Raw genomic sequence first — 65,193 nt, 5'->3', positions numbered from 1 at the left:
TAAAAATTTAATGTTTCTAGCTATCATTAGCGTATCGCACAGTATTGTGGACGAAATTTGAGAAATATGTTTGCCTCAGATGAATTTTGCCATCATTTCTTCCACCTCCACATCCTAACCTAATTCCCTTTGCGAGGTGAGAAGACATCCCTGTGACATCAAGTATCATTTAAAAACACTTTACAGTCTCCGACCGACGGCTGCAGGGCTCCAACGTGCTGCAACATTAATATCACATCATACGGTCAAAAGCGTTGGCCAGGATCTGGCGACTAGCGCGAAACAAAAATCAATAATGGCACACCATTGCAAATAAGGAAACTTTAACTGTACGAAAATGGACTTAAAACATAAACACAAACCAAACACAAAAATAAAAACAACAAAAACATACCGACCCTCATATGCTTCAACAATATATATATATATATAAAGATATTGCAGTGCCCACGGCAGATAACGTAACGGCCGAAGCAAAATTGGCGGATGGCAGGCAAAAACGCAGCACATGGCTTCGAACAAACCTGCCTGCCAGTCGATCCCATGGCGAAAGGACCACCACACCAAGGGGAAAGGTTCGAAAAATGAGGGACCCGCTTTTATGGGCTGGTCTGCCCGTACTGAAAAGCGCGAGCCGAATAATAACGGACAAAAACCGACTCAAGGCATAGCCGCACGACATGAAACGAGAGCACAAAACGAAAACAACAAAACTACCAGCTCGGTCCGCAACTGACCACGGATCCACACGATCGGAAGGCCATCCCCACTTGAAAACGGTGACAGATGTTCGGCGGAAGACACTGCTTCAGTCGTTGCTTTTTGTTCTTTTCCCTCAGCGCTGCTAAATTCTTTTACGATTTGTTCGTTGTTTTTTATTTCTTAATTTTAATGGTTATGATGGTTCGATCGAATATCGGCAACATGTGGCAGTGGATGCCTCCGTTGGCAGGAGCATAAAGGAAGCATGCGCTGGTGGGGGTTGGGTGGCTAGTGGGTTATGGTTAGCGAAGCGCAAACGAACCTCGCAAGATGCTGCTGTTGCAGGCGCCGACGCGTAAAAATACTGACAAGTAGCGAAAATGTGTACCTTATGACCCATCTTCTTCAAAAGGACTCGGAGTAGGATGAATGGAGCCTTTTAAGTTTAAACAGGGAAGTTCAGTATTTGTAATTAAATATTTTGTTACGAAAAGCAGTATGAATATTTGTAAAATTTCTTGTTACCAAGTGTTAGGTCCTTAAAATAAAAAGCCTTGTTTAATCGTGCAAATTGCATACTTCTCGGCGTGTTCTAGGTAAAAAATATTATCGCACATAGCTTCAAAAGTATGCAACACACTTTACACAACATGCTTATTATGGATTTCGTTTCATATTTCAATTATCTTACAACGCCCTTCACATCCAAGTGTAGTGTTACGTTGTCTGGAAAGTGCAAGAGAAGCAGTAGAAGTATTCGTCAAGCAGCAGGTAATTCCAAACCCTTTTTAACCATCCGTCGGCACCCTCAAAGAACAGGTCGCGTGGCTGACCGTTCGTAGGGATCTTCCCACTTTGCAGCAGGGATCCGATTACTTCGTCACCTCACCTAACCGATGCGTTTCTTCTGCGTTTGCCATACCCCATACCTTACTTTTCTCGTGGAGTTTGAGCAGCATGATTAAAATTATTCGCCAAATTACACCGGACTTCACCACGGGTTCAAAAGGGTGGAGGTTGGTCGTTCTTCTGGGTTTGTATCCGTTGTAAGGCTCTTGCCAAACGGACCGTACATTGAATCGCATTGTCCTGACTGGTCAAAAGCAGGAAACTCTTTTCTTGGTTCGTTTAAAGCTTAGAATTCGCTTGGTACAACTGGAACCGACTGGTACCGCCATTTACGTGCAGAAACATTCAAACTGGACCATATGTTCTGCGTGAGGTAGCACAAACAAACAAAATGCAACAAACATACCCCTCCGCAAAGGTTCACCGGTGAAACGACTGTGACGCATCCGGTTGGCGAATTAAGTGCTTCTTTAGAAACAGAATTCCGAAAAAAAACTCCAAAGACGGTTAAAAACTCGCTACACATCGATCGCACTTTTTGCCGAGTAGGACAAACTGGAAAATGAAAGAAAAGCCAGCCAGCTTTTTTTTATCAGCAAACCAACGCATTTGATGCACTCTAGCCTTTTGGAGAGTGCATTCCTTCACCCAAGGATACGTTTTGTTCAGCTCATTAAAATAACACCCTCAGCATGGTATCCTCGAATGTGTCAAGTACTCTAACTATAAGCAGCCCACCACATCATAATAATGGGGGGAAAACTTTTTTTTACCTTATTGCACCTTTCACAAATTAACACCAAGTAAAAGAGTACACAAAAACATCACAAGAAAGGCAAACAGTGCGGATCCTTACTGGCAGACATGTTTTGTTGTTGCCGGCTTTGCCGAGTGTCCTTGAACATACTAATTCATTTCGTGCTGCTGATACGTCTGGAGCCATTCATTTCCGTCTTATTTGCGTGTTTGTGTCTGGTTGTACACGGGGTAGCACGCGTGGCAGACGGCCCACGGGATGCCGGTTATCACATGTAGCCTTTCTGCCCCATCACAAGCATCCCCAAGAGAAGCCGCAAGGACAACACTGGCATCACCGTCCGGCAGGATTTGAAACAACAAGTACCAACGTTCTACTGTCTCGTTTTCTCTTCTTTGTTTTTTTTTTGCTGTCAGCCTCTCGCATATCCTTCGTGTATTGCCGTCCCCATTCGGTTTTTGTTAAAATTTTTCGCTTGATAAGGGTTTCCGACAGTCTATGCTCTAGACAGCGCTCCGCCATGGCCCCCGGGAGAGGGCATAGGGTTGATTTTTTTACGTACTACACCTGCCCTTTTAATCCGGCATGGTTTGCTGTGAGTATGCGTAATAAAAGACTTTATGCAGCACGTTCCTTTAAGGCACGTTCGTTCGAAGCGATGCAACGGATCCTGACGGGAAGCGTCACGCTGAAGTGAACTTCACCGGAGAACGTGCTGTAAATTAATCGAGGAAGGAAACCCCCCGTCGTATGGAAAGTAAAACGCTCGTTCTCTACTACTCTCCCATAGGCAGTCGACAAAAGGGGACGGAAGAATGGCGGTTTGTGCTGCTGTGCCGTGTTCTAATTGTACGCATGAAAACACATCAGGTTATCCCCGGTGTGTGCCTGCATTCTCCAACACACCAGCATTTCAAAGGCTTACCCTTCGACACCGACGTTTGGACCAACCGAGAAGTCAAAATGGAGGTATCACACACGTTTCCTGGAAAACAGTGCCCTGCAGCACACCCGGTGTGTCAGCTAAGGAATATTTCCACCAGAACATCCATCATAAAAACAAACCCATTCGGATGCTGGCCAGGATGAATAGGCTCCCCCACAAGTCCGTCGCGGGAGTATCCTGTCTGCACAGTTGATGTTTCAATCCACCTTCTTCGTACGGAGACATTTTTCACCAGCTTAACTTTGTTTTCATTCGCTAAAAATCGTACATGCGTAATTTCCGTCTTCCGGAGAAAAGTGCGCCGAGGTGTTAACATTACGGAAGAGTTCAACGTGGTAAAAGTCCCGGTGGTGCACATCAAGGGAATTATGGCGTTGCAATGTGCAGTCCGTTGCAAATCCGGTGCATTGCAGATGGGAACTGCACTCGGTATGAATTCGGCAGGAGGATTTTTAATGGTGATGTCTTGTTTTGTGGCAGTAAGCAAAGTGTCATAAATTATTAGTATTTATATGGTAGAAAATAAAGTTAAAAATAATCAAAATAATGTTAAATATCTTAAAACATGTATTAAATTTAGTTTGTTGCCGTTCACAACTAGAAGATAAAAATATCATCACGCTGTTTGAATGCGAACAGACCAAAAAGGCACATAAAAAGAGCATCATGGTTTTCGCGTTCCTCTCCAGCGCATAAACCGTTTGCTGCCACGTGCTTTTGCAAAAACATCGCAAACATCGCAAAAGAAGGGATGGAAAGTTCATTCGCTGCACACGCTGCTCTCTCTTTCTCATTCATTCATTTTGCTCTCTTGTTTACTTCGCATTGAGAGCATCCTTTGCAGGGTTGAACGTGGGGGTTGATTCGTTTGCACAAGATGTGATATACGTTGATGACAATGTTTAAATTATAAAGGTAAATAAATAAATAAAAAAACATTACAAATTTAAAATAGATTAACGAGCGCACGTGCAGAACTAAGGAATCAGCACATCATATTTAATCCAAATCGCAGATTAACCATTACATCACCACCTTATCTAAACAATATTTTAAAAATTTATTCTTTGGTAAGGTTACATACATTCAATTGCACACAAATCATAAAAAAGTTGGATGTTATACTGAGGCATATTTCAAGCATATATAGAAAAAGTTGTGTATTTTATAATTTAATAAATTTTAATTTATTTCCATTGCTAAAAATAATAATTTTTCCATTGCTAAAATGTTACCATTTCCACAAGACTTCATCAATAGCGGAGAAAATTTACACTACTTCAAAGATAGGTTAAAATTGAAATTTTGAAACTTGTACCTTGCTGTAAGTAATGTAAAATAAAATTCTATTTTTTATTAATATTTTAGTTTATTTTTTCGCTAGCCCTGTAAAGGAACATCAATGAACATTCATTCCAAATGAAGTGCGTACGATTATGCTCTCTCTCGCTGTTTCTCTCTCTCTCAGGCGCCAACACACCTGTGAAAGCTCTCCCGGACTGTCCGTTGAACGTTAGGTCAGGTTTGTTTTAAGAAACAACTGATCGCCTGTCAAGTGAACCAAACAGAAAGCAACTCTCGAACCGAGCGGACGTCACAGGCGAAAGGATAAAATCGTCCTTGCAGCGGGAATCAGGATCATACGCCAAGCGTAAACGTAGTCGTACCGATCGTGAACCAAACAAGGGAAAACAAAAGTTTACAAAATACAGGTTTAGAAAAAAAAAACAATTCTACAACATTGGGTGATTGAAGAAGGTACGAACATGCTTGTAAAGTGTTTCCCATTCTTAAAGGGTTTAATTGCTAATCTTCTTTTGGTTGCGTTTGCTTGCCGTCTTTAGTGTAGTGTAGAAGTTTCTCGATGCTGTGATAACGACCTACGTAGTTTTTATTGCAATGTCCCGCCCTTATCAAGCCATCAAGTTTTCCTTTATCAATGTGTCTCGTTACTCGTGAAAACATGACAATAAACATTGAAAAAATTTCACAACAACAGCAACAAAAAAAACGATGCACTATTAACAACAAGCTGTACGAAACTGTGGACACTAGCATGAAAATGAAGTTTAATGAAAAGGATATTCCGTGTCTAGTGCGGTGTGCTTAAAGCAACTTCAACCACCGAACGAGAAAAGGAAAACCGTGTTCCTAGTGTGTGTGCGTGGCTGGAGTGGAATTAAATATTTATCAATCAAGTTTCGGTGTCCTAAGTGAAGATGGTACGGCAACAACTGCCGCCAAAACGGACAGAACGCTCCCAAAGCCTAAAGGATAAAGTTAAATCGGATCGAACTGGTGGAATGGTTCGCGGTGGTGTCGTGTCTGAGCGTAACATTTTCGTGTGCCGCTTACGAACTGGATGAACGAACTTTCCGGCAAAAGAAAAGCACCGTGGCAGTGTGTATGTGTGTGTGTGTGTGTGTGTGTGTGTGTGTGTGTGTGTGTGTGTGTGTGTGTGTGTGTGTGTAGTAGTAGTAGTGTTGGGCACGAAAAGTGGACAAGAAAACTGGATGTAGATAAACAAAAAGTTTCCCAGGAATGAAAAGAAACGTGCAACGCCAGGACGAAATTCATGCGGGACATGAAATAATCTCTTTTTCTTTTCACAAATGCCTGATATTCGTGCTTGTTTCATATAAAAACTTCCGCATTGAAGCTCGTCCAGGAGGTGTTGTTGTGGGGTCCATAGTTTGTTAGTGAATTATTTATTAACTCCTCTTTCATTGGCGTTGAGTTTTCATCCTCCATTTCCACAAAAATAAAATAAAACAAACTGCTCATCAGAACAATAATAGGTCAAACATATTTACTGGCGCAATCATTTTAAAACAAAAACAACCTTCTTCACACCCTTTCAGCCGACACAACGCGATGCACTTTTCGTATGATTTCACACCACAACCAAATCAAAGTACAACTCAATGTTGTTCTTTCCTGTACCGCCGCTTCCCGTTTTCCCTCAGCGTTATCAATGCGGAAAACCACACCGATCATCATTTGGAATAACAGTTTGCGCTACGTTTACCTCACTCACACGCTGCGGCTGACCGGTTTCGAAAAAACCAAAATTAAAAAAAAAATCCAACCGATCGTTTTGGACAATACGGAAAAAGGAAAAATGTGTCGACATCGGCACAAGAAGACAAAAACAAAATATTTAAAAATACAGCAACAAATGCGTGGAAATGCACAAACGAAGCGCGCGCGGGAAAATAAACTAACAACTTTTGTCTGGCGCTAATTGAAAATTTATCATCCAACCGGCGTGTTGTGGAACCGAACGTCAATTTTTCCAAAACGACGGTGTTGTGGAGCATTTTTTTTAATTGTCAGCGCACGTGTACGTTTTTTTTTTGTTGTTGTTATTGTCAAATTCAAATGCGTGCGAGCGTGAGTTTTGTGTGGCACAATTATTTCATCGTTTGCTTCTGTGACTGTGGATGGTGAAAGCCAGCGTGTGCACAAAAAAACTCCAACAATTCCCCTGAACACTCGAATCCTTTTGTGGGTAGCAAACAAGTATTTTCAGCGAAAAGGTTCTTCGCTTGAAGTATTGAAACTGAAGGAGGAAAGGGTGGAAAAGATAGGATGGGAAAAGCGGGGGACATGTGGTTGGGAAATGTTAAAAAACCCTCCTCATTGCACGCTTTCGACTTTGTACGTGAGTCTGTGCGTTAAGCATTGTCTGGTGTGGTTTTTCCGTTGAAAACCAAACAAAAACTCATCTCGCGCTCTTCTTTTCCTTCCAACCGGCTTTTTCCAGACTGTCTGTGTTATTATTTTAATTTCATTGCAATTTCTCCATCTCGTCAGAACACGTTTCTTTACTGGAACAACGGGGTTTTCCTCCATATTTTCCTGTTGCAAAAGGATAGTTCCTCGAATGGAGCTTTTCCTTTTCCTCTCAGAAGCAGACTAATTTTCCATCGCTCAATACACGGTGGCACGTAACTATAAGGGGGTAAACATGGTGTGGACCAGGTAAAACCCCTCATCTTATGTGAGTGACGACTGCCAGACGAAATAAAAACAAGAAAACATATCAAACTCACCCTCACGTACCGAATGGTACTCGGTACGGATCGAGTTGATTTTACGTGTGCACTCGCTGTCGTTTTCGCTACATAAATAGGCGCACTAGTTTTATGTTTTCTGGATGTATTCAGTGCAGAAACGGGACAGGCATCATCATCGCCAGCACACACGATTGTTTAGTTTGGTCCTGATTTATTCCTAGAATGGGATCGAAATGAAATGCGCTCCAGGATATTATATTCTGTTCGTCCGTGTGCAAGTAACTAACGCACAATTTCCTCACTTTCACCAATCAACTAATTGTTTCCTCTATTTCCTTTTCCATCAGATGTAACCGACTTTGTGCAGAATCTAAATCGTAGTAACCTGTACCAAGCGTGAATTCCGCAAACTGTCAAAACGTTAAAGCGCAGTGAATTTTACAGTAGTGAGAGAGTGTGTGCGTGTGTATGGGAAAAAATTTAGCAATAAAGGGAAAAAACCAATAAAACACAACCAGTAAACTACCCGAGCTATAATTTAACCCCTTACGACTAGACACACAGGGATGTAAAGGCGTTCGATCGAAGGATAAAAGCTTTATCGGCGTGGTACGGTCCGCGAGTGTTTGCTTGTGCTCCCCATCCCCTTGTGTGCGGTGCAGTGCAATCGCTCGGTTTGTGTGTGTGTGTGATTTTGTGTGCTTGGTATTTGTGTGTAAGTTTGTGAGTGTTTACATATTGCTCCGTTATCACCTGTGTGTATGTGGCACATCGTTTGCTATGTACGTGTGCCGTTCGGTGCCAGTTTTTCGTTGCAATTTTCGTATCCTTGCTGGTAGCACACCTGCATCACCGTGTGAGTGTGAACCGCTACGGAAGGAGGAAAAGCGACCGGTTTAGTGTGTGCGAAGCTTAACAGGTTGCACTCGCTGCCACTTGCAGTGTTATTGCTGCTCTGTTGTGCAAGGTAATCAAATAAAAAAAGAGGACGAAAGGCGAAGTAATATCGCTGCAGCATATCACGAGCGCACATCATCTCGTGCTCCCTGATCAAAGCAAACATACAAAAGTGGGTTGGAGCAGTGTTGGGATGAGTGTTTATGTGCTATGTGCGTCGATGTCTAAAGCGTGTGTTTCGGTGTGAGTGCGTGTGATAGTGTTTTCCGCGCGTTCGTATGGCGTAACACCTTATCCGGTGTAGTAAATAAAACAGGTGCGGAAAAGAAATATCCTTTAACCTCGCACAACTTACGCAGTTTGAAAAAAATGTTCCACAAAGCGCCCAAGATGGTGTGTGCATTCGTGCCGGTAGTGATTATCCTTGGATTAGTATCGTTTTCCCATTCAACCGCCCTCAATGGGACGCCGGGCACTGCGAGCACCAGCAATAAAGCGCTCGGTGTGAACTCACCTCCCAACCGACTAGCCGAGCCGCGGATGCCCGCGCTAGAAGGTGTCCTGACGGCGGTCCTGCCGGATGAACCGAACGCCGATAGCGAACGGTTCGATGCACTCACGCTCGAGGATCAGGTGCGGCTTCTGTCGAAGCAGCTGAATGCGCTTACGTACCAGCGGCGCGAGGACTACAAGATGCTCGAGAACAGCCTGAAAAAGTACGTGCGCAAGAACGCGGCCGAAATCACGGACGCCCAGATACGGGAGGAGCTGGATCAGCTGAGGTAAGCTTGCGGCAACGGATACCAAAAGGAGTCTTGTGGGTGGGTCGGATTTGCGGTCGGAACACATGCCAAACACATCCACTGCGAGTGCATTTCCTGCACTCGCTATTTCAAGCATTTCCGACAGGATGCACTGTTCCGATTGGGCCAGGATGGATGGAAACACACAGGAAAACTTTAATTAGTAATCGCTTCCGTGCCGAAGAAGGCGGTTTTGCAAGTACGGCGTGAAAGTTTCTTCCTGCTTTTGCCAAATAAAAACCACTGCCAAAGTTTTGCCAGTGGTTTTCCCTAGCGGTTGCGTGAAGCGGGAAAAGATGGGAAGATAATCCACCCAACTAAACTGAATCAGGAAACCGGAAACAGTAGCAAGGAACCTCGAACGAGTTGCAGCGAGAAGCAGTGAGTGTAGAGAGGGACTTTGTTTTGATGGCCCATAAAAGGGGATTGGAATGTTCAAACGTGCTGAGGCGAAAACGCTGCCTTGAGCATGAGTTGGGCAATAGTTGTTAATAACTGTAAGGTTTTATGTGAGTTTTTGAATTGCTGACTTTACTGTCTTAAAAGCTCTTGCGCTAATTTTGCTGATAAATCAATCTCACTAGGGAATTTGTTGGACCGACTGTACAGCAGAAATGGGGTGACAAGTTTTAACCACACGATTAAATCCTGCCACAGTATGCAAATGGAACGAAATCGTTCCTCATCGCATCGTCAGTGTCGTAAGCGAAGGACACGAAAGACTGTTTAGTCAACTGTGAAGATGTACAAGAATGACAACAAGTTTTCATGAGAAAACTTTCAAAATACTTTCTGGAACGGTGTAGAACAAGCGGTTAGATTAAACCAATTTTAAGACCATATTATACAGTCCATAAAGCAATAAAATTTATCATACTGATTGCAAATGAAACCATGCTAAATAAACTTATCATGATCTAATTTAGTATGCTAAACAATATGGGGCTTCTAAATTTTGCATGCATTTCATCATCACATTCTAAAAGAGAGTTATTAAAACATTCTCAAACACCCTCAAATATTCCTCGACTAGCTTTAAACATTCCAACATTTAAACATTGCCTATTATTGGGCATATTGCATATGTAATAAAGATCTATTGCATGGCACCGTGCTAGTGATTCGTACTAACACACCGAACCTGTCGGATCGAAACTAATCTTTGCTCTTCGATTTTTATTCGACGGCATTCACTTGAGATAGCCAGCAATTCGACCACTCTTTCTCACTGGACGCGACGTTCTCCCGGTCGGTCTTTTCATGGTGAGACACAAAAGTTGTCAAACATTTCCCTTCTTGGTTAAACTTCTATTAACACCTTCAAGTCTGTACTGTTTTATACAGCCGATCTAGCTAGGAAAAGTTCTAAATTCAAATTGTTCATCTATATTCGATTTAATATTTATTATGATAACGATCTGAAAAGAAACCTAACTCTTCGCTTTATTGAGTGTAAAATTGAACGCTTATCTTAACCAGCCAATAAACTCATCTTCTTCGTTACGAAACAAGCAAACAAAAGTATCCAACACCCAAAACCAAACCCAAACACACAGCCCTGTAAAATTACATTTCCTGTTCATTGAAATGTATTCAAAGCGTGGTTTTCCGCTTGGCAAAGTAACCCAGCTCAACCTTTTCGTCCATTTTTCATTCCCCCAATGGTGAGCAAAGTTTGAATAAAAAGAGAGGGAGAGAACAAAAAAACAAGAACAAGCTGTACAACAAACCCACAAAGAGCTGTATGGTCAAATAACGAATCAATCAATTTATGCGGCCTTCCCTACGGAACCGTTACGCACCCCTGCACGTGCATCGGACGGGGAGGCCTAGAAGCTCCCACTTCCCAATACCGAAGGTGAATACCGAAAAATTTGCAATTTCCCAAACCTTCAACTCGAATGAACTTCCTGAAGTTTTGATAAATGATGTAGGCCCATAAACTCACCCGAGCGGTAACCGAAACGAAACCGAAAACATTCGCGGTTACCCCAAACCGGATCGGTTTTGGGTTGTCAGGGTAGAATGGGTAAGATTTTATTAAAAGCCGATAATAATTGGCTTCTCGGGATGGATGAAATGTTTAGTACCGGATTGAGACTAAAGTCACAGACGGCATCCGTCTGCTTGCCAGCACAATCAAAACAGTGACAGGAGCTTTTTTATGCTATGCGCGTACGTGCTGCCAAACCTAGACCAAACACCAGTCTTGTACACTGTAACAGTTCCTGCTCCAGCCGAAAGGAGCCAGAGCTGCCCCGGACTCGGGTCTTCTAATTAATGGTTTCGCAACTCATTTCATGCACTAATCTCTTTTGGGCGAAGGAACACGCCAACGACGCTTCCTTGCCCGGGCAGCACCGCACAGTACCGCAAGCGGGGCAAAAGTCAGTAGTCAACCGGTAGTGAGTAGTCCGTGATGAAGGTTACGATCCCTTCCGTTTGATTAATGAGAAAGTATTTTCCGAACAGCCACCGTTGTCGACCGCAGGCCCGGAACCAAAAGCCATCTCTTTTCACCATCCTGTTCCTTTATTTTTGTTTTTCCTCCACTGCCAGGAGTTGATTTCTTGTGGGGATGTTTGTGCTGGTTTGCTGTTCCGTGCACAAACGATAGTGTGCGAGTGTGTCTCGGTAATCCTTTTTGGCTTCAGCAGTATCAGGACCGTTCGTGCTTTGCTGTGCCGAACGTTCAATTGTCACAGTGTTACCACCACTTGCAGATTCGCAATTCATTCTCCGGGTCCAGTTGGATCGTGCCTGGGCCAGCAAAAAAAGATTTGCCCCTGGACGACATGGTTTCGGACCGCGACAAAAAGGTTCAAGCTAATCGATGGTACATTTATATCCATTAGAAACAAATTGCTCCATACCAAACGGATCAATTCATTTTATCGGGCAGGATTCGTTTCGGTCGAACGGGAAACAGATAGGAGACGGTGTTTGCTCAGAACTCGGAATAAACTTCTTCGACTTGCTCTTGCGTCCGACCGGATCCGGCCATTTGCCGGTGATAGAATAAAGATATACGAGGGACGATTCGCTCGCCGCCGTAGCTTATCGGGGATGCATCGCAACACCGGCTGTCCGATGTGTGAGCCATTTTGAATGGGCGGCATAAAGGTGAACTTACGGCAAAGCGTTCGAAGATAAGCAAAAACACAGTGCTGGGGTATTTAAATTGCATTCAGAACGTCCGGTCCCAATAGTGACGCTGTCCTTCTATCCTTCCACATTTCTGCTGCTGTCAAAGCATTCAGTTGGCAGGCTTGGGAAATTGACAACGGCATGATACGGGAGCATCGTTTATCGATGGAACATATGGAGCATTACACGATTTAGCACTACAGCTGGTCGGAGTATTCTTTGGCCTCTAGCCATTTAAACTATTCGGTTCGTTTTTCCCGTTTATTTGCATTCCGATCCTATTGCTATTGATGTCTGATGTTTGAAATGATCCTATTCAAAGGAAAATTTAACAAACTATGCTGGCGCTTGTCTTATGTTTATCATAGCTATATTTCAGGGAATTTCAATAGTAACGTGAACAGTGGATTGTTAATGATATTAGTTTTTGGTTACAAAAACTTATAGGAAGAAGTAAAACAGTTTGACAAATTTCAATGTTTGCAATACACTTTTATTAAAAATGCAACATTTTTTTCAAAAAATGTAATTTATAAGCAACCAATAAATCAAACCTCAAATTATAAAACACCTCTGCCATAGCGTTAAAGCTCCTTTTTTTGCATAAATAAAGCCTTTAAAAAAACGCAAACGAACAAATTGCATTTGCATACGCTTCTAACGCAGTACGAACGAACGGTCATAGCCGTCCATCACCTGCAAACAAGTCGTCCATTGTCCACCGTCAATCGCCATCGTGGCTCGGCCTTATGCCTCGACAGCAACACCTAAATCCTACCCAATGCTGGCTTTTGTCGCGTTCGCAACCGACCCAAAGAGCGAGCACCATGCCAGGGTTAAAGCTTGTCGCACCTAGCTTTACTTTAACCCGAATCCTTGCTGACATGCGAATACATTTATCATTTACCTGGAGGGCCATCTCGAGGATGTGCGGACGGAGTTTCGATACGTACGAACCGTAGAGCGTGTATGTGTGTGGCCAGAACGCGACTAGTCCCCGGGTTTCGAACCAAATGGTCGCCCATGCGAAGGGAGAAAGGTAAAAAAAAGCAACAGCAGCAAAGCATAAAAAAAACCTTACCACCATAGCCCAAAAGCCGAAGGCTTCACCAAACGAGCAGGTTGTCGAGATGTGCTTACCATTTGCGAAAGAGATTCCGCATTCCGTGTGTGTGTGTGTGTTTTTTTTTCTTCAGTTCAAACTCTTCCCCACCGGCAATGGCAACACCAGGCAATAGCAGCGCCAAGCACCAACAGCGGGATCCTTTTGCCAATCAGCTCTAACGACCAATCTTGCAGAATGGTGCGTTTTGGAAGGAACTAAGCGACAGCAACGAACGAGAAAAAAAAAATCTCACATATACCTACATACACAACTGCAGCTTGTTCTCGGCTCTAACACTCAGGGACACACGGCATAGCGTTTTGTCCGCTGTCGAACCGGAAGCTTGGATCCTTTGCTGCGGTAATGCCACTTGCAACCTTCCCTCCGGGTGCTGTGGGTAACGAGGTTTTAAGCCACCTTGACGGGGTATCCTCAAAGCGAGACACGGGAAAATGTGGGCTTGGGGTGTGTGAGTGTGTATGTGTTTTTTTTTGTTCGGTTTCTCGGCACCAAGAAATGTCCCAGGAAAAAGTGGTTACCCGCCGGAGCAAATGATCGATTGCTGGTAGCGTTTACGATGTGACTTCAGTTCGGCCGATGGGACCCCAGTTGCGGGAAGATGCGAACAAATCGCACGTACACGCACGTACACCAAGTTAAATGGTCGTCCTGTTCTCGTGCGCTTTTGGATGGGCTCGTTACGCCACTGGGCGGATTTGTGTGAGGCTTGACTTTTCAGAACTGCGTGCTCAGGAACCTGAAAGCCGGTAAAATGGGATTATGCTTGCTACGAGAAAAAGCCCCGTTAGCGGGACGTTCCGGAAATGAGGTATGAGATTTTGATCCGCTCGGACACTTCCAGTGCAGGTTTATCGACACATCGACATTGGATGCGTTCCTGCGAGACGAGATTTATTGTGTGGCCGTCTGATAAGAGAAGACATTGCGATACGATCAATACCGTTGCAACATTTTGACGCACAGCTAAGACATTTCTTCCGAAGCAGATCTGTGTTGCAAAAAGTAGCTTACCAATTTACCACACAATAATTGCATCATTTCGCACTAATTAACGTCGTGCTTAAAAGCTTCCAAAGTCCGTCCAAAGCGTCCGAGTAACGCTGCAATTTCGTTTGGACCATTCGTTTGAGGTCGAAATTTCTTATTTCCCTCGTGCCCACAAATGACCTTAATGCGGAGTAGCAAGAAGCATTCATTTGCTGCCTAAAGTCGATGCTTTGCATTTTAATTAACTCATCAAACATGAACACGGATGGCAGGAAGTCCGGAACGTACCAACACAGGCCACTCACTTCTGATCAGACTTTTGTTGCTGCCGTTGGACCCCGCAATACGTACGGCAATGTTGGCACTTTTGTTAACTAAGGATCACAAATGTCATCTCGTTGTGATCTTTTTTTTTGTCATACAGGTTGCATGTCAGAAGCAAGCTAGGAACAAAATGGAATGAGATCCTCTCAATCTCTTGCCAGTGTACTCCAGCAAGATAGCCAAGAGCACATAAAAGTAATAGCATTGCTGCTCAGTACCCGTTGGGGGACTTTAATAAAAATATATGAGAACATTGGACAAAAAGGGTACACCGGATTGGTGCTGCACAGGTTTTGCCTCTTTCAACCGTTGTTCTTTGGCGAAGGGAGGTCGAATTCGTATGCTGACAGGGGAGGAGAAAGTTGACCCCATGGTAGTACGGTATGTGACCCCGGCGGTACATAATTTTACGTATAATGCGTGAAAGCAGAAGCTCATCTCGGGCACTACGGTACGCGCCGTCGGGCACTTAGCCTGGGCATACTATAACCTGGTGCCAATCGGGCCAATTTAGTCCCCGAGAATATGTCAATCGTTTGTCAGATGCGCACCAACCCCACGTATACCGGCCCGCCCCATAACAGACGTGCTCTCGCTCTGTGTTGCACTGGGGTAGGGGTTTTTGTGTCTTCTGCTGCTTTTATATCGTTTCTTGCGCTGCCTATCTTGGACAGGAATACACACCTTGTCGGATGGGCGGGGAGAGGGATGAGGGAGGGGGGGGACAGGTGAAGCAAGTGCGGTATCGTACAAATTTCATCCCCAACGAAGGTTCCCCGGAGGCCAGTAAGCCAGGTCGACTCGGGCTCGGGTTGGCGGCTACGGTACGAATCGGTTAAGCCAAAGCCATCAGCTTCATCCGTGTCATCCGTTGGGAGGTACCTCGTAAACACGTTTGCACGTGAACCATTTCCAAAGAAGCTGCTGCTGCTGCTGCTGCTGTTGAAGGTTGTGACGGAAGACGCAAAAAAGTGCAGTAAAACAACGTAAGAAAAACGCCCTATCATGTCTTGGTTGGTGGTGGGACCATCATCCTACTACGGGAAGGATAGATGTTTTTCTTCCCTTTTTCGAGAAGATGCCCTCTATCACGTGGACGATGAGCGTGTGTGTGTGGGGTTTTTGGGGATTGATCCTCCCTGTGGCTGCCGGGACCCTGGGGTCGAAGGAAGGTGAAGACGGGAGTGGGTGAAGGTTTTTGGGATGTTTTATGATCGAATTAGGTAGGTCCAACATACCCGATGGTTGGCACGTACGTGCCACGAACCAGGCAGTAACGGAGAGTAGCACACTCCATTTAACCTCGGGGAAGCATGACCTTAGCTAACACATCCAATCATCCTTCAACCACCGATTCACTCGCTTTCCTGGTGGTGTGCGAGCGGGAAGGTGAAGTGTAATTGTTTGGGTTGAGGTTGAGTAACTCTGAAAATGCTGTTTCGCCCGATGGCCCCCCATCCACGATGTTGCTTGTTCGCAGAAGGTTTGCTTGTTTGTCTTTTTTTGTTTTATTTTCGTTAGCCTGCTGTGTGAATTTGGTACCAAAGCTTGTCCCGATGAGTACGGACAGTGTAATCTTGGCCATTTTCAATATGAAGCGTTAACGTCTATGAAGGTACGTCAGCCGGGTAAGCAATGTTCGGCAAACACTCAATAATTTGCCAACACACAGACAGAGTGGACGGATCGATGTCGCTTCTTACGATGTGCCGCGTGTACGTTACAGTCTTCTTGGGAGGTCTGCCTCACGCACGCACCTACACAGCACAAGTCACCAGACATGAATGGCGAAAAAGTAGCAAGTAATAAGCCTTTCATTTATTACTCAATATCTCCCATACCACCATTGCCATCGAAGTTCGTGGGGTTTGGGGTGCGCTTCTCGATAAGGCTTCCTGGAACGAACGAATGGAGGCGCCCAAGACTTCAGCCATGTCTTGATAAACACATTAAGGGCTGGTAACACCAACAGTGTCCCCCTCCCCTCCCATCTCAATGTGTGTATATGTGTGCGGGTTGTTTTTTTTCCTCCACCGTTCAGCATGTCATTGAAGGGTATCGGATTTCACCCAGCACAAGGTAGAAAGATTGAAAGGGCGACGCCACGTGTCTGATTTCGAAGGAGGAACGAGGCTTTTCCAAATATTCCTCCAGCACAGTTAGTGGCATTTGCAGGGCGGAACTTAGGGCAGGGGAAGTAAAGAAGCTTATGGAAAGCGAACACGTTGGGAAAACTGGAAGTGCAGCTCAAAGTCAAACGATTCGTTGCGATTTTTTGGGGTTTCTTTCGTCTGTGTTTGCCTTTTCCCGGGTACCTGCCACTGAGCGAAATTCGTTTCGTTCAGCTACTGCATTCTACTTGCCTGCACCCTTAATGTACACATGGTGGAAAAGTTAAACACATTAAGCATTCCACCTCCAACCGTGTGAACGCACCTTCGAATGTTCAAAGTCTGCCCCATGTCTGGTGAAAGAACAGAAGCTATTTGGTTTCGCAAAACAAAACAAACACGAAAAAAACCCCAACTCCCGCAGTAAAGGCAACCAACCTTGCGCTTCACGAGTTCGTGCGGCGACCATTCAACACGGCACCCACACATCACGAACGGTGATTGAATTTGGTTGTTTGCATGATCAGAAGAAAATGGAAAATACAGCATACCTCAACACGCAACGCGCGCACAAAAGAGCTCGTAAGGCCGTCCGGAGAGATTTGCGAAGCAGCGAGGTAGCTTTAACGTTTTGACGGACCCGTTTTTTAGACTAGAGCGTGTCTTTGCTTATTTTTGCTACCCGTAGGACGAATGCCCCTTAAAGATTTACGCACGGTAGCTTAGAAATAACGATTCTAAGGACTCTCCAGCAAAAGCCGGAGAACAAGTGCTCGTTTTGACCACGAAAAAAGCACGAAAAACACCACATTCTATTTGCATTTTTTATGCCGGCAATGAAAGAAAGAATTTCTTCTAATCACACTATACGGGGTCGTGCAACAACTTGTACCCAAAAAATGGCCACAACATCTTCTTGGTTCTGCCAACGCGACCATCCCAAACACGCCCCTCTAGATGAAGGTGAATGTGGCAGTAATTTGCGAACCTTCTGCATCGATTTTTGCGTGACCTTCCCGTAGTTAAGCCTTACGTTTAATGTCCTAGTAGAAGCAGAATAACAAAAACCCAAATGAAAGAACCACAACTTACCCAAATCACTCACGAAATGTTCTTTTCGCGTGGTTTAAGCTCGTCCTGGTGCTACGGTCCTCGACCAACCTTGGTGGTGTAATCTTCCTGCCACGGATGCTTCTTTTTCACGATAAGAAGAAGCCAAAAGAAATGCGCCCACGTCGTAGGTGTGTGTAGAGTGAAAAGTTCTTTTTTACTGAAGTGCTAAAGCCCAGTGCTAAGCAAGGTAGAAAAAAAAAAACGCTGAAAGAGCGCTAATGTGCTCGCTATTGCTTTGATAATGAATAAGTCGGATTTTTTTCTTCGTTGTTTGAAACGTCTGTTTGTTTTTCTTTCAAAGTGGAAAGTCTTGTGCTACTTTGATCGTCGAGTGGGATTTATTGCTAATTTAGTATTGCAAACGGGTTTCATAATTTTTGAATATTCAATTCCGAAAACTTGATGTTTGATGCATGTTTTGTTTGAATTTGGTAAGTTCTTCAAGTAAAACACAAATAGTAGAAGGTTCCAATGTTTTATAAAGTTAATTAAATTGCAATGTTATAGCAGCTATAAGTGGACGCTTTTGACAGACTTGTTTGTGATCTACTAATATTTTGTATTAAGTTTCGAACTCTAATTCAAAACTGGATTAATTAATTTCCAGTTTGACGGCGTTTTGCCGTATTATCATCAAAACTGGATTATTGTAAAAATAAATGCCAAAATTCCTTATGTATACAACATGAAATTTATATCTTAGTCTAGAATTCGTTTAACAAAATCCTGTCCATATTAAAGGAAAACTTAGATTCAATTAAAACGTTCATAATCACCAACAAATTTGAGCTTCTTTACAAATTTCCGGCACAATTGTCGGTGAATTTCTCAACATTTACGCGCCACCAACAGCGGGTGATATAAGATACTTACCGAGTAAATCCTTCCTAATTGACTTGAAACTTATTGCACAGACTTATATTAACCATTTTGTTGGGGCTCATTTTGATAATTAATAACACCGCTCCTTCGCAATCGTTTCACCCAATCCTAATCCTTCGCCCAACATCAATTGCCCCATTGTGTGTTGAATTTTAATTGTATCCGCGACGGTCGAATTCCGCGAAACGATTCCTTCTCCACTGTGAACCAAGAAATAATTGTGCCTTTCGTTATTTTCTGCCATTCCCGTGCCAGGGAGGATGTTAATCAGCTGCGCGAGACCAACTCGCCGAGCAAAGAGCGACTCACCGTTCAGTGGCTGTCGCAATCGATATCCGAGATCCGGTCGGAGCTGGCGGAGCTGCAGAGTTCGTTCGGGGGTGGCTCCAAGGATGCCCAGTTCCGCAACCAGCTACTGGAGGATCTCAGCACACTCCGAGGTGAATTTAGTACGGCAAAGCTGGAGCTGGAATCGCTCCGCTCGCGGCAGGAAAAAACGGAAGTACTGGTTCGGGAACTACAGGAAGAAGCGGTCCAGAGTGCGGATGATATTCGACGCAGTCTCAACATGCGACTTGAAAAGGTAAGTGGAGTCGTGCGTTTATTTTAAAAACTAGTTCCGTTTTTTCTACAAGTAATTGGTATTGGATTCCATACCTATTCAAATGAACGCGAAGCACTCGGCCCTTTTGGGTTTTTTTTTAAAGGTTATCTTTTCCATCTCGTACAGACATCTTTCTGTTATGCCTACACAATTTATAACCCTTAATGTTCAACACCTTAATATTACTTCCAGGAAATGGTCTTGGCACACTGCTTTTCATTCTACTTAATTGAGCTGTTGCACTTCACAGTTCGCAGGAAATGAGACAAGAGCAAAAAGGGAATGAACATTATTGAAGTGACTGATGATCATTTCCGACGAACCCCCTCAACCGCTCCTGGCGGCATATCGTTCCCGTGTAACGGGCAAGAAGTTTATCATTTCGCACGGAATAATATCCCGCTGCTACGCTGGTGAATTTATTCATCTCGAGGAATTTCCCCGATGATAAAACGTAACAATCCTCCGGAAGAAGGATATCTTTTCCCGAGTTTCTTTCATTTGCCATAATCCTTCGCAAGCAAGCAACGCAGGAAGGAAACGTGCGTTATAATGATGCTTTATCGCACTGACTTTTTCACCTCGCACACTTTCATCTGGTGCGCCGCCATTCCGACGACTCCATGCCGCGCCACATAATGCCAAGGTACAACGAGTGAGAAATTATTCATGTAGATGTGTGAGTGAAACATGAACCATACAAATCGGGATCCAAGCCTTTAGGGTAGGGAAAGCAAAATGAGACAACCACGGGTCGGTAAACTCACCTCCTTCTGCGGCTCGTAAAGGATCTGCACAAACCCTGGATCTGTACCGTATGCCGACAGATACCATCAGTTTGGTTTGCACCTGACAAAGACTCTGGCGGGTGCGTACCACTTTACACCTTACCATACATTGGCCGGCACACCGTTTACATGGTTCCATATCAAGAGATTCCTTTGTTTGCACGATGGGTATGATTATAACAACAAACTATGTTGTCGGGCTGGTTTAGAATTACCTTATTTGCGCAGGTCGCCATTAAAGAAAAGGGAGCACAGGCACAACGCCAGTCCTCGCAAGGTAAGGTTGCTTTGTATGCCTCGGTACACCGTTATGGTGAACATCACCGACAGTGCTCGTGGTACCGTGCGGAAACGGGATCGCTGAAACATTGCGTGTTCCGGATCTGCCAGTGCTAGTGCTAAAAGTAACACTTTGCTAGTAAAGTTCTCCGAGCCGAGTAACTCCACGTGTTCGCTAGGACTAAGCATCAGATATCGAGTTCCCAGGTGTGGTTTCATCTGGTCGAGGTGATGGTGGAATTTGGGTGCTGTACACCATATTGTTGATACTTTGTAACGTTTGATGCATGCAACACTCAGTGTGAAATTTGAGTAGTTTTGGGATGAGTGTAGCTAAAAAAAGGAACCATCCCTTTCAATGTTGTAGCTTTAAAAAGGATTACTTTACTGCATTAGTTGAAAAAATCTTTGCATTTGTAATACATTTATTTTGCGATGTAAATAGAATGATAGTTGATATACTGTGAAGAAAAATGTCTTATTTTATTACCTTAAAAATGTGAAAATGTATAGAACAGCTTACCATGCCAGTATTGAACAACACGGAAAAAATGCAATTATGCTATATTAATGGCAAAAATGCAGGCACTTAACGCCTAAAAGCATGCAACTTGTTTGTAATCGTGCGTAATGGCTCTTTGTAGACCTTTTTAGACATTTTACACACAGCCACCATCCACTTCACGGGGTTACTTTACTGCCAATTATCTATCTCTTCAAGCAGCTTACCATCATTGCCCAGCACTTTGTGGGCAAACAGGGACAAGTTTTGGCACTCCAATAAAGCACCATAAACGTTCCGGCGTTCCGGCGGGTGCGAGAACAAGAAGATCCTGGAGGATTTAACCTAAAGCCCCGACTTGAACGACAAAAGCGTTACAACACAAGAGCAGGAAAAACTGGCGTTCACCTAGGGCTCCTAGACAGATGATGTAAAATGTATCAACTGTGTGGCGTAGGCGACCCCGACACACACACACATACACACACACGCAACGCCCGAAATAGTCTCAACTAAATCCCACGTTTATGAGAATCTATCTGCGGGGATAGGTACCCATGAACGAGCGATTGTTTGGCGAGCATTAGCAAAGGGACCAATTTTCCTTCACTGCTGGAATGCACCCATACTACAGTCATGCTTCAAAAAGCTCCAAACAAATGAGAGTTAATTTCGTGCTCTAAAAGGTATTATCGAGGGTGCTAACGCTTGGTTCCAAAAAACCGATGACGAACGTGCCCGTAGCGCATCGTTGCCAAGCATGGATTAATAAAATTAGCGTTGGATTTATTCTCGTGACTAGTGAGTGGGTGGTGTGCTTTTAAATGTCCCATTCTATACTACTTACTTACTTAATTCCTTCTATATATCTCTCTCTCTCTTTCGGGATAAAATGGTAAAATATGTTCTGTTTGAATTTCTGCAAGGAAATACCCCAATGAACAGACCGACATCTGTAAAGCTGGTTTAAATTATGTTTTCATTCTCAGAACAGCAAATCAGTTGTATTAATTTCCATTATTAATCAGTATCCAAATTAAATATACTTCATGGAAAACTTTCCGTTGCCATACCCTGCAGACACAGCGTTCATTCCAATTATGTGTCGTTACATTTTAATTAAAACCTTACCATTTCGACCAGTTATTTAATGAAACTTAAAATACAATTTGATGTATAATTAAATATCAATCAAGGCACGGGATCAAACACTGGTTCGCTAGAATGTACGGAAAACTAAAATTAATCTAGGAAGAATGTGCAACACCTTCACAAGGCACAATAACGAACTCTGTTCGACACAATTGACCCATCACGAACGCCATCGTGGGGAGAATGCTGGTCACCGCTAACGCTGTTAGAACCCGACGAAACAACTCGTAAGCGTAGCCATTAAGTGCTTCGCCATATCCACCCAGCACCCACCGTTAAGGTCCTTCCGATTAGGATGTGGCGCGGTATACCACACCTTAGGAAACTTCCTGCCGTTGGTGTGTTTGTGTGTGTATTTGATGGTCATCCATCACTCATAAAACATAACATCGATGACTCACCCAGCGAATGGTGTGTTTATCCATTAGGATGCCGGTTTTTCTACCCTACCTGGCTCGATAACGGGGTAAAAATACAGGGTGTTTCCGATGTTTCCGCTCGTTACCAGTACTACCGGTGGTAAGGGGGAGTCAGTTTTATTAAATTCTGTCTGCATTTTTTTTTGCCTCCCCAACACGGACACGCAGTACGTAAAGCGGCTTCATGCTGGAACGGCCCGAAAAGCATTGGGTCGAGCTTGTGTTCCCTTCTGAAACCGTTTTCTTTTTTCCATGGTTGACCTCCAGTGACGTTTTGCATGTGCCGTGTGTATGTGCTTTGGGAAAAATGAAGGATAGGCCGTAAGGCTCTCCACATCCTGCTCGGCCTCCCATCAATTCACAACCCCTCCTCGTAGGCACTGCTTCACGGCTTCCGAGCAAAAGCCGTTGATAAATGTTTCATGTATTGGAACATAAATTAAATTTCCCTTAATTATGACCACACCGCCCGGCCCTGCCGTGCTTCAGATCATTTGGACTTCCTGCCCCGTGTTGAAAGGACGTGACGATGACGACGTTGAAATGTACTACCCTGACGAACGCGCCTAGAGGAACCGGAGGAGCGTTATTTTACGCTTGAGCAAATGGGCACGTTTTCCCGGCTGGTGAGAAAGGGTGAACAAAAAACAGGCCAAACACACACACACATGGAAAATGCGAGTTCGCTTCACCCGAGTTCGCAGGAAAGCGGACTCAGGTTTCTTGCGGGTTCGAGTTTACGTGTGGAGTTGATTATTTACTTCCACTACGATCCAAAACTAGTAACCGCCCATTACGAGGCACACATTATGACCGTTCCTATTTTGCTCACACTCTACGTACGTGATAGAGAGTGTTTTTGTTTTTGTATTTTTCCCCCTAATTTGTTTACATGCCCTTTAAAGCAAAAATTTCTACTCACGTTTTATTTTATTTCCTTAAGATTCCGTCACGAACTGTCGGGTTCACCGTTTCATTCTTTCGCCCTACAACTGGCCATCAAAAACTCGTGCTCGTGCCATGTTTGATTGCGACCGCATGAAAAGAGCGGGATTAAAATACAACGGAGAAAACCATTTTCCACGCACTTGATTCAACGCGGCACATCGCACGTGCTCCCCGTATATGCTCATCGGCACATATGACATGAAGCATAATGTTTCTGCTTTCGGTCTCGCTCCTTCACGGTTGCCGGCTCGTCAGTTTTCACTTTTCCACACCCGAACGTAGGCAACGTTGCCGGCCGACAGTAACGGCAAAACAAAAAAGCTACCAAGTTCCGGTCGGTATCATCCTGCACCGACAGTACGTTCCACCAGCCAGCGCAGATGATATTTTGATTTATGCTCTTCATACAACCATCTGATTGTGAAGATGCTACGGGTAGACGGGCGAGTCCGGTCATTAGGTATGGTAATGATCATCATTACGGCCGATCGTTCAAAAAGTATGCTCTTCCGAGAACGAGCGGGCCCCGGTTCCGGAATTATGTGTGAACATTGCGTGAAAATCATGACCTCAAAGTTTGCGGGTCGGTTCTACCCGGAGTGTGCGATGAAATCGTACCGCCCGTCCGCCATTATGTTCGTGATGCGAGCGGGGTTGTCAAATTTGGAGTGAAATTTAATTGCACTTTTTCACTGCGGTAAAGATGAACGGCTCATAAAGTACGGGGGACCGACGAAGTTGCTCAACATTAATGTGCTGGTTCAATGTTAAATGGTGTACCGTTTCGCACCATCCACTTCAAGATCGATGTAGTGTAGGGTTGATGCACTTCCGAATGATGTTATGGTTATTTGTTTGGTGTCTAAAAATAAGTGTCCCATAATCGTAAAAATTTGACGAATTTCATGTTTATGAGATTTGAGAGGATACTTTTACAATTAAAAGCATTAAATCTTACGTATTGAGGTTTCCTTGATGAGAAAGCGTCCATTACTAGATTATGTGAAATTGAACATAGCTTTTTATTGTTTAAAAGTGTCGGTGATGTATCCATTGAAAGCTCTTTACTTGTGTCACTGTGGGGAAGTACATACTGATCATGTTCTAATCCCATGCTAATGATTCGCTCCTATGTACACTTAGTCCACAATGTAGGAGTAGAGCGAAATGCACTACATGTCATGGTTGCAATTTCCGAACCCAAGGTGATAATAATATAAATGTGCAAGTCTAACTATGGTTAACTAGATTTAGGATATCGTTCACACCATAAACACCACTTCTGCTGTTGACGTCTTTGACATATTTATTCCTGGAAATAATTATAATAATATTAATTAACCATTTGACATTACCTTAATAGCCATAAACCATTTTAAGATTCGATTTTTTTTTATATTTTTGTGAAAACGACCGTACTGTACTTAAAATACAAAAAATTCTCGAAACCAAATACCATTTTTGGAAATTAATATTCATCATTTGAATTTTTGCCTTATGTTTTTTTCACTCGATTTCTGTAAAAATATTACAATACTCTTCCGCTTGATTGCTCGGTCAAGCGTTCAGATGTGTCCCGTAAATTATCTTCTCTGTTCTTTTGTCAATTTCATTCCAAACTCATCGGCGATGAAAAAAAAACCGTGTGGCATGATAATGAGTTTATCACCACATCACCACCACCCATCTCGTCCAAAACGCTAACGAGATTGAATCCGAAAGAATGCAAACATTCCAGCGAAAGATCATTCAAATAACGTCACGCCAAAAGCACACTGCCGAAATGTGCTCCACATCGCATCATCGAATGAACATCTGTTCAGCCGTGCTCACCATGCGTTTCTTTCCCTCCGTATGATACGCAGAAACGCAGCATAAAATATCCATTTATGGGTGGGTGTGAGGACTAAAGCAAGAAGAAAAAACCGTCGAAAACAGAAACATCTCGGCTCCGAATCGCGACAAAAATGCGTCAATCTGCCAAAGATTGTGCCTCACTTTTCAACAACTCACGGGGCACTTGCACGTGGCTCCTGCGACGGAGTGAAAAAAGTCAACAAGCGGCATTTAGCGGCAACAATGATTCCACTGCGAAACATTTCCCTCAACAACCACCTTCCAATATCTCCTAGCCCACCTTGCCAGCAAACGTTCCGGCGACCGTATTGACCGGGTGAGCGGGAAGGAAAATGGCCGCTAATCCACACGCTGCTCCTCCCGTACCTTCGGCCACATTCCGCACCATCCACTAAAGCGTCCCAAGCGCACTTCGACTTTGAGTACTTCCGCTTCCGGCAAAGACGTTGTGCCGAGGCCCGAGCTTTGCAGTTTAGCAGTTGACACAAATTACCACGTCCGTTCCGTCCGTAGCGACTTGCCAATCTTTTTTGCTATTTCATTTTAACTCCCCTGCCCTCGTGCCATCCCTTCGTACCCGGAGGAGGTACCTTCCATCCGCACAGTTCCACCCAACTTGTCACTCACTCAATCTATCTGGTGCGTGCCGGGATGGATGGAAGGGGGCGATGGAGATCTGCTAGGGTGCTAGGTGCGTGGTTCCGGCTTCTTGAAATCGCTCGAAAATGGCCTTCGGGTGCGAGTCGTTGGTTCGTTTTTGTCCATTTGTCTGCTTCGTTCGCTGTTTGTTTCGCATCCAGTCCATGGGAAGTTTTGCTGGAACGGAACCGACCGGTGGTTACGAGGCGAGAGATAGCAGGCGCGCCTGACTGACTACTTGACTGCCGGTTTGACGGACAGGATGCAAGAATTTCCCTTCGAGTCAATTAGAATATTCAGCTTCAGCGAGGAAGGCACAACCGTACTTTTGCGTTGTTTAGGTACGTCTCCCCGCTTCGTCGCCTTACTCAGCCCTCCAATGGCTGGGTTTCGTCCTGGAAAAGGAAAGCCCCCAAGGAAAAACTCTCGCTTCCTTCCTTCGCTCTGAATCATCCAGCCTCCACTCCTAAATGGAAGCCTTCCAGGCAGACGAACGCTAGAGAAGCCGACTAACAACAGTAGGAAAAATAAAGACACACCAAAACAAGGCGTTTTGTTGGCGTTGGAACGATCCCATCCTTACTGAGCAGTCTTGAAACAGTAGCGTATTGTTTTGCCCACCGCGCTCTTCATCTCGCGCTCCAGATGAAATGGTCTTAAAATTGATTTTCTGTGCCTTGCCCGATGGGACCCGCAGCGTCAAGCAACAACAGCGACAAAAAAAAACACACACACACAACCAAAACGTTTACCATAATGGAAGTTAAACGAGCGGAAATCCTTAAGGCTCCGTCAAGGGGCTCGAAAGCAACGGTCGGTGACTCACCCTCGGGGAATGTACCGTTCCGCTGCGTCACCGTTGTCATCGGGAGGGTTATTCGGTGCGACAACTGCAACCCTCTCAGCAACCCCCGAATACGGATCTGGCCCTCCAGGCGCACTAGACGACCCTTTGCACCTTTTTGTGACCTCTTTTGTTGGTGTTCGTTTGGACGTTTGACCGTTGGTGCGTGCTATCGAACAACCTTCAGACCTTCGATACGCCATCGCTGCAAGTGCTCTTTTCACGACTTTCCGGACGGCGAAGAAAATGCCACAAAATGCCCCAATAAACAGAGGCCGGTTGGAAGAAAAGTTTCCGCCAACAGTTGGCCCCAGAAACGTCCCTCGGAAGTTGGCTGGTGTGATTCGTTACGATTCGAGATCAATTATGGTAACGAGACAGCCTCGCGAGTTCTGATGCGAAGGCGAAGAATCAGCGCGTTTGTGTTTTGACACTGGGAAAAGGAAAAATAGACCCCCATCTAACGAAACAAACACATCCCCAACGGAACCGAAACGTCTGAGGCGAGATTCGTTAGAACCGTTTGCTTCTCTTGCAGAGAAATCGATGCAGAGGCGGAGAATTGGGCACGGTAGAGATGATAAAACCTTCGTCCAGAAAACCTTTACGGCCATCGACGACACAGTTCAAATCAAATTCATCAATTACGCTAAAATGCCAACGTGGTACGGGGCTGGTTTTACGACCCGTGCTTCGGTTGAAAAGTTTCTGTTTTTCCGATGAACATTGGAATAGGTAATATTGATTCTGCATTCAATGGATCACTTACTCTCCACGGGAGCCTTTTATTATGGTTCTAAAAACAAACAATAACCAACACAAAAATACAAGTTTTAATAATATAAAACTTTATTGATATCAGCAATTTTGATAACAAAGTTTATCTCATTTCATATTTGTGCTCATCTCATTCGATTTCAATACTTTACAGTTAAATTTGTATTTAAAATTATAAGAAATCTGGTTAAAGCTTTCTTAAGCCCCTTCTCAAACCCCTTTTGATGGGCTGTTTTTCTTACAATTATATGTTCTAATTATGTATTACTGATATATTATCCTACGCAGGTACTAGATTACAGGTCTGCTCTGTTTACGTACCCTCAACGGTAATATTTAATTATTATTATTAATATCTAAGAAAAACCTGAAAATAATAATTTGCCGCATTCATTGCAATTTGCTGATAATACAACGCAATTAATGACTTTAAATTTTACGTATTACACAAAGCGTCTTTTTGAAGAAAAAGAAGAAGAAATGGAAGTTTTTTAAAACTGTAACTGGAGCGCGATCGGTTTCGTTATAAGGGCACAAACACAATCAATATTCCGACCCGTCGTTAAATTGATTTCCCATCCAAATGTCCATCCTAACAGATTATTTCCCTTCTTTTTTAACACCCTCTATTTTCCATGCTGTGTTTTTTCACAACATTACGAGTAAAAACCAGATACGCAAAACAAAAAAAAAACAGCACAAACCAACCGAAAAGTAAATCGCTAAAAAATGAACCTCGTATTTGATGATGGGTGCGAGAAAAAAACCCTCCCACAACATCGTTTATCTTGTTTTTTTTTGTTGTTGTTTTGTTTCTTTCCCATTCTACCACCTTTTCGAACAATCACTTGTTTGGTGCAGGATTTGCAAGGACAACGAAAAAACCACCGGGTCACAAAACGACACAAAATTATTCAACTTCAACCTTTTATTTATTTTTTGCTCGTATTTTATCCCATCCACGCTTCGGTCGTGTACGGTGCGTTCGGCCGTTGTCCCAGCCCGTCCAAACCCGATACGTAAAGTCATCAAATCATTCAACCGATTTACGAACGTTGCTGCGTGACACGTTACAACGCACCGCAACATCGGGCCAGCCGGGACAGGTGGGAAATAACTGTGGCGGCAAAACCCATCTAATATATTCTATTTGTATCGACCTTTTCCAGTGCCCGGCAGTCAATAGACTCCCGCGAACCGTACAGGCGGTCCACGAAGAAATGGTTGCCCGCCCGGAGGGAAAGATATGGGACGCGAACGAGGACGCCCGTAGCTGCGTCATCGAACGCATGCCGATGGTTGTGAAAGGCGAGGGATGAAATATCACCTGCTCCTTAATCTTCCATTTTTTTTTCTCCAATCCCTTGCAATAGAGCCCCGAAAGCGGGCCAGCTGCTGAGAGTTCCCTTTGGCAACCTTGACTACCGTACGCTCCGCAACAGCGACCGACAACCGCCGAATGCCAAATGGTCTCTTTTTACTGATCTGCTTCCTTCGCTCCGGGTTTAGACTTATCGCCGGGAACCATCCTTCAGCACTGTGTGCGAACATCACACAGCCGCTCGCGCTAAGCAGCTGCAGCGGCAGGTACCATTTTTCAAAACCTAATCAACTGCCAAAAAGGGTCGATTTTTGACTATTTTGGCAGCGTGCTTTTTGAACGCACCGGTTCCATTTTCGCTTTTGTGTGAGAAGCTTTCCTGTCCATTTTTGAACGGGAAAATCGTAACTTTGCTTGTGTGCGAGATGGGTTTACTTTGTTAACCGCTCACACCAACCTTCGAACAGAGGCACAGGCAGGTGATCTGTTGTGGATGTTTTTTTGTTCTCTTTCTCTCTCTCTCTCTCTCTCTCTCTCTCTCCCTCTCTCTCCCTTATACACTTCCTGTACCTTTTTTGAGCCCTTCGTCTAACAAAAGCGCGCTATTGAGGATTATTGCCGAACGGCTCAATCGTTCTAGCATGGTCGTAGGCTGCCGGAACCGATTGCTGTTCCTGATGATGGGCAAAGGCACTAGCGAACGGGAACCGAGAGATTATCAAAAGCTTAAGCTCGTCGTTTATCCTCTGGATACACATTGGATCCAGCTGTTTTAGTTTCTGTTTATTTTCAGTCCATTTCATAAGCGAATAACACCACGCACCGCAGCTGTCAAAAACCGGCTCAGCCAATAGGCGGGAACGATGTAGTTTTGCTTCTCTTCTTTTTTATCATAACTATGTAAGCATGATCTTCCTGCCTGTTGACTATTTTTTAACAATAATAAAATAAATCTATTTTCTGTATAGAATTGCAACTGCAATGAATCTGGAAGTTGGAAAAATGTAATTTTACTCGGAATTTATCATTGCACTGCACCTGTATCGTTCTGATAAGGCATTCATTTAGTAATTAATGATTTCCTAATCCCCAGATGATCCAACACTTTGCCATCGTTTAAAACAGGCCTACCACAACACAGCATCGGGCAGATAAAAAAAAATGTTCTCTTTGTACGAACATACTGCGCAAGGTGGCTGAAAGAAACAAACAGTGAACAACAACAAAAAGGCATAATCAATTCTGTTGGAAATAATCCCGTCCCGGCTGGGAATTGGCAATCTAATTTACGGCAAGAAAGCAGCTTTTCTTTTTCTTTCGATTTATCATTACCGAAACCTTGCGGCATCCGGCCCACCGTCTGCGCCCGGTCCGGTAGCAGACGCGATTCCGGAATTCGCAATCAGGTAATTAATCTTCGCTGCCGAATGAAAAACGGATCACACCTTGCTCCGCGCTTGCGGACATCTGCCGTCACCGGAAATTTTGTCTGCTTTTCGAGCGCAGCATTTAAGATTTTGGCGATCAAGATTGGTGTGCTTTCGACCAAAAATCGCCGGTGGATCGCAGGAAGGCAAACTGAAGTTGCTAAGCTGCAAGCGATTTATCTCAACATTCCGTCAGGGTCAGCTAATTTTAATGTGATAATTAGTGTGTGGTTCTCATTTTGGGGTAGAATCGCGCTCGTGGCTGCAAACGACAACGAAGGAACGAAACCGTGACCACCTAATCGCTTTGTAATGGAAAGGCGAGATGTGGATGGTGGATGGTGAAAAGTTGGATAACATTGACCGTTGGTTTAAAGCTTCACTGTGAGGTTCAACGTTGGTGCATCTTTGTGATAATCTTTTCCTCTCCAAAGCGTAAACTTTGTGTTTACGCACCAAGGCGTTGCTTTTTTAATGCCTGCATGTGGGTGTTTGTGTTCACAATCAAGCTCGACATTGTTTACGTTTCCATATACACCACACCTCATTACGGGGGCGCTCAGGTGTCTTATGTAAATTACCACAAGAATAATGCACCAAAATCGGTAAGAAAAGAAAAGAACCGTAGAACAACAATCTTCTTTCGCTCGTAACAAACATAAACGCATACACACACCGTGCTAGCTTGCATAAAGTCAGTTTATAATTTATCTCCAGCGGTGAAGGATGGAAAAAGAGTACGGTGAGCCAACGTACGCATATGCGCCTGGGTTACGATAATTTATTCATACATTCATACATTCATTTATGCAACGGTGGTACATTTCGGAAGGTGTTGTTCCGGATCCGGAGCACATCATCCAGCACCGGATGCACCGGACCGAAACCGCGTGCTGCTGTTCCCCGACGGTTGTGTTGTGTTTGCTGCGATGTTTTGTTGTCTTTACTCAACCGAAACCGAAACGGCCAAAACGGTTGACCGGTCGAATGCAACCGACCCAGAAGAAAGGTGACCGTATCCGCACCAGAAGAAAAAAAAGTGGCTAGCCGGGGTCATGTTCCCTTCGAATGCACTTAGCTTGGCTTCCGGACCACCGAACGGGCGAAGGTGACCGGTTTATGCGAAAGAAAACGGAATTAATTCTGCAAGCTGAAATCGTGTGCTGCAGTGCCCGAGCGGTCAAAAAAAAAAAGCTCCGCTGCAGCACACGCAACAGCGTACAAAAGCACTACCATAAGCGGAACAGTCGGGTTTTTTGCAAACTTGTTGAGCGATATGGAGCAGTTTTCCGTGGTGGTGAAGTTTGGCTCCGTTTATTTAAGCAACGAACGATCTGCCATGCTGGTTGGTGATGATTTTTTTATCATTCATCGTACATCTTGGGGGCGCCGCAACCAACCAACCAGCAACAGTAAGAAACCAACCAAACACATGAAAAATACAAAACCCGATGCTAAAGCGGGAACGCAAAAACGCAAACAACAACTTGCAAAGCAAGTCAGCAAAAACGCAAACCAAAAATCCAAACATCGACGCAACATTGAAACTGCCGCCTTTTAATCGGAACTGGTTTCGATGAATTTTTGTCCAACCTTCGCTACTGGGAACCATGGCCCAAAAGATTCGGTACGTTCTGCGCAAGCAGGGAAAGGGCAAAAAAGTTTTTTGATTGCTTTTCGTGATGCACGTGAGATGCATCCTTGCGCATCAGTCTTTGTAGTGCCAAGCGTCCAACGGTGTGAAGTGTGCAGGGTTTTCCAACGCCACGCTCAGTATTGTTTCAGTTTGAAACAAATATTCAGAATCAAATTTTATTAATTATAGAGCTACATAATGTGAAAAATTTAAGTAAATTTGAAATCATTCTCTTCAAAATTTTCTCTTAAATTCTCTAAATAATTTAATTGTTGAAAACCCCTGCAAATTCAAGCCAAGGTAAATGCTTCGTACGTTTTCATCCCTTTTTTTGGTTCTCTTTTACTACTCTTCCGTCACACGGTGACGATGTTTCTTGTTAAGACGTCCTGCGGGTCGCCACCTGCATTCTCTCTGCAACACACACACTCATTTAGATAGACACACACACACATTTACCAAGTTCGTTATTTGTGACTGAAACATTCCCTCCTTTACATCCAACGGGCCAGATTTTAATGACCTCTGTGGAGAGGCAATCGTGAAAAAATGGGGGTTTCGTTACATTATCGATGGCTTCCTGGACCCGAAGATGCACTAGCAGCATAGGAAAATCCTGCAAGGCTCGAGCAGCTGTTTGTAGGTCGAAATTTAGGCGCCTTTCCTCCACAGTTCGCTCGCAGTGGTAAGCGTTCATCTCGCTATCGCAATATGCTTATCACATGGCCGTACGGCTACCAGCTGAAACAGCACCGAACGGACACGAACCAGTTTTGAGGACCATTGACCGGTTGTGTTTTTTGTTTTCTCCTTCTTCCAATCCAATTCCAATGGAAGCTTTTCATCTTTCATTCACGATTTTGGCCCTTGGACGGATCGCGCACCTGTCGTACTTTATTTGCACGGTCCGAACCCTTTTTTCGAACCGGTTCTCAGATTGCGCTGGGTTGGTTAAAATTTGTCTGGTTTTCTTTCGCGACGTTTACTTGGCGTTTCAGCGTGCTATCGCCAGCTGCCATCCGCACCAGATTGCAGATTGTTGATAAAAGGTCTACACGAAATGGAATTATAATTTCTTTGCCACATTGTAAAAGTGTAGAACGTTCCCCAAGCAAGAAGTTAGTTGATAATTTTACGCGATATTTTGTATTTTATTTCACTCTGCATATCAACTGCGATACAAAACTGAAACACACCACCAAGTTGCATGCCACATTGCATTAGAAAATTGAGCGATCTTTGAAATCCAATTAGAGATAACATGCAAAAGGAAAAAAAGCCATTCAATCATAAATCACGATAACTAGCTGCCTGTCTTGCGTGTCAGGTTGTTTTATCGATATTTAATTTTATGATTTAATTCCACCGAAATTGGCCGAATGGTTTCGTGTTTAAATGCCGCATGTACATCAAACTCAAATAAAAATGTTCGATACCGCTAAACCCTTTCGTACACATAACGTATGGCCGTTCTTATCGTGACTCAAACACCAGCATCATTTGTTGTGCCTCTTCTGGTCTTCTAGTCTTCTTTTTAGTCCGCTTTATAACCCCATCCGGTGCTAAAGTTATCCAATCAAATGTATCTTGTCTGGTGCAGGATGGATTTTTTTTTTTTTTTCGTGTTTTGGGCTTCATTTTTTCCATCAAAAAAATTTATTACAATGCACGATAACCGTCTTTGCCCCGCTGTGTACCAGCATAAATATGCCAGCAAACAAAAATGGCTGTGGCATAAAAATCAATGAAGACCCAATAAAAGCAAACGAGGTCGCGGAGGAAAGCCCCAATGTCTGCGAAAACAAAAGCCCCGGGTGACTATGTGCCTTCGAACCCGTTTTCCCAGTAGATAGGGCGATCCTAAAAATGTTCTTACCATTCGGTGTATCGGAATCAAATACATTCGAAGCCTTGTTTTCCATCCAGCAGTCTTCCATCGGCAGATGGTTGAAACTTAGGTCGAATGGTACGTTAAATTACGAAAAATAGAAAGAAAGAAAAACGCATTGCCAAGGCATAAAACACGTGCACGCCTTTTCCGTTTTTCTGGGTGGAAAAGGAACTTGGAGCGAACGGGATTTCCACAACCGGCTTCCCCACAATTTACCACACGGCTTCCTATTGTGCTGTTGGTGCCTTCTCTCCACAGGCTAGAAACGTTCTTTTTGTGCTGTCTAATTTTCCTTTACTTTACAATAGCTTTCTTCTCGTACTCTGACAACCCCTTCCCTTTCAATCCGCTCCCCCCTCCCCCTTTGTACTCCACCATGATCAACCCATTCGTACAATCAGTTCGAAGTTTTCCCTCCTTCATACTCCCCAAAACGGAAAACTGCATTAGTCTTCGCTTGCCAGCCAAATAGCGTCCAACTTCGGCCCCCACGTGCACACCAGAGGTCACGTTTGTGGCAGCCTTTGGCGAGGTTTTCTTGCGGCCACTGACACACTCCTTATCTTGCACTGTTTTAAATTAGATTTCCCTCGGTTAAAAATAAATGAAGACAAGTGAAATGCATCGAGCGTACGGATAGAACGACCGCCCAACCCACTGTGTCACACAGAAAATGGTGCACTGAATGGGCAGCAGGGAGGGAAAACGCAACGTTGAAGCATTTCTGCTGTGTCTTGGGAAATGTTTCTTAAGCGGAAAATCTCCGTTTCCCGATTGAGTATTCCCTTGCAATCGCATTCCCCTCGTACACATGATAACGTTGAACTATTGCTTGGACCTGTATCGATACCACTTTCGGTTGGAATCGGTTCGGTTAGTAGAGAATCGGGCTAGGCATGGTCCGGGAAAGCAAAAGGTACGTGGTTAAACGTGACCGATGGCCAGGATATGCATTTAAAAATCAATAAAGCAATTTCAATCGAGCATAAACTGTTTCGGCTTTGGTAGAATGTTGGGTTTAATAACCAAGTCCAACGATTTGATGCCAGAACGTAACGTTGGTGCATTGTTAATGCTTAAAATGGATTTCTAAGCCTGCTTAAATGGCGCTATTCAAAAACCAGCTTGAATGTTATAACGTACATTGTACCCGTGCTGTTTAATAAAGATTAATTTGGTCGTCTTTTGCATACCATCAGGCGCTTGGATTTAAGGATTGAAGGGTTGAGTGTCTGAACATTCGTATCACAAATAATATTTTCTACAATTCAAATCAATATTCAATGAAGCGACTTTGTTATTAAAAGTCCTCCAGTTAATAACTATATTTTTATTTGTACTTTGCATACCTTCAGGCTTTTTGACACTAAAGCTTGAAGCTTTCGGCTTATTCGCAACTCGCATTGCAAATTATCATTTTCTATAAAAACCAATACACTTTACACACAATGTTTTCTATTGAACATCACGTAAAAATGAAAACTAATGCTCATGATCCTTTGCAACCAAAAAAGGTTCGCTAACGAACGCACTTATTGCTTTGCACTCGCATCGAAAACCTATCATAAAATCATCTCCAAACGATGCACTTTAAACCCTCTGCTCGACGTTTTTCCTTTACCCATGTTCAACCCTACCAAATTGTGCCGTTTTCGAACAAATCGCTTTTCACTCAAACGCTCTAAGTGCTAGTCGGTCAATCGGAACACACACAAAAAAACAGAACATTGAGCATTCCATTCCCTTTGCGGTGAAAAGAAAAACACACACGCGCATTTGGACGACACTAATGGGCCGGGAACATGGGGACCTGATGAACCTACCAGTGATGCTGCTACCGTTTGCGCTTGATGATGACGACTACCGACTTTGATGGGGATGCTCACGATGGCAATAATGAAGATAGCGACTGAGCGCTCTCAATCGTTCCGAAGAACCGGAAGCCAACGAACAACTTCACCTCCCTTCCCTTCCTTACTTTTCCTATTCCCGGCCCCAACGGTTGGTAGAGTGGCAAAATTATTAGCTCGTCCCAAAATCGCTACCACAAAACTGCTTTTGTGTGTATGTGTGAGAGTGCCGAAACGAGCAGCAAAGGTTGGAAAATGAAATGCAAAACTGCGAGCCTTACTTTGCAACCACGCCAAAACTCGAAGCGAACGATTGAAGAAAGGAGCGAAGTCGAGAGAAAAAAAATCCTGTTCCCACCCTTTAAAAAGGAAGCGAAAGCTTTCGCCTTCCGAAAAAAAACCCGTGAATCCCGGCGGCCGGCGTATACGAAAGAGCATATGATGTACATATATCTTTTATGCTAATGCGTATCATTTATATTCCAACTTTTGAGGTCGTTGGTGGCGAACGAAATCGCAAATTTTTCCCTCCTCGCTTTTGCCGTCAGACACACTCACGCATCTGCCTAATGGTCACAGGATCACACCATGCCCGGTACGCTGGGGTAGTATTTGAACGAGAAACCAACGAGCCAAGTGCGAGTTATGTTTTTGGCGTGTCGATGCCTCATGCCATTTTCTTTTGCCACTCGCTTGTTAGGACCTTCCGTCTTCCTGATGCTACACAATGTTGTAGGCACCATCACCGGCACCACGTATGTATGCGGGCCTGTGTACCCTCGCGGTAGGGTTTTCGCTTGTTAGCAAGCAAAAAGCCACCGACGTCCGTGGGATAGAGCATAAGCCCTCCTGCACGCAAAACTGTGGCATTTCGATGATGATTTCGATTCGTTTATGTTGCGGTAAAAATTGTTTCGCCTTCTGTTGCCCTGCTTTTACCGTGGGGTTTTACTGTACGGGCAAGCGGAAAAAAGGACATCTTCATGCAGATTGTTCGCCCCATTCGTACGTCGTTTGGCTGGGGAAGAACCCATCCGCATCTTATTTATATCCTTGTGAACGACTTCGAATTTGGACAGCCCTGTGGTCGTATGTGGTGTATGAGAGAGAGAGAGAGAGAGAAAGGATATTTTCCTTCTTCTTCGCCTCCACCCCTGCTAAAAGCGATAGGACATTCTAGAGGGCAAATATTGCGACCGGGGAGCCAATGTTTCCGATTCTCGATTCTCGTTATTTTCCGCTTTTTATTGCACCTTATTTGTGTTCGCTCCCATACCTTCCATACTCGTATAGGCTGCAACGCAACGGAAACAACCACTCGAAACGGCCATAGCAACGGCACGGGTAGGCCGGGTGTTCATCGGTCGTGTATTGCCCACCCAATACAATTCCTTTTTTATCCTTTCTTACACACCTTACTTAGGGCTCTTGCATGCCTATTTTTCTGCAAAGATGTGCTGCGTACGTCTCAAAGCAAAATCCCACGATGACCAGTAAGCAGCTCACAGCTGGCCCATTTCTTTTTTTGGTTTGTCTTCCTTTGGTACCCCAAAAGAAGCGTTCGGGTGGCCCAGCAAAAACAAAATGTACACTCCACAAAAAAGCAACACCGAAACCACAAAAAGTGTGGGCAAATGTTTCTCACGCTGTCTTGCGGGTGGTGGAAATTGCAACATTTCCCTCCCGCATCTCTCCGCCGCTAGATCCTTTCCTCCCATTCATCCGCAATTCGCACAACTCATTTTGTTGCTGTATTTTTGCAGGTTTTTTGTTTTTTATTCTTTGAAGCACAATTTCGTTATGCTTGCATCGTTTCACACCGGAAGATGAAGGAACCCTTTTTCGCATCTTGTACGATGAGTCCCTACTGCTACATCCTTATTCCATTCCCAATTTTCCCCCACCGATGCTGGCAGTTTTCCTTCAGGCTTTCCCGCACCGAGCGCACTTTTCGTTCCCTAGTGAGCTTGTGCATATATTTTCCTTTGCCGTATTTATGCAAACCGAACGAACCGAGAAGGCTTGAGATTTTATTTTCTGTGTCTGTCTGTGTTTTTCAATCGTTCTCTCTCTCTCTCACTCTCACACACTCACTCGCTCTTTCGGTCTCTCGTTATTCCCCATTGGCACCAACCGAGCAAGCATGCCGGGCAGCACGGAAAAATCCCCATGAATAAAACAAACATCGCAAGGATAACCCTATTTCTGCTATTTTCTTTCGGTGAAAACCCCAAGCTGCACTGCCGGGCTACGTTCGCGTGCACACGTTTCTGGGCGTTCGGAGTGATAGCATTATTTAATATTTATCGGTTTTGCATTTTGCCTTTTCCTCGCAGTGTCCTCGGAATTGAGAAGACGAACCTGTTTCGAAGGCTTTCTGGGCTTTTGTACCAGGGCATAAAATAATGCTTCCATTCGATGCCTTTTTTTTCTGCACCACGTTGCCGTAATAGTCGACGGCACTTATGCAATGGGCTTTGAGCCGATCGGAAGTTGAATGGCTTATGGAACGGTAGAGAACGGATGTTAGATGTGTGATGGTGGAATTAGGTTGAGATGGGAAATAAAAGAGGAAATTGATTCGATTTTCATGTAATATTTTCCTATTGTCCGTTCACTATTTAAGATGTAATGCTGTTACGGAACACGGTTCAACTGTCAGCGTTTGCTGAACACAATGAAGAATTGAGCCCTAGAGCTCCGATATGTGTGTTTCTATATTTTCTAGCCAAAGGATTACATTCTGGGTAGAAATTTGAAGTCAATGTTTAAACAACATTTCCTAGGTGAAGCAATGACATTTTTATATGCACTGTCACTTCCACAATCTTTAATATTTACGTACACTAAGTATGTATAAGTGTAAGGGTACGTATCCTTAAAATTGTCGACCCCAACTACTCACTCCATATCCAAATTACTACACTCCACAGTAGACCACTCTCGTTAAAATTTGCAAATTTGTCCACTATCCACAAGATTTTCACACTCGTAATTTCGGCCAGAAGTGTCACTGCGAGTCGCTTCAACATGAGCTACTCTCGAGTAGCACCCATTAAGCTCTCGTAAAACTTCCATCGTCACTCCAAACCCCCGCACCATGGTTGGGTTATGAGAAAAGTAAAAAAAAAAACGACAGCATACACCTCCAATTAACCTTATGACCGGAATGGACCACACACACACACACACACACACACATACTCGTGCACCAAGAATCCATTCTGCCTGCATTCGAGTGTGGACCTCATTCAACTAAAAAGCCATTTTGTTGACCCGCTTGGGTTGGTGTGGTTCCCGGCACAAAATAAATAACTCCAACCAAATGGAAGGAAAAACGAAACCAGATGCTTTCTCTTTCTTCTAAATGAAGACATTTTTAGAATTCCCTTTCCATTCCGGTGTGTTCAGATTCATTTCCTAAAATGGGAGCGGATTCTTTTTTTTTTTGTTTGCCCATCGATCGCCCAAAAGGATACGACAAACACAGGGTAAAGGAGCGATTGGGAAGGAATGCGAAAATCAACAATGGAGGTTCCGCTCTCATCTACATTGGCAGCATCGGTGGCGGCCGAAGGCAATGGTGACCACCATTCAGCACCACTCGGGCAATCTGTGATGTTGATCATTTAGCTTTTTACCATCAATTTCCCTCATCATATCATTGCCATCGTCCATTACGTCCACCGTCCGCCTGAAGATGGTACAAAAACAATGAAGAGAATAGAAGAAAAAATCGCAAACACACACACAACCATCCATTTCCTCCACCGGTGGGACAACTTTCCGGGTGGGTTGGTAAGAGGGTGGGAGCGACAAAAAAAACCAATTCATTTGACCCTTTTTTCCCACACCAACCCGTGATCCTGACTGCTCACTTATTCATTCACCCGTTTGTCGCTGTCAGCTGGCCTTCGCTTTTGTGTTTGCTTTCGGTGATATCCTTTGGAGCTTTTTTTTTGTGGGTTGCAGCCGACCGGGACCGGTAAACGGATGGGCCCCGTATTCCTTATCTTCATTCTCTCGGCCCCGACTCGCATCGTTTATTTGTTATCTTTGCCTCCGTCCCGACTGAAGTGGCGTCATTCAGTGTCAACTCAATTCATTCACACCGAATGACACTACTGGGGAAGGGTTGGAAAGGTGGTTACTACTTTCACTTCTGGTTGGACTCTCTGACAACCCGAAAACATTCGTGTCCTTTCGTAAATGCGATGAATAAAGCATGAATGAAGGCATGAAAACAAATCAGGGTGAAAGCACTAGCACGTGCGAGCTTCGTTAGCATTGATGGTGGATGCCTACTTTACGGCAGGATTGTTGTTGAGACACATTCACAAAATTTATCTCCAGAATTGGGGGACTTGATGACTCATAATAGAATACGCCAATTTAGTACCACCAAACTTATAGATATTATTTCTCCACATTTTCTTATTCTCTCTTATCTTGACGTTTCCTACTTAGCCTTGGACCCTGGATTCGTTGAGTTCCAATGTCACCTGCTAAATGCCGCATGACACTTCCATTCCAAAACTGTAGGTCCAACTTAAAAATTCTAGACATAAAAGCTGCCCAAAAATGTCTTAAAATTCCAAAATGACTGCCATGGTAACACGTAGCTCTATCATACCTCCAATCCTTTCCTTTCCTTTATCCTTCTTTCTTCGATTGTGGTACATTGTTAAACGCCTCATTCGTATTGCTTCTCTTGAAAGTATTCCAACCACCCACCCACCACACTGATCAAATTACGAAAATATTGCGTTGGTGTTCTTGCTCCAAGGACACTCGAAAACGGTGTTCCAACCTTTCTCATCAACCCAACCTGAAGGGGGGTTCACACAGGCCACATGCGGTTTCGTATATGGTCTAAGCTTTTATTCCATCAAGTGACTCATGGAATTCTATCCCTTTGACCTCAGCTGACACTAACCGCTGACCGCGCGTGGGTTATACATATTGTTGTCGCATACATATTTTTCCCCTAAGTCCAGACAGATTTTCTTCGTGCATCCCTATGAATCAATTTCTCTAGAGACGTCCTTCTATGGGTTAAAACATTATAGACCTTTTTATTCATCCTTTTTATTCATGGCATATTTTCTTTAACGTTTCATCACTGCACCATTTTTGCTACTTGCACGGGGCTTTTGGTTGAACTTTTGCACTAAGCTCCCAGGTCAATCTGTCGCTCGTTCGCTTCCCGCTGCACATGAATAAACGAAACAGAAAAAAAACAGAACAGGTGAAAATAGCACAGCAATACACTCAAACGAACGGCCTAAAAAAGGGAAAAATGCACCGGTACTATGAATGCAAAGCAGTCGGATGAAGAGAGAGTGAGAGAGTGAGAAAACCCCTCCAAGAACTCTAATGGAACAGTACACCATCACCACACTTTCCTAGCTTTGAACCGAAAGAGAAAGCGGTTAAGGCGGGAACAAAAAAAGTCGAAAACGTATCGCTGGGTCCGGAAAACTTTCAAATTGAATTTCCGGATCATCCAGACGGGTCCATGCCGCCATCACCGCCATACTCCTTCTGCCTCTGTTCTCTGTTTGAAGCGAGTATATGTTTATGTTTGTGTCGGTGCTTTTTTATCGGTACATAGACACACAAAAGCCATCTCGAGCACTAGCTCGTTTTCTTCTTCGATTACATTTTCTTCAATTTTCATATACTTTTCTGACCTTATTTTTTTTTTGTCTCGCTTCCATCGTTCTAACGGATGCACCGGCGCTAGAGTGTTTCGTTCTGTCGCTGACGGGAAGACAACTGCATCGGACAGTTTTTCCATTTGTTGTACCCGTAACTTTATTACGTTTTCTTTTCCATTCTTATCGATAAGAAAATTTGTTTGAAAGTACCGGGGAAAATATTTTTTCCCCAGCGGGTGTAAATAGCTTGGAAAAGTTGGCACACAACAACGGCAAACGCTCCCGAAGTCTCGGGCTGTCAATATTCATCCATTAGTGACAATATGCAATCTTCCATTCAGTGTTAACCGGTCCATTTCAATATCATCGAGTCACTGCGTCCCATGCGAACAAAGTGCACGTGCCTTCAACTTCTTGTTGCCGGTGCTGCACACGTTCTTCGGTCGTGTAATCATCTTCGACGAACTATTATGAAAGTTTCTCAAGCACTGTTAACGTTTTTATGATTAGTTTTCCGGCTTCCACCGGCTGTAAATGTGGCTGTGTGCAATCGTTTTGAACGTACTGTGTCAATACACATGATAATAGTCACCGTAAAGGTCGTCTTGTTTCACAGCACACATTCCATGTAACGTTTCTGCTGAAGATTGACGTGATAAGCTGGACTCTATTTGTTGGTTTCTCCATTTTACACCTATCCATTTCCATTTCTTTCACATAAAATTGGGTTCTTCCCTAGAAGAATTGCATTTCCAAACATTCACACACACACCAATACAACATCACCATGACCAAGCGTCTGCACTTTGCAATTGACACCTCACGGTGTGTTGGTTTTGCCCCATTTGTCTACGATTTTCCAGTTCACAAATTGAAACCATATCACCGGTCTCCGGTTCCCAGTGCCGTGTGGAGGTAAGCGCAAGGTAAACAGGCGGCACCATCATGTAAACACGAAGGAACAGCAACCGATTAGTAGTTGCACATCGTTCCGGGCAAGCAAATAAATCTCTGCAGCCTTGATAAAATATTCAATACGTACGCTTTTAACCGGCACCGACTCTCGCCGAAGCATACGTCTAATGGGTGAACTTTCGTTTCGGACCACCTGGGACATTTCAGGGATGGCGTAAGCATTACAACCCACTGGGACATGGGTAATAGGGGGACCGTAGAGGGTATCCTATTCTATGGGGGGAAATTTTGATTGCTCTTCGTACGCCACACGTTCATGCCATGCAATCGTGTATGCGATGCAACTTATAGGTGGATGATGATATACCCTTCGCTTCGTACTTTCGCTATTCAACCCTTGTGGGAAAAGTCCCAGCAGTTGACATTGATCACCGATATTTTATACCGATGCCATTTAACAAATCAAATTTTACAGAGAAGTGATAAAATTAGCATCCGTTGAAATTCTTTCATTTCAACCACAAAATAGAGTATTCAAATTGAATGTTGCACGCCCAAAGGTTAAACTGTTGCGGGATCTTGCATCTGTGAGTGTTGCAAGCGATCATACACACAGCATCAAAAAGCACCTCACACTGAAACGGGTTCAAAGTGGAGAAATTTCTATGCCATCCTTCTGAACCGAGTTTGTAAGCTCTCTTCGGAGGGAATGGATTCAACAGACCTGCCCAGCACATCTAGAATGGGCTTCTTTTTTTATTTTGCTGTCATTTACACGAGGGTAGATTGGAAAACTGTTCGTTCTTGCCGGTGCTGGCTCCAGGAATGCCATCCTGGGAGCGAACTTCAAAGGCATCACCGCCCGGTACAACACGCGTCTATTGAAAGCATGTCGTAATCTAAACCAAACAACGTCCCGCAGCGAGTACCCATCATCCACGGCAGCTCTTCACGGGATAATCCTTTCCCCCGAAGCTAAAGTGTTTCAACAGAGCGGACCCTTTCGTTTGCTGACCAAGCGAAAGCTTGTCTTGCGATACATATGTGCATGTGGCGATGCACTAGATTCTCTTTTTTTTCGGTTAGAATTATGCATCTTTTAAGTTTGTCTAACCGTTAACCTTCATGGAAAAAGTAAACCGTTTCCATCATGTAACATCTACTATGAAGAAAATCTTATTTCGGTGCTTCTTTGCTTTGTGCCACTAGTGTCAGTCATGTGCAAGGCATATGTAAAGGGATTTTGATTTTTATTTTTTTAATCATGTTGTGTTCCAGTGTTACGTATTAAAAACCAGCTATGTGGTAAAGTAAAAACGTATAGCAGTAACACACAGTAATTGATTACTTTCAGAATGTTGACCAGTTTATTGAATTTCAGCTGTACGTGTTACACTTAACAAGGCTTTGGAAACAAATTATATAAAAAAAATGATCAAATGTTGACATTCTTCACACTTAAACAAGTTGAATAGCTTCGAAGAATGTACAATATCATTCGTGAATGAATTTTCGTCTCATCAATAAAAGCAAACAAAAATTATAACCGGTATTTCTATATATGCCTAAAATAAAAGGGCTATAGAATATTTTTTATTTTACCATTGAAAAAACACACTCAATATTAAAACTCATCGGTTCAACAGCTTCAAAGCATAATTCGTTCGTTCGATCGAAATGGGAACTTCTCTGGCTTTTGAAATCAACACACCAGCCTGGCACGAAAAAATGAAACGCAGCTCATCATCTACAATCTAACTGCAACATCAACAAACTGAAACAACAGGTCGTAGTCGTACGAATTCCCTCAACGGGGTGTTCTACCATTCTGCCACATCCAACGCACCAAGCTGCTCCATCATTGCACGCTAACCCTCCACATTGGGGTGCAATTTTTCTGTGATTTTTTCGTGTTTACCTTTGGCCGTTTTTGGCGCTCCTTTTTTCTGGCATGGTTGGAAACGAACGTGAAAGAAGGGTGGCTACGTGGCGCTTGCGAGAGGTAGCGTACGTGCACATTTTTATTTGCATTTTTAATTAAGTTTCTTGCACAACCGGCCCCACTTCACAGGGTTCAGCCTCTAACCGCACGAACTGCTGCCTCTTGAAACCGCGTTAGGGGAACCGGAATCGTTTGAATGTTTTTCCAACCGTGAACCGATTATTGAGTGCCCATGCTGAAAAGCATGACCCATTTCGCCACCCCTTACCTTGCACAAGTAACCCCCAAAACGAGGGCGTAGAACCAGCTGCAGCAAAAATAACAAAAAAAAGGAAACACACAGGATGAACTCATCCCTGCGTGGTTTGGTCTCGGTGGGCATCGCGATCGTGATGTATAGTTGGTTATTTCGGAACACACACCGATTCCTTTCTGAGCGGTTTTTTTTTTCGGTGGACCCCCTCTGTACTCTCCATGGCCCGTTTCAATCTCGATTCCCCAGATTTGTTTATTCACCTGAAAAGTGCAATTTAAGCGATTTGTTTTAATTTCATTATTCCAACCCGAGGTGCCATGTTTCGGGCAGATGGGAACGAACCAACGATCTGGCCCCGGTGTGCAATTTCGTGTGCAACCCGGTGAAAAATGTACCAATTTTCAATACAACGTCCAGCTGCAACCTGTATCAGGCGGTGCCGATGGAGACGCCCAGTACGCGTCCGGTACAATCTGGCTGCGTCAGGCACGAAGCGCCCATAATGATGATAAATTCTTCACCGTGTGGACGTGCTGTGAGTGTGCATATGTGATGGTGTGGTGGTGTAAAAAGGAAAACACCCAACCGGCCGTTTGTCATCATCATTTACACGTTCGGACCAATGTATGGTTCTGCGTTTTGGTGAGTTCTGTAACAGCAATCCATTTCGCAAACGATAAATTAATATGTCCAGGTGCTGCCGCAAACGTTTTTCGGTGCGGTTCCTCAGAACACAACGATTCAATTTAAAACTTTCCCCTTTCCCGTGGGCCACCAACCATCCAAACATGCCCCGAAAAATGCATTAATCCTGCATGCCACTCGTAAGCGTTTATCCTAGAAGTTTTTCTCGCTCCTCGTTTAAGGCCTCCGCTTCAAAACCCAATGATCGTTAAGCGCATGGGGTGCCTAACCCTTACGGAAGATTAATTCTTCGTACTTTTCGCTTTGAACGTATACGTCGTGTGTGTTTTTTTGTAATGTTGAAAAGTTTGTTTTACTTTAGTTGCAAGCTGCACTTTTCGCAAATCACCTGGTGGATGCAAATACGGTTTTGCAGCTTCTTTGTTCGAGCTTACTCGAGAGGGAACAAAAATAACACGCGCAGCCTAAAATGGTGAAAAGCGGAGTTAAGCTGCTCGCAGTAAACCCAAGTTTGCAAATATATATTTGCAGAAAACAAAAGTAAATTCACATCCACACGCTCCTAACACCGAACCATCCTGGCGAACAAATGCAAACGCATTCAAAACCAAACAACACACCCATTTTATCCTTGAGGGGTTCACACCGGAAAAGTTTTTCCTTCCGCAGCAGAAGGTTTTTCATCCGGACACTGATTGTATTGCAGCAGCTGTGCATAAAAAAAAACCCTCAAACAAATGGCAACATCCCTGTAGCTTACATCCTAATTTTCAACCTCGTTAGGACGCATCCGGGCTTCATCGTGCAGAAAAACCGCAAAAATCTGCTTCACACAAAAACCGCCCACTACGACGGTGCCGTTACGGTTCGCTTGGCAAAACACCTCGCTGCAATCCTTTCTTCTCGTGTGGCAAAACCTTTGCCTGTATGTGTGTTTATCCGTGTAAATGTTTCTATTCTAAGGATACTGAGGTACAGGTTTTCTACTTTTTTTCTGTTCTATTCGCAAGCGTACGAACTATCTTTACCTGATGGTACAGTCTTGTTTTACTTTTCCTTGTAGTTTAACTACTACGTTACAGCGTTAAGGGCAAATGGGGTTCAATTATTGTACCCACATATACGTTTTTTTTTCGTATTATACCACGAAGATGGCACTTTGCAACAGTGTAATGGTGCAGCCACACGGTTGCACTTTCCCGGTGTGCAAACAGCAACATTTGACACGTAAAAAATTGAACCGGAGAAAGCAAACAACGAGGCCACACCAGTTAAGGAAAAATACACTCGCTGCTATGCTCAATATGTTTTACTTCCTCATTTTCCGGCCCCGGAAAAGCAACGGTAGCGCACTCAGCGTAATGGAGCAAAGGAACAGAAAAAAATAGTTAATCTTTCTTAAGGTCGGGAAACCATTTTAACCTCCGACCGAACAGAAAAAAGCTGACCGAGAAACTCATTTACAGTAGTAGCTCGAAAGTAGCTACGTGAACGTTTTTATTACAGCTTTTTGTTCCCTTTTCCCCTTATTTTCCTTCTATAATGTAAAGAAATCGTGCCTCTCGCTACTCGTTAGCCTATGACCCCATTGCCTTCGCTTCGTTTCCGTTTGTCACACACGAAGCAGGTCTGCTTTTCTTTCGCGTTTCCAATGCACGCACCTCCAGCCACCAGCCAGACAAAAAAAAACCCTTTTAATTCATGCGGGAAGAGATGTATTTCTGGAACGTGCCCTTCCAACGCGGTCATCCGGACCGAAGAAAACTCATTTCGTTGTGTGGTGGACCTCTTCCCTTGGTCAAAACCGAACCACGACTGCCCGCGCCTCGCATTCAGTTCCGACGAAAGTTTTAAATTAGTATTCCTTGATGCCACTCCGTGCCGTTTGCCTGATCCAATTTTGCTTCTATACCTTCCGGAAGGCCGTTCCAAAGATGTGCTTATCATTTGATGCGTTCCGAGCTGCCGACTCAAAACTGTCGACAAAGCATCGCACAATTCAGTCGAGTAGATAGTTTCCAATAAGTTCAATAACTGGTGGGCCCTTATTTCTGGGAATATTACAACATCGACAGTGAACACATCAACCATTCTTCAACCAAGAGCTCTCCGCCTCAGTTGATCATGTGACGGAAAAACTACACTTTAACATCCGAGTGGTTTTTACGGTGAAATTCCGGATTCCGGAAAGTTGGTTATCCACTTATCCCTATTACAGCCTTGTGTCACAAATGTTTTGAAGGCCATAGTTGAACTTTCGCTTTGCTGTATGAAGTTCTTTGGCTGCACGATTTTTCACCCTTCCCAAAATGGAGTCAACTGATGCTGGCTGATTTGGCCAATCAAATGGCACGTGCTGCTGGTGCTTCTACCGGAACCGGTTGCCGCACCGTCAAACAATCCGATTATAGTAATTGTTCCCCTTTTTGGTTCCTATTACCAAGAGTAAATGGCACTCGGTTCGTTTGTACTGCATTGACCGCACACACACACACACACTGCTCTTCCGGAACCGGATGTTACAAAGCGAATCGTTATTTGTGGTTAATTAAGTTGATTGAATACTCCAACCCGATGCATTTTCTGTTTCAAAAAAACCCGCAAAGCTTTCGCATTTCCTCGAACGGATCATAGGAGTGCATTTGCAGCAGTGCGAAGCAATCATGCCACAGTTTACAAAACTCGCTACATCCGCTCCACACAAAACAGATCACACACGCGTTCCTCTCTTCTCCTACCAGGTTCGACTCGGCAGTTGGGAGTCGGGTGTATGGTAACATTTTCCCTTAATTACGTACATAATTTGATACTTGCTGCTCGTGTTTCTGGCAGGGTGAAATGTTTATTTTACACCAGGGAAAGCGATATGATAAACGCGCCACATTGCCCTTGGCAAACTGCGTTACATACCAACCTTCCACGTTTGATCCTGCGGCGTGGCTTAAAGCTTCCAAATTTACCTAACCCGTACTACCGAATCCGAAGCGTTACACGGAATAGGGAATGGGGTGAGAATGCAAGTTGGAACAGCTTATTGGGGATGAAGTTTCAGCTGATACCAGCAACTACCACCTATACACCTTCAACGACAGCTCAAGTACCGGAAAGTGCGTGGCCTGCAGTACCATATAAGGCAACTATGGGAGCCCTTTTTGGGCAGGTCTGTATTGGTGTGGCCTTGTTGTTGTGTGCTGTGTTGTGCATCATTGGGGAATACGCCCCTGTCTAGGAAATGGAGAACGTTGAAGTATATTTAATACATGGCCCCAAAACTTACTCCACCCGCTCGACGTCTATCGAGCATCATGGAAATGGACAGCCGAGACTGTAATTGTATAAATTTAGTTTCTCGTACTAATATAATACCACCCTTGCAGCAACAAACGGTGTAAAAGGGCAGCTGGACGTATTTTACAACCCAACTCTACATCCCCAATAAGAGTCATCAGGTAAACGACGGCTGGTATCGCTGAAATGAAATGATTATTGCTGTTCTGGTCTCTTTTTTCTGTTGCTTCCTCGTAATCCTACGAACACGCGCTGGGATGCACGCCACGTGACCTGCGGCATTGTGGATGGTTCGTAAAGGTCAAAACCTGCTGAATAATAAAACGAACCATTTCTTCCAAATGTTATTGCCACCACCAACCACCCATCCGCTTCCACGCCCGAATGATCCACCCCGTGTATTTGTGCACTGCCGTGGGTTTATTATAAATTCAATTCCAAAACGTTCCGTATGGTTTGGGTATACAGTTGCAGTTGCCCGTTCTGCCCAATGATCGAAACCATCCCATCGGCAGTCGGTATCCTTTCACAGTGATTTTGGAAAACTCGAAAAGCTTCAACCCGTAATCGCCGAGCATATATTCTAAGAGGTTTAAAGCAAAGCCGAATGAGGGTTGTAGGAAAAACAACACGCCCCAAAACCCTTCGGCCCAGCAACGCCTGTACCAGTGCGCAACCCAGCATGGACGTGATCAACGGTTGCGAACTTTTGGTGCACGGAATGTTAATTATTAATTCAAGCCCGTTCCCACCGGCGATCGGTTCGGTTCTAATGGGTCGGCCCACCGGGTGGCCGTGGTTGTAAATTTTTGGGGAATCGAAAAAAAAACCACCCCAAATCACCCATGTGCGCACCCGTGCAGAAGGATATTGATAGTTGGGGGATGGTTCGATATGCTTAGCAATCTCTGCCCGAGGTTAGCCGAAGGATACAACTGAATTAGTTATTTGCAAGGCGTAAACACGAATAAATTTAAGGGCTCTTTCCTTTTTTTCTTCGAGTCAGTTCGTCTGAGTGGGGAAAGGTTACTGTTGGTTCGACAAGGTTTTAAAGCATTGTAAAGCCCCAAACAATAAAAAAACTTCTGCATGTACGTGTTATCTGTTCACTAATAGATTTTCTACCATTTCGTTCTACCTAGGATGCAACATCGGCGAAGAGAGATAAATCGATCCTACCGCATACGATCGATTTCGTCGAACCGGAAGCGGACCATCGGATGCGCCATCAACGCTTCATTCGGCAGCAGCTGCACGAGCTCGAGGTGAAGCAGAGCGTCATGAAGCGACAATTGAGCGAACTGCACGGCCATCGGCTTGCGGATCGGTTGCGTAGCGTCGAGATCGAACAGCGACGACTCGCAAGCGCTAGCTTCAACGTGAGCCGCCAGATCGCAGGCCTCGATAAGCTGCACGGTTCGATGCTGGAGCTGCTCGAGGACGTTGAAGCGATACAGGGCAAGTTCGAAAAGACCGTACCGGACATGCGACGAGAGATTGCCAAGGTCGAGTTCGGTGTGGCACAAGCGGCCTCGGAGCAGGGACTTGTACGGGAGGAGGTGCATAATGCGGCAAAAAGCATCCAGGCGATGGCGGTTAGTGTGAGCGCACTGCAGGAGGAACGGGACACAGTTAAGCGGTTACAGGGTGAAGTGCACGAGCTGAAGGATGAGCTGGCAAGGATTCGATCGGCGTCCATGTTGCACCGAGAGATGGCCCACAATCGACTCGAGAAGGTAGGCATCTTAAATGTGGATACAAAAAATTGGAGTTTGTTCCGTATCATTCTCCTTACATGGCCGAGAAATTTTCCAGGAATCTAGTAATTATAGCATTAGTTGCGAATTCAGAAAAAAATGGGAATAGATGGAAGGTATACATTTCCTTGTAATTCTGAACAAGAAACCATCTATCAAAAACTCCAACCTTCAACGGGTTTTTCAATAGCTAACTGTAATAGTTATTTTAAGCCATTATTTTGGCGTTTACAAAATGAAAAAAATGCTCCCATGAGCATGGATCATGTGGCTCGACTTTGACTAACACTGCCAACGGTTCGTCCCCTATGCTGTTACTCATTAATCATTTACCGCTGCCAATGTAGCTAGAGAGCCATTTATACAAATGACATGGCGACAGAACCGTCCTTCACGATATCTAACCGATAGCATGGCGCACCAGCGCCACACATTGGCGCGCCGATAGTGAAAAGAGTTACCGCGGGTACAACGTACGCAAGCGAATCCGCTTTCCCCCCCTTTACGCCGGTACATAACATGTAATGAAAAATTGTTCACCGCAAAATTTGATAATCAAACGCGAGGCAGTCGACGGTGTCGCGATGGTTCGATGTAGGTAGGAATCCCATCTCCACTACACTGCGAACGCGATCAATCGATCGATCGAGCGACGAACGGCACACGGATTTCGTACGTTGGGCCAGTCTAATGCACCAAACTGCATGATTTCACTTCATGCGGGGTACGCCATTCGTCGTACAAAATTCGGCTACCGAACCATTGCCAACACGACTCCACTCTTGTTAAGCTAGAAGAAAAAAAAATGGAAGAAAAAATGCAGTTCCCGCGCTTAGAGTGTATGCTTCGCTTGTTTCGATATTTTCGAACATGGGACAATGTTTTCCGAACCGGGCGGCAATGTTCTCCGAGCGGTTTCCACGCGTACCCGTGTAAATGCGCTCGACGGCTGGACCGTAACATGGAGACAAGCATCCTTATCCGTATCGGGTAGACCCCAACGATGCACCATCATGCAGGTACTTGAGCCGTATGAAACGTTTCACCGCTGCAATACCCGTGTGTGTGCACATTCATTAGCCAAACATCGTCCGTCACCATCAGCACCACCAGCTTCGGCCGGATATCTTTTTTTGTCCTCTCGTGCGTCATAGATGTAAGAGTCCTTGATTTCGTCCCAAAAAACTTTCAGCCGAGGTTTTCAGTATGAGAATTGAGCGTAATACACAAGCAAAAAAAAACGGCTCCGAAAAGAGAAAACAATGTTTGTCTGGGGTGGAGAAGTAGAATAGTGGTTGGCCAGCTGGGCGGAAAATAACGCGAATGATCGAAAAGTTGACAAGCGTGAAATTTAAATTACCTTCGCCAGGTTCCCTACCAAGTCCGTAACGCTTTCACAAGTGTCCAGTGGGCCCAGATTCACGGTGTACCTGCGACTTTTCTTTGTTATGCGCTCAAAGCTTTTCCCTATTTTTTTTTTTTTCGTTCGGTGCGGTCCCCCCAAAGGCAGATATCCTCGTACATCTCGCAACAAACACTTTTTCATCGTTGAGTAGCCCCACAGGGAATCGGCGGGATACCTGGTACGGGATTTGATGCTACCAGAGTCCTTTGGTGGTATCCGTCAACGGGCATCAATTCACCTGAGTGAGCTTTCCGCAGGGAAATCGCATTTCTGTGAAGCTGAAATAACTTTCCCCATATTGATTGATGGCAGCTGCACGGGGAAAAAAGCTCGTGTACTGGAACGCACATCTCGGGAACGATTGTGCGTTCGCCGAGCTAAATTTGAAACGCGACAACCGAGATGGTAGAATAATACACGACATGTACGCCTGACACACGCGCAACATGATGAGACCGGGAAAATTCATTCCGCCTGAGAATAAACATTTGTCTCGGAATGTACGGTGATGCAAATTAGTGTGTTCGTCGTAAAATGTAGGTAGCATACTCCCTGTCCCACGTTTGTGCTTCTAGAGCTGGTAGAGCATAAGCTTGTTGTGAGCACAGTATCGCACCGCTCTGCCTTTGTGTGGTAGGATATTCAACGAATATGCTTCAGTTAACGATTCATCGATTTCAAATCACGATGTGAGGGTTTGATGTAGGATTCTGATTTGTTTTTCCTAAAATTAACTCCAAGCTGTGTATCGAATACCTTGGCAATTTACTATGCCAAGAAGACTCTTACAAGATCTGTTTTATGAAAATTCAAATGTTGTCCTCAAGTACCTTAAAAAGAGTCTGATTTTCGAGATTCTTAATCACTGATGTTGTTGTTCCTAATTACTTTTTATGCATGAAATTTAATTCCGCTTTCAGTGAAGATTTCAACTCTGTTAGTTCGACGATAAGATACACGACATCTTCTCGAATCCTATAGATTTACATTAAGAACACCAACTAAACACTCATGACATATTGAGTTGTACGCCCACGAATGGACGGCTCAGCTGAGAAGTGGTGGGTTATTAAACGATTTATTTATCAATCAGCGTAGCATCTCTATCTAGCGGTAGAACAATTAAAGACACCTCATAATGGTACTAATTAGCATCTTTCCCTCTCATCTAAGCTAGTCGATAGGCACAGATAGCGTTAGCGTCAGTTCACCGACTCCCAAGCACGCTGTATCCATGCTATCCAATTAAGCTTATCTTCCGCCAATGCCAAAGAAGAAAGCCTTCACTTACAATTGAATTGCAACTCAATCACACTGCCGTGCTGTTTAGTATGCAACGTACACACGCTATTCAAAATGGGCTTAATGTGTACTCATAATTCTAACTGCATCATTCCATCCAATTGCCGGACTTCCCGTTCTTCCATCAATATTGAAATTATTAAACGACCCACATGTGCGATGTGTGACCCGCGGTCTGCTATCTCTGTAACCCGAACATCACACAACACAGTTCCACGCCAGTTCTCGGAACAGGCTGGATCGATTGCATATTAGAGGCCCAAAACCATTTTATGAACGATTTAATTGAATTGCGGTCGGTAATGATTACAAAACATGGGTGACGTTTTGCGGTAATGGTGATTGCTTTGCGTACCGTACCCGGCCTACACGTTACCGGTTACCGAATCCTACGATGAAGCTGTTTGGCACGTTCCAATTTCGCTGTGACTTCGTTTCTGATGTGTGCACAATGTGTGCTATACGCAAATGATGTGCTGGCTCTATCGTGGTCCCCAGTCCGGGAACTGAACGGCTTTGTGCTAAAAACTCTCATTCCAAATTGGAAGGAAATTCCTCTGTGAAGAAAATGGATAAGAGAATAAGAAAGGCAGCACGGCAACAAAAAAAAACTCCACCACGATATACTGAAAACCCCCCATTCCACACAAAAAGGGTTCATCGAATACAACACTCTCGATGTCCAAGAAGATATGGAGTGTCATCTTAACGGCGTTCGTTCGCATCCTTTCGCATCCTTGGTGCGATGTTGTATTTTTGCCAATTCATCGTTTCTCGCTCATTGAACGGCGCGTTCAACCGTACACCACATGAGCCGGAACGTGTCGAAGTGCCACGGATGTACGAAGAACTAGAGCAAAAAAAAAACTTCTTCACGTGTATGCCCGACTGCTTTATCTCGATCAGAGCTGGAAACGTACCGCACAGAAATGAATTCTCCATCCACAAGTTCGGGCCGCCGTCATGAGGTGGACGTTGTCGGCACTAAGGGAGGGGGCATAACCAATTTTCCTGTCCTGCACGGCATAACGGAGGGGGAAAAAACGCACACTCAATCGGTTTGGTGTGAGCGAGGGAAAGCGAAATCTCGATAAGTCATTGATCTTGAGATGAAGTTCTTCGGTGAATGATTGTTCAATGGTTTACCCTACGGAAAATCACCATGAATGGTGGGTTGCGCTCCACGGATACAGAAAGTACCATTTTCTTGCGTGAATACAATGCAAAATCTCACAGTCGCAGTGGAGCCGACCGAGTGCGATGTGTGTGTGTGTGTGTGGGGGGGGTTATTTTCCAATTGAACCCCCTCCCTACTTCGTAGCGCACCGTGTATGAAATTATGACATCGATCGCTTCACGTTGCGACCATTTGACCCGGTCCCTGCCATTTGCGCATCCTTGCTCGATGCGATTCCGATTGCTATGATCTTTTACATAAGTGAGCATCCCACTCTCCATGGAATCAGGAACAGATCGAGGGAAAGAAAAACAGGGGCAAATACCGAGAACACACGCAAAGACACCCGACACCGTCCCAGCATGCTCAGCTAAAGCGGAGCACCCAGAGCATCCAGAGTTCGTTTTGCTCCGAAGTGGAAGGGCTGATTCATTTCAGCTTTCCGACCACGTTTTCCACGGACAGTATCGTCAGCGTACCCGTCGATGTAGTACCGTGCCATCCATTAGCCCTTGGATGAGTACAACGAGAAGAAATTTATGCATGATCGCTTAATATCGTTATGCGGGGCCGTAACGAGAGCTTCGAATCATTGCTACCGTATCGGACCATCGGTACCATCGAGATCGAAGGGAAGCGAGGCGTCAGGCTGGAAAGGATCGACGGACGACAATCGGAATGTATTATGAAATTACTTTATGCCTTAGCGTTTGTCCGATGGAAACGCACCGGGAAGAAGCGAGGACACGCAGAAAGGACGGATGGAAATTGTATTATCGTATTATGGAGGGAAAACCCCGGACGGGATATAATACACAAACGCTCGACTCAATGTATTAAAAATCCATCCTTCGTAGCGGTTCGTTTGATCCAGGGGTAGCTTTGATGGTGGAATGATTGGAACTGGAGCATGACAAGGAAGATTGGTAAACAATTTCTTACCGTACGGCATATCCACAGTAGCTAGGTCCAACAAATTTACCAAAGACCGACCAGTACGCTTCATGCCAAATAAAGATGAGCACCTGTACGTGCAGCTAAAGTTGGAATTTCGCAAAGGATTTTTGTTTTTTAACATAAGTTTCCAACTTCACGAAGTTATTGTATTCCGACGGCTGATGATCACAAAATCATAACACAATCGTTCATTGCCGGAATGCTATCTGATGGATTGAATTGCTTTGTGTCAGTTTCTGCTCGGAACACTTTGCCGCATAACGATTCGCCGGAGACTTCACCAGGTTAGACTTTAGAGTGCTTCACTCAAGAAAAATGTAATCCCATCATAAGCCTGGACCCCGGTACGGTGCGATAGCTGTTGACATCGCAATCATGCAGAAGTCTGTGTTGCCGAGGAGTTCATCCACTAGGATGGTCACAACTTCAAACGCGAAACAATGCAAACAATCCATGATCCGTCGTGCATGCGAAATCCATATCCTTGGAAAAAACACACTGTCACACAGCTATCGTGAAAGAAATCCTCAACCTCAAGTGCATCACACCAAGGGATGCATTGTAAGGCATCCTTTCCTTCTGATCGGATGGTGGCGCACTTGTCTCAGATATGCAAAACCACTTCCATCCGTGCACATACTTTAACCGATGGTGGGCATATCTCAAGCGTTACGCCATTGTTTCAACATATTGTGCTTTGGCGAATGCGGGCGAACGGTTTGAAATAAATGCGGACAGAAACATACTGTCTTGTGCACTTTCTTCAGGGTGCGATCTTTGCGCGAATAAACATTCCAATTCCCCCACCACAGCATCTCCTACCTTTTCTGTCGCCATCAAGTTCGCATTACCAACGAGTCATCACGTTATGCAAAAAGCTTGGCTGGGAATCTTCCACGCGACACTCGGCAAAGAGAATCGCGCGAAAACTGCGAAGAAATAAATAAACGAAGGAAAATGAGATTTATAGCGATGCACTTGGCTATAAGGGATGGATCCGCGGAATGTTTTCGCACCCAGCGCAACACAACCGACCGAAAGTTGAAGTCGACGTGTTTGTTTACCGAACCCCCGTTGAACAGGGGGTTCATATTCGCGGCCCTTGCATCAGCGACCACCCGACCTACACCGAGTCGTGTATGCGAACATCCGCAGAGGAAAATTCATCTATGAGATTACAGTTTCCACCCGCCGGATGCGTTAAAGTGTGCCGATGGCTCTTCGTTCCGTGCTGCAAACGTAAGCACAACTTACTGCCATGATGGAAACCGATTTTCCGACTTCCTATTCCATTGGAAATACATGTACTGTGGTGGTGCGCGAAGCATGAAAAACCAGCCCGACGGAACTTTCTTCACCGTACAACCACACAATCACCACACAAAGTTTATCTATCTAAAGTTTGGCCAGCAATGGGAACAAATTCGAAGACAGACAAAAAAGGCCTGGAATTCATTACACTTGAATACAGCAGCCTGCCTTGGGAAGACGTTGCCGGGTTGCTTCACTTACTGGAATGAATTTTCATCGCATTTGCATGTTTCACTGGGGTACATTTATACTGGTTCATTGAGCTTGCCAATTAATTTTCCCACACCAATGAAAATATTGTTTTGCCTTTCGCCTTTCATTTCATTAATTGCACCGAACCAATCGCAACACCCACCGCATCTCAATTTAATTGAAACGTACCAGCAAGCAGAACAAACCGAAAAAGTGAACCCCACAATACAGCTACCCCAAATACGTTCTAATTAACCTCGACCAACATTTGCACCGAACGGAGGTGGGTAAACTTTATTCGCAAACCCATTTCTAACTGTTTCTGGACTGTGTTTCATAAAATATGCAGTACGACAACGGCACAACCGAAGGTTCGATGATGCAAAAACTTGTTTTATCGACAGACAGCACACAATACCATTCTCGGAATAATGTAGCAAACCTACACCTAGCTAACGTATGGTCGAAGATTAGAAAATCAGAAGCTGATTGAGTAGACTAGATGAGAACGGAACGGGAGCCACTAGCACCATACGGTACCCATCCCGGTGATGGATGACTCCCTGGAATTGGAACCAAATCAAACTTGGTTGCTTAATTCCTGGCCCATTATATCGGGTCTCGCCCACCTACGTTTCACCCCACCCCTCCTTCCGTCCATTTTCCAGAAATTGCAGACTGCATTCGAAATGTTCTCCTGGGTAGAATGATCACGATGATCGTGCGCTGTCGTAACGGGCACACATTTAGTACCGAAATGTGTCGCATCAATCAAATGCGTCAGCTGCCGCAAATGAGATTGTCATGTAAGATTCTTCCACCGGGTGGTGTAGAGCTTGAGTAATCGGCATTGTTAAACTGCAACCGAACTACAGCTCTTAGCGCCATTGCACATCGCTGTTATGTGTTTATCTTCTGTGGCAATCGAATACTCTATTCTATACATTTCATCAGCATTTTCTGAATTCAAATTTCCATCCGGGGCAACGTTCGAGGCGCTGTGTGGGAAAATGGCGAATGGTGTTGGCTGAAACGGAATCGAATCAATACAGCACACTTCCACAACACACCGAGTTGACCGAAACGTGTGTTCGCCTGCGGACAAACCTCTTCATTCCAATAACAACCATTTCCTCCCGTTCCCACTGAGAATAGTCAAAAAAATTGAATTGAATATTTCGATTGCTCTTTTATCGGAAACCCACTCAATCGATCGCCGCTCTGCTTACAAAACGGCACCGGAAACAGTGCACGCGATGGATGCCAAAATACTCACGTTTCCATCATTGACACATTTTACCACCATCGATTTATGATTTCAATACAGCCAACAATACCCACAAACGCTGGTGGTACGGGACGAATGCAATGGATCGTGCAAGGGCCTTGGCTCTCGGGTGCAAGAGAGCTTTATTGATGCTGCAACCATACAACCATCCACTATTCGACCAGGACCGGATGGTAAGGTAGCTGCTGTCTATCGTCCAACTATCACGCAATTGCCAATGGATCCGTTCGAGAAATTTCGCGGAAAACCCGACCCCAGCAAGAGCACAACAAGGGTAACTGTCAGCTTCCTGTGCTGCTCACACATTCTCACCGTAGCCTCAATTCTATCACCTGAAATTGTAGATCGAATAAACGAGATGCACACATTGTGTGCGAGTGAAGGGCATCAATAAATAGTACCGGGAACCAATTTCAGCCTTTTCTAAACGGGGTGTCTTTGCCTTTGAAGGAACGGAAAGGATTACGAACCAACGCTCTAGCTGGCTTCATGCAGATGGTTTCAACCGTTTGCAACAGCAAGCAAGTAACTGTGGCCCAAAACATGAAAGTGGAATGCTACATTCCCTGGCAAAGGTGCTTTTCCTTATCCCTCCAAGGCCGGAACAGAGGATTAAGGATTATCATTCGGAAAGATTTCCACAAAAAAAAACCGATTTTCTACCAAGGTGCAAACTACTATCAGTTTTGTGTAGTGCCAATGTATAGCATAATACCGACGTTACTACAATGTTGTTCACAATTTTCTTTTCTAAAACAACATCATCATTCGGACCGATTTCTGCTTGAATTTTCCCTTTGAACATATTTTACGATACGATGCATAAAACGATTTCAAAGCACTTACCAAGAACACTGGGAGGGTATTCGTGTCCCAGCAGAATCCCTTGATTGACCTCACACAAAGGAATTTCCCGTCGGGTTTTGTTGGGTTGATGGGATGTTTTACCCTACAAAGCCACAGTTTTAAACAGAACGAACGAATGAAATGGGTATATATTTCTATGCATTAAATGCGGCAAGTTGATTCCTAGAAAAGTAACAGAGAAATAGCAATATTTATCTCGTTCCCTTCACTTTACAACGCCCTTACAACGGTGCATCTAACAACAACCGCACACAACAACGAAAAAAAAAGATCATGCTAGTTCATTATTCCACCCATCAGGGACGTCTAAATGCACCAAAAGAGCTTATTCACTACTTTCAAGCTGTCCTCCTGTCTCATTATCGCACTTCACTGTTTTGCTGTCCGCGTGTCCGTTTGACCGACGACTAGAGAGAGTGGTACCATGGGAAAATAGTACTGCTCCGTGCAACATTCAACGTCAAACATTCACATTGGGATGTTGCTTCTGGGCTGCTGTGGGCGATGCCCATTTGCATCTCGCAACTTCATTTCGTTTCTCCATCTCTGACTGATGGTAAACATCGTTTTTACTCGATTTAATTACTATCGCACCATTACCGCAGTACGGTAAATCTTCTCTGGCTGTACAGTTGATACTTTCCGCTCGCTACGACCTCCGGCTGTTCGCTGCTTTACTAATCCACCCCGTTTTCTATTGCCTATTTATGTGTCCTTTCAGCTGGAGGCTGGCTCGAAGTCGGATTACAACGGTACGACAGCGCCGCACCGAACGCTAACCGAGCTGGAGCGTACGACCAAGCTTGTCCAGCAGCTGGAATCCGTGGAGAACGAGTACGAGTCCATCATCAACAAGCTGCCGCGGGATTGTAGCCAGATCGAGCGGATGCGAACCGCCGGTACGGCCAACCAGCCGGGCGACGGTGGGCTGTATCTGATAGCGCCGGCGGAACAACACCACCCGCTAATGACGCAGTGCTTCGGCGAGTGGACGACGGTGCAACGGCGCCAGGACGGCACCGTTGACTTCAACCGCTCGTGGGAGGAATACGCCCAGGGTTTCGGTACACCGGCCGGGGAGTTCTGGATCGGTAACCAAGCGCTGCACCATCTCACGCAGGATAACTGCTCCCGGTTGCGTATCGTCATGCAGGATATCTACGACAACACCTGGTTCGCGGACTATGCCACCTTCCGGATCGATTCGCGCGATGCCGGCTTCCGGCTGGTGCTGGGCGGGTACAGCGGTAACGCATCCGACGCGTTCGAGTACCAGAACCAGATGCAGTTTTCCGCGATTGACGTCGATCGGGACATCTCGAATACGCACTGTGCCGGTAACTACGAGGGCGGCTGGTGGTTCTCGCACTGTCAGCACGCGAACCTGAACGGGCGGTATAACCTCGGGCTTACCTGGTTCGATGCGTCCCGCAATGAATGGATTGCGGTTAAATCAAGCCACATGATGATTGCCCGGCGCCCGGAGTGCGATGCAAACGGTACGGAGCTACCGCCGATGGAGCTGCCAGTGACGACGACCGGCCTAGCGGTCGGTGGTCTTTCAACGCCTTCCGATGCGTCGAGGAGTCTGCACGGTGCGAATGGTGGTTCACGGCAGTACAGCACAACCACCGCACCAACGTTCTCTTAAGTCAGCACCCACTACTTATAATCCTACCATACCCGAGCCGCAACAATCTCGACTTAATCCAAAGCATCATTCAGTCGCAGTACCTCAGCAGCACTACTCATCTACTCATCGCTTTGCGAATCGTGACGAGATCCCATCATTGACAGCAATGCAACATGGCTTCAGGATGGGTGTTACGATCCGATTTAAGTTCAAATTGCAGCACAAAGATGAACAAAGATTGGAAATCGTTCCTCAGTACGGTAATCAATGGATTACGCATTGCTCTAGTGGCAGTTCGTCATGTCTTAGTATGCGCTCTACACCTTGATCGAAAATGTGCCTAAAATTGGCTATCAAAAAAACCGCAAAACTCCATCTTCCATTTTCCAACGACCACTTTTCCACTCTCGCCCGTTCGGAGGCGTGTTGTGACGTAAATGGCACAATCTAATTGATGGTCTCCTTCCAGCGAAATGGAGCAGTAAACCCACGGTAGGTGCAACAGTGAGTGTTGCGTGATTGAAAAGTGAGATTACTCCGTTGATTGGATTGAGGTCGCCGCACGTATTACATTTATTTCGCCTCTTACCAAAGTGCTCCCAAAGTTTCTTAAAAAAAAGGAAGCGACTGCGACCAACGCACGATACCCGAATCTATTCGTGGCATTCATCAACGTCAGTGCGAGAAATTTCGGCAAAATGGTTCACTCTTACTTTTCTTTTTGCCTTCGCTTTCCGGCTGGGTGCGATCGAATCGGCTTTCGACACACCAGCGATTTTATTCCCTCCAGGCAACCTTTCTACCACGGTTCCGTTTACAACGCCCGGAACAAAGATGATTTAACGCCTCCGTGACTATCAAGATCACGGGCAACGCGATAGAGACCGGATCGATTTGATTGGCGGCCAGCAAAGTGAACTCCAAATTACCGAACATCAACGAAATGGGGGTTACAAAACGAGCGCCACACAAGTTTCAGTACATTGTCTTTCTGCCGCTCGAAAGAACGGAACCGATGAAAAGGAAAAATACGACTAAAAAAACACCCCATATGCTGGGCTACTACAATTCTAGAAGGCAGCAAGACAAAAAAAACGAGGAAATGGAACAAGCCTCCTAGCATCCGGAATGCATTAAAAGTTTCCTGTCAGTACCAGAGCGCCGGGCCGAGCCCATTTATTACTTTTTCCAATTTTTCGCACCTCGCCCCGAGGTAGGTTGCTGTGCTTTTTTTCTCCCAGGTCTTTAAAAAGATACTTTCAGGATTTTCATCCTTGTGTTACCGGCCATCTGGAAATGGGGATTTTTCAGCCTAGAAGGCTCTTCCGGATGGTTCCTGCTTCCTGGGAATCAACCGACCATCGGGTGCATGTGCACACGACATTAATAATGGCTAAAAAATTATACCACCGCCATACTTTCTGAGCTAACATCCCGATGTCCCACGGCTTCGGTGGTACGGGAACCTAACACTAACGCCGTGTCGTTACCCATTCGTCTTTTCGTAACTGTCATCGTACGGTTGGCCGTTTTTGCGATAAATTATTGCACCACCGCGATGTCCCCGGAACCATCTAAAGAGAGAAATTAGTACGGTACGGTTACGTTTTGGAATTGTAATTTCGTTATGTAGCTATTGATTTACTTTTATTACGATGTAACAGGATCAATGCTCGCCCTTGCGTTACTTTATAAAACGCATCTAACACCGAATAATCTACATTTAGGCGCTCGGACCTAATTTTTTTTTCATACTATCAACAGCATGCTGTCTTATGGGAGGAAAGCATACGGAAATGCATCAAGCGAAATTATTCGCGAACGTAACAAACAAAACGATAACCAAATACCAAAGAATTCACGACAAAACAAGGCTTTGACCCGGTAGGTTGACGAAAAACGCCGCTTTTGCTTGAAATTTCTGTAACTGGACCCCCAATTACTACAATTATTGTTTCAAAGCATACCCTTTTTCCGTAACACTGAGCAACACAAATCAAATTATCAATTTACATTCGATTATGAATCGTGCTTGGTTTTATGCTTTCTTCTTTCTCGTGCCGAAATTCGTTCCCATATCATCCATTCTTATCTCTCGCCCTCGTTTGTAGCGTGTAGGTATTGAACGAGAGCGAATGTAACAAAAAGCTGCACAAACAAATCCACATTTGCATGAAACCCGATGCATGATGAGTGTATATAAAATAAGTTAAAAGAACAATACAGACAAAGCAAATTACAATTCGCAAATGTAAAAAAAACGATGGATGCAGCGACGAAAACAAATGATCGTAGAATGTGTTTTGCGATCAGTTCAAGGAAATGGACAACAAATTACAATCGTACCAAATATTATTAGAACAACCATAGACTACACAAACGAACAAACGCGTTCCGAAACGCCCCGTCGTTTTTGTTCCGATGCATTTACACATATGCACTAGTGTTAAGTTCCGTTTAAGTTTCGTTAGGATCTTTTACTGAAGTGGACTGATTTGCTTGTTCCAGCGATAGACATGGCTAACGAGAAGCGAGTTGTTGAAAACAAAACAGCAATCAGAAGCTGTATCATTCAGAGGAAAACTATGCGTGCAGTGTGTGTTTGATCTAATGGCAGAATATTTAAATGATTTCATCTAGAGATAGAAAACTAAGTGATAAGAAACGGAGAGCTGTTTTAGGCAAATGATTAAAACTTGAAGAACAAAAATAGATTTGGACAGAAAAAAAACCCGTAATAAGTTATTGTATTTACTTTTAAAAACCATTTGTCTTTACTCGATGCATTGTACATACATGGATCCCGTTCGACTTGTACGGTGAAGGAATAATGCAGCATTTCATGATGGGTAATGGAACACGCGTACGGTCTACGGTACGCAAACACAGTGGAGTGAACTTACTGTTGACTCCAAGTTTATGATAGGAAACATAATAGTAATGCGCTAGCTAATGGGCACACAGCATCAGAACGCAGACACACACACACACACACACTTACCCAGAATCCCCAGATCCTTCTTGACTCTAAATAGATACAATTTGTGCGTAAAAGTAGTAAACATTGTCCCATCCACCAACATACATACAAGCACTCACGATACCACGATAAAATTTTAGTTTTAATTTCGGGGAAAACAACTTAAGGCCACTAACACCATCACGTGACACGGACGGTGGTAATCTGCAGCCATAACGTTGTGACAACCGAAAAGCATAAACCAATACACAAAACAAACACACGATCGAAGGATCTAATTGTAAGGAAACTGTAACAATAAAAATGCTATCGAACTTTTTCTAAAATGAATGTGTTTCCTTGTTTTTTTTTTTTAATTTTTTCTAATCCTTCTTTTTTTCAAAATTTCATGAGCAAAAAGGCTCGGCTGTTTAACACTGGCTAGCGTTACGGACCCGAGCCACTGAAGGTATGCAATATGCAATGTAGCCGGATATTTAACCGACTCCTTCGCAATGAATTTTTGGGTTGAATATTCCTTCCGGATTTACAATAGCTGTCAACTAATACGTCAAGGAAAATCCTAATTGCATACCTTTAGGCGTTATGTACACTAAACACTACCAAAGGAGATTACTATGAACGATCTATCACGATTATGCATTTTGAATCTTTTTGTATCTTTACAAGGTAAGCTTAACTTCAAGCATATTAGAACTCAGTTTGCCATTAACACTTCTTAATAATTTAAATGTGTACAAGCGGCAAAACTAATACCAAATAAGTTTTGCCCCTGACAGCTTACATTAGTAAAACAAATTTTAAAAAACCAATTGAAATTAATACTCTACCTATCGATAAGCGCGACTGCTACCTCCATTTCTATGTAGTTTAATAATTTTGAAAAACATACCGCAAAGTTGTCCACCTGCAAAAAAGACATCCACTACATCATAAATAAAACCATCGCTATGCTGCATTTAATCATTTTGCACCTGTTGAATCAATTACCATTTAATAGCTAATACCATTAACTCTTAAACACTCATTTCGACACATTAATGTTGTCCATAATTGCAGGTGCCAACATAAAAAGCACGCTACCCGATCAATTGATTGTGCCACGTAGCAAAACCCAATTTGTCACAGTCAATACAATAAACCTTCGGGCATTATAGAGCTCCGGTCGTGTCTTGCCTGGCTCCCGTTTTCCCATTCCCTAGCTCCTAATCATGTGCCATTGATCGGTTTCACAACAACCGAGGCTCACATATTCTTAAGAGGGGTTCCCATCTAAACGACCACAATGCGCTCGTCATCGAACAAACTGCGCTTGGAGCGAAGGAAACAGAAATAAAATAAAAAAAAATACGCTCTTACCAAACCTGCTGAAAGCTATCTCTTCTCCGAACAGCTCAAAACCCCGGCTATACCATTAAGGGATCCGCAAATGTCACTTTAGGGACTATTGCGAACCCTTACACCCCCGGGCACCGTGGCAGCGTTCTGCGAACGGAAATGAAAACTTAATAGGCTTTTCATTGCCTCGGACCAGCGACGATGACGCTGGCGCTGGGCTGCGGAAGCGAATACTCCGAAGGATATGACGATGGTAACCCTGCGCCCTACGCCTACCGTTAAGTCTCCCAAGTGTTTTGCTATTGAAACGATCGTTAATTTGTGCCCCAAAATGGTCGATGTTTTATTTCGACCCGTTTTTAAGCACTCGATATTTTGGGACTACCCCTTTCCCCGGGTAGCCTTCCGCTTTTCCTTGCCTCCCGAGCGCGGTATTCACACAAAATGGATTGTGGGCTTTTATTTTGCTCGAGAACAACCATTGGTATGCTTTCTGTACTTTATCCATCATCTCGGAATGACTGTGCGCGTGGATGGAGTGGGTATCAAATGTTGATGAAAACAAATCAAACCCTGCAGGAAAGACCCGGTTCAAATTATAATCGGCCTAGTTAGTACTGTTAAATGGTGGTTCGTACAATTGACGACGATCCATCAATATTTATGGCCAAACAAAGGATATC

The 65,193-nt window shown here is 44.3% G+C and overlaps 1 protein-coding gene across 1 annotated transcript; it reads left to right on the top strand.

Moving 5' to 3' along the window:
• Window positions 1-8,456: 8,456 nt before the first annotated feature.
• On the top strand, window positions 8,457-60,210 carry LOC128712038 (protein scabrous). The gene is made up of 4 exons (XM_053806933.1): window positions 8,457-8,952; window positions 18,919-19,246; window positions 49,446-50,039; window positions 59,281-60,210. Exons 1-4 carry the CDS (start codon window positions 8,540-8,542, stop codon window positions 60,208-60,210), a joined length of 2,265 nt encoding a protein of 754 aa, XP_053662908.1. The 5' UTR covers window positions 8,457-8,539.
• Window positions 60,211-65,193: the final 4,983 nt, after the last annotated feature.

Source organism: Anopheles marshallii, chromosome 3, assembly GCF_943734725.1.
Source record: "Anopheles marshallii chromosome 3, idAnoMarsDA_429_01, whole genome shotgun sequence".
NCBI lineage: Eukaryota > Metazoa > Arthropoda > Insecta > Diptera > Culicidae > Anopheles > Anopheles marshallii.
The sequence above is the reverse complement of the archived record's forward strand: the minus strand, read 5'-3'. Positions and strand labels throughout refer to the sequence as shown.

Excerpts from the sequence above, each read along its gene's own strand:
- LOC128712038 (XM_053806933.1), top strand. The coding sequence starts at position 8,540 with ATGTTCCACAAAGCGCCCAAGATGGTGTGTGCATTCGTGCCGGTAGTG. Across the intron at positions 19,247-49,445 it reads TCAACATGCGACTTGAAAAG|GATGCAACATCGGCGAAGAG; the intron begins GTAAGTGGAGTC and ends CGTTCTACCTAG. Across the intron at positions 50,040-59,280 it reads CCCACAATCGACTCGAGAAG|CTGGAGGCTGGCTCGAAGTC; the intron begins GTAGGCATCTTA and ends GTGTCCTTTCAG.